The sequence below is a fragment of the Eucalyptus grandis genome, chromosome 8 (assembly GCF_016545825.1).
Source record: "Eucalyptus grandis isolate ANBG69807.140 chromosome 8, ASM1654582v1, whole genome shotgun sequence".
Lineage (NCBI taxonomy): Eukaryota > Viridiplantae > Streptophyta > Magnoliopsida > Myrtales > Myrtaceae > Eucalyptus > Eucalyptus grandis.
In genome coordinates this window covers 32,107,007-32,177,992 of record NC_052619.1, presented here as the reverse complement: position 1 = coordinate 32,177,992, position 70,986 = coordinate 32,107,007, and the positions used below count along the sequence as shown (strand labels likewise).

General features: G+C 38.9%; 5 protein-coding genes across 9 annotated transcripts in view; 3 read left to right on the top strand and 2 right to left on the bottom strand.

Annotated features, from left to right (window-relative positions):
* LOC104414087 (tRNA-dihydrouridine(20) synthase [NAD(P)+]-like) overlaps positions 1-7,803 on the bottom strand; it is a 13,376-nt gene extending 5,573 nt beyond the window's left edge. Inside the window, exons 1-5 of the mRNA XM_010025104.3 lie at positions 7,628-7,803; positions 7,418-7,523; positions 5,361-5,499; positions 3,372-3,480; positions 2,268-2,404 (exon numbers count right to left, since the gene is read on the bottom strand). Of these exons, the coding sequence (XP_010023406.2) occupies positions 2,268-2,404; positions 3,372-3,480; positions 5,361-5,499; positions 7,418-7,523; positions 7,628-7,672 (536 nt within the window). The 5' untranslated portion in view covers positions 7,673-7,803. The remainder of the gene's footprint in view (positions 1-2,267; positions 2,405-3,371; positions 3,481-5,360; positions 5,500-7,417; positions 7,524-7,627) is intronic.
* A 10,192-nt stretch (positions 7,804-17,995) lies between these two features.
* On the bottom strand, positions 17,996-21,423 carry LOC104416936 (disease resistance protein RPV1-like). 2 transcript variants are annotated; one of them, XM_039299322.1, is made up of 5 exons: positions 21,242-21,423; positions 20,516-21,122; positions 19,051-20,152; positions 18,567-18,956; positions 17,996-18,478 (listed from the first exon to the last, which is right to left on the bottom strand). In XM_039299322.1, exons 2-5 carry the CDS (start codon positions 20,998-21,000, stop codon positions 18,191-18,193), a joined length of 2,265 nt encoding a protein of 754 aa, XP_039155256.1. In that variant the 5' UTR covers positions 21,001-21,122; positions 21,242-21,423; the 3' UTR covers positions 17,996-18,190. The 2 variants fall into 2 exon arrangements, with proteins under 2 accessions (XP_039155256.1, XP_039155257.1); XM_039299323.1 differs by having other exon boundaries at positions 17,996-18,475.
* A 6,554-nt stretch (positions 21,424-27,977) lies between these two features.
* LOC108959184 lies at positions 27,978-30,695 on the top strand. Its single transcript, XM_039299871.1, has 2 exons — positions 27,978-28,859; positions 29,802-30,695. The coding sequence occupies exons 1-2, from the start codon at positions 27,978-27,980 to the stop codon at positions 30,693-30,695; spliced, it is 1,776 nt and encodes a 591-aa protein (XP_039155805.1).
* A 10,610-nt stretch (positions 30,696-41,305) lies between these two features.
* On the top strand, positions 41,306-54,332 carry LOC104414086 (probable starch synthase 4, chloroplastic/amyloplastic). Of its 4 annotated transcripts, none has more exons than XM_010025101.3 (20): positions 41,306-41,483; positions 43,359-43,406; positions 43,503-43,536; positions 43,614-43,692; positions 43,852-43,991; positions 44,235-44,440; positions 44,675-44,809; positions 46,726-46,830; positions 47,017-47,115; positions 47,996-48,125; positions 48,898-48,948; positions 49,023-49,133; positions 50,840-50,949; positions 51,147-51,315; positions 52,128-52,214; positions 52,533-52,604; positions 52,956-53,069; positions 53,533-53,603; positions 53,700-53,796; positions 53,952-54,332. In XM_010025101.3, the coding sequence occupies exons 1-20, from the start codon at positions 41,380-41,382 to the stop codon at positions 54,069-54,071; spliced, it is 2,082 nt and encodes a 693-aa protein (XP_010023403.2). In that variant the 5' UTR covers positions 41,306-41,379; the 3' UTR covers positions 54,072-54,332. The 4 variants fall into 4 exon arrangements, with proteins under 4 accessions (XP_010023403.2, XP_039157061.1, XP_010023404.2 ...); XM_010025102.3 differs by having other exon boundaries at positions 41,307-41,483; positions 53,542-53,603; XM_018862011.2 differs by having other exon boundaries at positions 41,346-41,560.
* Positions 54,333-56,029: 1,697 nt separating this feature from the next.
* LOC104414085 (kinesin-like protein KIN-8B) lies at positions 56,030-66,544 on the top strand. Its single transcript, XM_010025100.3, has 15 exons — positions 56,030-56,892; positions 56,994-57,065; positions 57,172-57,288; positions 57,536-57,624; positions 57,959-58,103; positions 58,193-58,288; positions 59,739-59,830; positions 60,681-60,929; positions 60,999-61,149; positions 61,596-61,658; positions 61,738-61,974; positions 64,045-64,149; positions 64,245-64,358; positions 64,708-65,304; positions 65,845-66,544. Exons 1-15 carry the CDS (start codon positions 56,818-56,820, stop codon positions 66,049-66,051), a joined length of 2,409 nt encoding a protein of 802 aa, XP_010023402.2. The 5' UTR covers positions 56,030-56,817; the 3' UTR covers positions 66,052-66,544.
* The last annotated feature ends 4,442 nt before the right edge of the window (positions 66,545-70,986 follow it).

The following is a 70,986-nucleotide window of genomic DNA, read 5'->3' as shown; positions in this document are numbered from 1 at the left end:
AAGTCTTAGAAAGCTTACTATCTACAGTTATCCTCATACTGATATCTCAAATGGTCCCATTGTCCCAATATTAATTTTCTGATCTTATAGTCCCTACCTAACGTTCACTGACATGCACACAAAAAACTTTTATGTAATAGAGTTCACATACAAGTACTTCTAATCTCGTTAGCACTATCAATTCTCGTCACACGATTCTTGAAAAAAAAAACATCAAGAATGTTGAAGCTCCCAATAAAAATCATTAGCTATCAATCTATGTATGTTACCCATTCACATTTGCATAATAGTGTTGGGGAAACTTTTTGAAGGAGAATATGCTGCCCACTTCACACCCCAGTAACACTTGCCCTAGCAAACAGACCTTTTGACTAGAAAATTGTAGTCTTATATGCTCTAATTTGACTTCAAATGACATAATGCATTTCTCAAAGCAAAATTCAACCTTTTGTCCTAACTTTGCATATCAGCACTCAGAAATGCAACTTGTCTTTAATTGCGTAATTACACAATCAAGTGCAATCAGACTAACCAAAACAATTATCTACTTACCACTGTTGGGGTTTCATGAATCATGTATAGGTAAAATTAACAAAAATACAGTGGAAAAAAAAATGATTTTATACAAGATTTTTCGAAGGCGTTGTTCGTGCGTTTTAATAAAAAATCTGAATATAAAAAGAAAAGAAAAAAGAAAATGAGTTAAACGAATTACCTCTCGAAGCGCGCTTTAAACGAATTTGGTTCGGATGTTCTTTAGTTCGAGCCCCACAAACTTTGGACCTCTAATTCAGACACACCAATAATGAATGTCGAATGGAAAAAAGAATTTTCGGATAATCACCATTATAATCGTGCTAGCAATCTCGTGGAGACAATCCTCTGTATCCTTGATGTTTTTAACCCGGCCTGAATGAGAGAATCCCTCTTCTTTCTCGCGTCTCGAAGACACAAAAGCACATTTTTTTCTCATGCACGATCGTGCATGAAGCATCGTGCATGAAGCAACCGCTCATGCACGATCAACGATCAGCAACGGTTGCCGATTAAAGAAATTTTTTTTTTTTTAAATGCTGTATAATTGAGGACATAAAAAGGGTTGTCAAAAGAAAAAAAAAGCATGTGTTTTTGTGTCTTCGAGACACGAGAAAGAAGAGGGATTCTCTCTCATTCAAGCCATGGCTAAAAACATCAAGGATACGGAGGATTGTCTTCACAAGATTACTAACACGATCACAGTGGTAATTATCCGAAAGTTCTCTCTTTCATTCGACGTCCATTGTTAGTGTGTCTGAGCTACAAGTTTAACGTTTGTGGATTTCGAACTGAAGAACATCCAAACCAATTCGTTTAAAGTGCACTTCGAGAGGTATTTCGTTTAACTTTTTTTTTTTTTTAATTCAGATTTTTGATTAAAACACATGAACAACGCCTTCGGAGAATCATGTATAAAATATATCATCTTTGTTGTATTTTTGTTAATTTTACATTTATGAAACCCCAATAGTGTCTTACCAAGCCAAATTAAATCAGAGGGTAACCGTGAGGGCAGAGGGTAGGTAACATGAATGTCATAGGAGCCATGGTTGAACATATTGGACAGTGAGAGAGAGAGAGAGAGAGAGAGAGAGAGAGAGAGAGAGAGAGAGTTGCAACACAATGTACCGGTAAAAGAGTTGGGGGATTTGTCATTTCTGGACAAAGTGATTGGAACAACCAGGGGATCCATAAGAGAATCATACTTTAGAAGTGCAAATCTAATTTGTTGCAATAGCTACATATCTAAACTTTTTCCAGGATTTAGGTGATAATCATAACATGGTAACAAAAAAAAAAAAAAAATGCAATAACAGAGTAGAAAAAACCTTTTGTCTTCCTTAATTAATAAGTTTCCAGGAGATATTACAGAATCTGTGGAAGAGGCATACCTATTAGAGTACTTTTCATTGTTTTTTCAGGTTTGCATGATATTAACTAATTACATCCAACATCATAACTATTCTTGATTTCTCAAACAAGATTAAGAATTGTGAAGGTCAACAACCTCTCAGGAGCATTCCCATTACCTATCTTGTAGGTACTTAATTGAGTCAAATTCAATAGTTGATACTACTTAAGTCAATGAAATTTAAAACTATAGTACTCAAATAATGATCTCAAGTTTACATGTTTTCAATGCGGTTATCTTACCCTTTCATAGGTTAATAAAGATGGGTGCCAAATCCAATAGCAGAATAATCATTAAAGCCGTTTTTATTTATCATTACCTTCCATGAACAGCAAGCGCAGAGACACCAGTTTTTTCAATTCTCCTTGCTAGTTCTACCGTATCGTGAGAATGCTTGAGAAGTCGAATCTTACATGTAACTGGTGTGTCCATATTCCTCTTCAAGGTAGTCAAAATCTGAAATGCACATGAGAAAGTTATAAAATGTACTATATTCTTTAGCAAGTAAAGAACATCTCAAGTGCCACAACTTGACACGGGGGACACATAAGTGCCAAAACTTTCAAAAGGTAGACTTAAATGCCACTTTTTTTTTTTTTTTTTTTTTTTGAAATTTGAACATCTAAGTGCCAACTCCGGCATTGAGGTTTGTCAGAAATCTGATGTGGCATTGTTTTATTAATAAAATTGTGGCTCACTGGAATGGCTACTCAGCAATCCTTGTTTAATATGACATCATCCTCCACATTTCCCCAAATTAAAAACCCTAAATCAGCCAAAATCCCCAATTGAAGGCCCTCGAGCCCTAATTTCGGTTTGCCCCCAAATTATACCGCTAAATCTTGGAAATAGAGAGTAGGACCTTCAGCAATGGCTCGAATTCCTCTCGACGATGGCAAACAGCAAGTCACAATGGCGAGCTGTGACCACGAGTGAACAGCGAGCGGTGACGGAGCCTCAGCAAGGATGGCAACCGAGCATGAAGGGTGAGCATGAGAAGGAACGGCCAGCTATGGATTGTGCTTGATTATCAAGTCAAACTACTAAACGACGTCATTTAGCGAACCACACCAAAACGACGTCGTTTAGCGTTATCTTACGTAGTCTACATGGATGGCGCGATGTTGTTTGCCAGTCTACATGGATAATTTTATTTTAAAGAAATGCCACATCATAAAATTCTCACTGAAAAAAAGCTACGTCAGCTGTTTGATCGGAAATTCTCTCCATTGGCACTTAAATGCTCCTTTCTTCTCCAATTTTGGCACTTAAAGTGTACCTTTTGGAAGTTTTGGCACTTATGTGTCTCCTGTGCCAAGTTCTGGCACCTGGGGAGTTTTTCTGTCATTCTTTAATGATCAGAAGTAGATAAACAACAGTGATGTCTTCAGTATCAGAGAGGGAAAGATCAGGCGATGCTTACATCATGAATGAGCTCTGGTTTACTCAGTAGGGCAGCGCCCATGCCTCCACTCAAAGAAAATGACCTTGGGCATCCCATATTGATATCTACTGCAGCAACATCTTTACACCTGGGAACAAAACCCATGTCAGAATAAGTGGGCAACGATGCTTCTTCCAAATTTTTTACCAACATCAATTGGAAAAGAGTGAAGAAAAATATAAAACAAGCGATCGATCACTCATTAAACTTAAAAACATTTTTTCTGAATTATGTTTTGCTAGGAAAATCAGGCATCACCCGCTTCCAGTTCAGGAAGCCCAAGCAATGTGGAAACAATTTAAAGAAAAATATTCCATTTCACAGGTTGCTTGACAAAGTCGGCTCCATTTCTCATTCAATGGCTCTCCCCCTCTCACAGTAGAGCCTCCCAACCTCTGGGCAATCATCCGGCAGCACTCAGCACACATACAGGGAGGAAGAATACAATGCTACATGCCATCAACACTGAACGATCTTTTGGCACTTTCTGTAAATTTTGCTTAAGACTTTGATGGGATGAGAGAGATCAAACACATTCAAGAAAAAATTCACTTACAACTGAAACACAACTGTGTAAATTTTTCCAGAGACATCTAACACATCTAAAAGGTTTTGTGAAATTTAAATTGAAAAATCCGATTCTTCTACATGCAGGTTAAAATAGCTAATTTGATACATTTAATAAGTGAGCTATGTCATGGGACAATGGACTGTTTTACAGGTAGGCAATGTATATTTTTCTTACATTTTGTGGTCTGCCTTCACCAGCTTCTACCAGGCCACGTTAATTTTAAAAAACTAGGAGTAATTTCTTTAAGCAGGTCATGTACACAGCTTATCCATGGATAATCTTTGCAAGAAAGCTCCACAGCTGAACTTAAAGCTGTGTTTGGGAGAGCTTAAGCTAAGTAATTAGTTTGCTCTCTCTCCAAAGTTTTGCTTTCCCACCAAAACGTAAAATTAATTCTAATTTCTAAGTAAAAAAAATTCTCTTAAATAGAAACAAATCTTAAGTAGATAAACCCCTAACCCATAAATGCCCAACAAACTCATGTAAGATGAGCCAAACCTTAAATAGGTGGTGCAAACATGGGATTGGTTGTTTTCGCTTGTGTGGAAAGTCAAAACTATGCTATGCAACTAGTTCACACATACATGTCCATTGCTTCACCACTAAGCAAACTCCATGGATATATGTTTTCAAATGACTTTACGCATCCATATTTGCCTGTCTTAACAGTTTCGGGAGTTCAATGTTAAGTCAAATTCCAACCGTACAAGAATAGGATGAACAACGCAAGGATACACTTGCAACCATTTACAAACTTCCATTTGATCCTCTTTATACCACTATATTTATTTGGTTAAAATTCTCCCGCCTATTTCATTTCCTCCTTAGGATTAAAATCTGTCATTCTTTTCAATTAATAATACATGCCATCAGAGATAGCATTTTGAGGCATTTTCAAAACAAATGAGTTTCATAATCCCATTTATAACAAAATTGCTTCAATTCACAGAATTTACATAGAAGGGCATTTCCAGCATGCCTGTACCATTCCCAGGTCAACCCAACTGCAAACCAAATGAAACAAAATCGTTGTGAGACAATCTAGTTTATTTAACAAGCCAAACTGCAAAAGCTCATTTAATAGTAAATCTTGCTCCATTGACTATTCACTCCTGTTGAAGTGTGACGATACTACAACTAATAAAGTACCAAGATTGCCCCAGCATGCTGCCTACTTGTGTGACAGATACTTCATGGCTAGCAGCAAATCAGCATTTCAGAGCTCCTAATTGGTGTGACAGCATAACTAAAAGTGCGGAAAAAAATAATGATTGCTTGATAGCTTCCCTGAAGAATCTTAAAATGCCATTAAAGGTGAATCACTCAACTCAAGAGAAAGAGAGTTGTCAGACTAACATATTATCATATTCCAAGGCAAAATATCACATGTCACTTACACTATTTCTGCAGCACGTAGAGCCCTCATGGCATCGGAAGTACCCATTTGAAAGACTACCCGATCCCGTTCTTGCTTGCAGGTTCTAAAAACAACATTCTCTGTTCCTTTCTCCACAAAATCTGTCGAACCAATGCACTCTGATGAAAAAGGAAAAATAGAATTTCAGAAGATAAGTTTTCTTCACAAGATCTCTGATGCAGCCAATAAATCCATGCAAAAAGATATTTGCTAATGTTATAATATTTTTAAAGAATAAACCACGCCATCATCCAATAGCTCAAACTTTTAGAACAATTGGCAATGGTTCCATAAAATTTCACATAGTATCAAAGCTAGAGGTCCTAAGTTCAAAACGTTTTAGGCCCCATTTGCCTCCCAAATTAAATTTCCATGATTAGTACTAGGCAAGAAGACCAGACTAAGCATGAGGAGGAGTGTCGGTATATTTAAATAATAAACCATGTCTTTAAAAAAAATAATAGGTTAAGCTTTTAGAATAGTTAACAATGATCTCATCAAATCTCACAACTCATATATTGATGTTCCTAATGGAGTTTTGATGGAAGATTGACTTCACAAATCAAGTAACAGTCCTAAGGGATTAGGATTCGTCTCTTACATATATTAGTAGTCTTATATCTTTTAGGATTTGATTCTCATTAGAATTTTATTGAGTTTCTATATAACTAGATGTTTCTTATTAGGATTTTATTCTCATTAAGCAGCTGGATGTTCATTTAGGCCTTACATCATGGCCCTACCATGCCCTTGACGATTCTCTAGTTCTCTGCACTTCTCCTTCTTTTTTCTTTATCTCTGGTTTCATTTTATAGTTTCTCCACAATTAAGTGCTTGAAATACCAAATACCAAACAACATTTACTTTCAACATAAACGCTTCACCCAAGGCCCCTTTTGTCAAGGCAGAATCCCAATGTCAAGGTTTCAAACTCAGCTTAAGCCCTTCCATTTATATAAGGAGAGCAAAAAAATTAAGATTAAGGTCTAAGCGAACAATTGGCATAGCTAAAATCTTGCCAATATGCGTCATTGTCATCTCCAAGGCCAAGCGTATATCATTTTGGAGCATAAGTAAATGTCAACGAACTTGACCACTACGCGTTGACTTTTGCACTCGATGTTTACTGGTAAAATACCATCACAAAGCCTCAAGTGCTTATTTCCTAAGGTACTTCAATAGAAAACCTCATGTGAAAGTGCTTTAGCATGCAAACAATGATCAGCAGAGTAGATAGTCACTTGCTTCTTATTAAAACTTGAGGATTCCAGATATCAAAACCTATCTGCTCTGGAAATCCTATTGATAGACTACCATATAAAGCCTGCTACTGGTCTAGTAAATATTGGTAGCTGAAAGGAATATCAATGTGAAGTAAAGAAACAAATAGTTATTCTATGTTTGAGCATCTACCTGCAAGTCTTACAAATTATATTTGTATCCTTAATTTTCATGAGAACAATATTGGAAGAATGCTAACGAGGGAAGTGAAGATCCCATTGCCTCCCTCTTCGTTCGAAAGGATGCAGAGCAAGGGAAAAGAAAATGGGAGATATTTATAATCCCTTGTCTGGGATGGAGAAGATGATGGAATGGATGCGAAAAGAGTATAGTAATTGGTCTTGAATTTCGCCCTTCATAATATCACCCGCTTTCTCAAAAATGACAGTGAGACTAGATCAAACTTGCCAGCTCATGTAAAGTCGCCTTTTTTCAAGATTGAAAGTTTCTTAGCTTCAGCTAGCAAACCCACTTTCAGATTTTAACAGCAATTTTTAGACTTGTAGCCGCCTGGGGCAACAGCAACTCGTAAGTAGTTGGTTGCAAATGTGAAAGAAACAAAAGCATCAGCAACTGGAAACCCTGCCCAACATATCTGCTACCACATAGCTTATTTAACTAAAAAACCCAAATCAAATTCATGTCAGATTCTCCTGCTCACACTGTGTACGTGGAATGAAACCACAATCTATCCACACAACACATCAACATCATACTTCTACCAGATTTTCCTTCCAAAGCAGGTGCGCACCGTACCGTTAATTCTCCGCTCGCATTTGAGAAACTTGTGGTCGATAATCTCCTCCCCGTACGTTATATCCGCACCATACTGAGCAGCAAGCAACCTCAAAGGCAGCGTCCCCTGCAAAATCTTGAAATTCGTCACCCAAATTCATTCCGCAACGAATCGAAGCACGATGACGCGAGTCGAACAGAAGGGTTTTGAGGAGGTTTTCTTGAACTCACGACTCGAACCATGGGAGCGAGAACGTGCTTGTTCTCGTACTCCATATCCCCGGGAGGGGACGCCGCCGCCGGCCGGACCTCGCCGTAGCCGCCGCCGAGCGCGTGGAGGAGCAGAACGCACGGCGGACGAAAGAGGGCGAGTAGGCCCAAAAGAGTAAATCCGCTCGTGGTCGAGAGGGAAAAGGAAGCATATTTTTATTTACCCGATCAAGCATTTTTAATTATTTCCCTGAATTAAAAAAAAAATTGATTCACCGAATACTCCGCTCTCATCGATTTATTGTCTCTCTCTCCCTCTCTTTTTTTTTTTTTTTTTTTAGTATTAACAATAAAAACGTCACCCTTATTTCTTCCGATCTCGTATCAATTTCACTATAAAATATCACTAAAAATATACGTTTCGATTTTTTTTTTAATAAGACTTGAGTGCATTAACAAAATGTTTAGAGGACCTTATTACAAAATAAATTAGAAAACCGAATATGAACACACGATATATCATTGAGACTATATGATCCTCGTCTGGTAACGGATTTGCTTTATATAAAAATGTAAGGCTTAAAAAGGTTACATGATTGCCAAAATTGATCAGGGGAAAACTTATGGTTTTGCTCGAGGCAAGCTCGAGGAAAATCTCCCTTCGATAGGTATTCTGTTTATTCCGTTTATGTGACTGCCACTTGTGCCTTGACTTCCTTGGGGGCAAGGTATTTAAAAGGGTGAAACTACAGACAAGGTTGGGCTACGCGGGGGATACATAAGGGGATCCTCTCTCTTTCCATACGTATAGGACATAGCTCATGTAACGCAATTATCGTCGATACCAGCAAGGATAAATGCAATGATGTGTAAGAGCCTATTGATGGCTATTATATCACATCATTTGTTAAAATCACCATCATCCTTATTTTTCATTTTGTTTTTTTGGCATTCGAAAGTTTTACCTTATGTTCCTAACATATTATTTCAATGCATTACGAACCCAATTCATGTATAAAACATAGGATGTCATATCATTTTTATACGGAACAGCCCATGCCTTCTTAAATCTCGTACTACTTGTATAGGGGAAGTGTCTCATTGGTGATTAGGTCATGTCATGCATGCTCTCAACATGGCATAATATACATGCAAGACAAACAAGTGAATAATATGAAAAAAAAAAAAAAACAAGTGAATAATAGTCATGCATCTCTCATAGTTCATGTCCACATATCATCATCAAACAATATAATATACGAATGACAACATTTCACATCCCTATAAGTTTCTTGTAGAATATTATTGATTTCACTGGTGAGTTACTATTTGCACCGCTAGTATTTAAATAGTATATTGTGTACTTGAAGGACTTATAACTGAACATTTATAGTCTTTAGTCCATGTAGCTTGCCGAGTATATTGTCTAGAACACCGAGGCTATTCAACCATATGCTCAAGAACTACTGATGATTCATGATAGATCCCCGATATATCCATTGTTGAAGAGGATGGAGAAATTTCCTCAGATAGAATTGGAGATTTCCATCTTCAAGCTTATAGATTCCATTAGTGCTGATATAAAAGGTTTTGGTGTTATAGATGGTCCTGGTGCCATAAGAAATCCCAGTGCCAATGATAAATCTTCATCAGACAGAAAAGGCCGGTTGCTTTCTAATAAAGTGCCTTATGATGAAGGCAGCATCTCTTTGAAGGGAAACACATCTTCATGAAATATAACATTCCTGCTTATAAAGAAATTCCTTGTACAAATCTCCATAACTCGATATCCTTTCTGAAGAGGAGGATATCTCATAAAAATACATTGGGTTGCATGGGGACTTGTTTTGTCCGAGGACCCACATATAAACAATCAAATACTCTAAGATGACCATTATCTGACTCTTTATTGTAAAGCATTTCAAATGAAGTTTTATCATTAAGAATCCGAGTTAATGTGCGATTAATCAAATAGGCTATTATGGCCACATAGTCTCCCCAAAATTCTTTAGGAACAAAAGCTTGGTAGTTTAGTACAAGGGCTACTTCTAAAAGATGTCTATGCTTGTGTTCAACAATTCCATTATGTTGTGGAGTTTAAGTGCAAGAACTCTCATAAAATATCCCATGGGTAGACAATAATGTTGTGCAATCAGAAGTGAAGAATTCACGCCCATTATTTGTACGAATTCAGTGTACATATTTACCAAACCGATTCCTAATTAAGGAAAGCAAATTTGATAAATGAGTAAATGTTTGACCCTTTGATTGCATAAGATATAACCAAGTTGCACGAGTATAATCATCAATGATTCTAAGAAAGAAGCTGGATTCATCATGATGAGGGTTATGATAGGAAACCCTAGATGTCCATGTGAAGCAAAGAAAATGAATTTTTAGCTCGAGATGCACTCACTAGAAATGGTGCTCGAGATTGTTTAGCCAAAGGACATATTGGACATTTTGTGAGAGGAAACTGTGCACCATGACCCAATCGTTCATAAAAAAAAAAGAGATTTTTATTTCGACTGATGGCATTACAAAAAATGCTTTTATTTAATAATTCTAAATCTCCTAGGGAGTTGATCCAGAAATAAAGTCTCTGTGCCACATTACCCAAGCCCATCATTTTGCTAGCAAGTAGTCTTGAAAGATACAATTTTTCAGAATTGAATATAGATTAATAAGAATTGTCCATACATACCTTTGAGACAGAGAAGAGATTAAATTCAAAATCTGGAATATATAGGACATTTTTTAGGACAAAGTGCTAACTAAGATGTACGGTATTCATTTTGGTAACATGTGTAATGTTCCCATTTGGAAGACGCACCATAACAGGAGATTGTGTGTTTTTATGGACATGGGAAAACATATATTCATTACATACTATGTGGTCACTAGTGCTTGAATCGATAATCAATGCATCAGCTAATAGCGAATTCTTTCTATAGAGAAAAGTACCTGAGAATCCTGTACCAATGTCACTATTCTTGAGCTGGCTCAAAATTTGCGCAATATTCTCATAATGTTCTTGGGTGATAGTCTGATGAGGTGTCCTACCACTTTTTGTGTAGACTTGATAAACTGTAGATTCCCTCTCTTTTTTATCTTTAACATTAGGTCTCCCATGTAATTTCCAACATGTATTAATATTGTGGGGTGGACGTTTGCAATATTTGCAATATATATTTTTAATTTTGAAATTTTGTCCATTAACCTTCCCCGCTTATGTAGCATTTCATGGGCCATAGGATCCCCTATAATTTGGTGCTAACATGGCAGAATAACGCCGGCCCAATTTGTCTAAAGAGATGGTCATTCGTGGACCATCCAATCGCGCGCGTCAATCCCAACCATCCATTCTAGTAATCTAATCTAGGCCGTCCGTTCCAGTGCGCTTCCCTTGACTATTGGATCTTGCAGCTTTTTCCTAGTCATCCGATCCAGATTTGCGATCCCAACCATCCGCCTGTGAAGACTTAGGGTTGTCTTTCTCCTTTCTTGTCGCTGTAGCCATGAAGCCTCTCATTTTTTGCTGTCCTCCCGCGGCTTCAATACCTCCGTCAGCGTTGGTAATCGTCTCCGTCGCAGCAAAGCTAGATGGGAACGATGTGAGGCTCATTCCCTCACCAACCCAAGCCTCTTTAGCCGCGGCAACTCATTGATTCTCTTCATATACCACTAACTAGAAGATCCGCGCAAGCGGCAGTTAGGGATCCATCACAAGGATTTGCAATTGGAATTTCGAATACGACTCATTAAGGGTAAGCAAAAATCTTATGGTCGTTTCTTTTTCCTTTATGGCGCGGTACTAGAGAGTGCCTTCCGGCCCCTCCAATTTTTCTTCAGCTACTTCGATTTTGTTCCACAAGACCAAGAGCCGATTGAGGCATGTGGTGACCAAAAGGTTGTTTTTTTTTTAGTTTGGACAAGGCCTGGGTTAGTGTGAATAATTTTGCTCAATCTGACTTCCCCTACATTTCTCATATATTATCCCAGAATGTCTTTGAATCTTTCGTCGAGGAAGGTTAGCCATGACATTGGGTGTCAAGCAGTTCCCGATCCAGGTGCGACCAATTGGTTGCATTATCGCTAGTGCCTCTATAGTTGCTCGTTCATCGGGAATGGCATAACTTTGTTGATGAAACCCTCCTTGTCCTTGGTGACAAGTGCTCTCTAGAGGTCCCGAGCCCGAGAGTGGTACTTTGCCAATCAGGGAAGTTCTTGACTGATTAGGCGTAATTTTGGCCCATTCGCTAACAATGTGTAAAGCGGATCTCCGAGCTTCGGGTGGCCGCCTCCATTGAACAGAAATAGGCAAGGCATGAGTGAGGGTTAAGGCATTGGGTAGGGTTTTGTGCCTTGACTTGGTATGGATCCGGTTCGTGACTTGCATTCATTTGGGTCGACTCACCAGTCGAGTCGATTCCATATGAAGAGGGAATTGGCCCACTTCTGTTGGGCTGAGTTCCAAAGCCCGCAACATTTTCTTCTTCAGATGGGTATTGGGCCCATGTCTATCCCAGCCTAGTGGCTTAGGGAGTGCATGACAACTGCCTATTTCTGTTCCAAAAACAATTTTTCTATTCTAGACCTGTTTCTGGAATAGAAATCCGTTTGATAAACTTATTCCGTTTTTCTATTTCTGGAATAGATTTCTATTCCAGAAATAGGTTTGGAATAGAAATCAAAAATAGAAATTTTCTACTTTTTTATTTCTAGAACAGAAATGAGAAATAAATATTTTTCTCATTGTTCGTCAACCAGTCCTTCATCTATTGCCGTTGACCACCATTCGTCGGTCGCCGGCTACCCACCTGCCCCCGCTGGCTGCCGGCCGTCATCGCTATCCGCCCATCCGTCGTCGTCCATCACCGCTATCCGTCGGCCCGCCGCCGTCCAAAAGGAAGAAATTTTGTGTCGTTATCAAATGAATTTCTATTTTTAGAGTAGAAATTTTATGTCGTTATCAAACTGTTATTTTTGCTTAGAAACTCTTCTAGAAATAAAAATAGAAAAATCTAATTTTGTTCTAGAAACTATTTCTTGAACTAAATGGTTGTCATGTGCGCCCTTAGTGGCTTTGGATGGGATACCAATGGACTAGGGGCCACTGAATTGGCCTAGGGATCTGCACTAGAGTAGGGGCAGAAACAAAGTTGGCATCTTCAACTTGCCCTTCTTGACTGATCGACTCAATCTCGTCAAATGGTGTGGGCGTTTGGTTTTAGGGTGAGGAATCCTTTAGTGTCAACACTCTTATCCTTTGCCATGTTATTAAAAAAAAAAATTCCTAATCACTTTGTTGATTTGTTCTATAGGAAGAAATTTGTAGCAACAGATTAGGACAAAAAGAAAAGATGGCAATTCTAGGGTTGCAGAAACTAGGCTAGGAAGATGAGGCTCTGATATTATGGTAGAAAGAGAAATGGAATTGGGAAAAATGTTTTATTGTATTCTATTATGTATACAAGTACATTGAGCAATTTATAATGTAAGAATGAAAGAATAAAATAGGAAAAATAATATACATGAATCACTATTTCCTATTTATAGTACTAATTAATGATCGACTAGAATCAATCACAATCGGAATTAGCTTCAAGATCTTCAATCTTATCTCCAACAAATACTTCCAACATTGAATCGCGTTGTATGTCTTTCGTGAGATGATAACTTCTAGAGTCATGGAATTTGAACTTTTTAAGAGTCATGATATCTACGTCTCCAAAAATCTTGGAAGCCATAATCTCAAAAAATCTATGTATCGGCCACGATGAAGTGTGCCCTCACAAACTTTGATGTCAATCTTAGAATTGAGAATCCTAGCATGGATTGCAATTTTGTCAAACAATCTTTCAAATTCCCCTATGTTTGATCTTCCCATTTGGGTTAGTGAAAGAGCTAATATAAACACATAGATGGGGGTGAATAGGTATAAAAACAATTTTTCTTAAGACTCAGTGAAAATATTTTTCTTTTAAACTGAGTTTATTAAACAATATACTTTAAATATATAGTCAGACTGTAGCAAATATAACGAAATTCAGAGAAGTATCATAGCAAATAAATTAAAAGAGTTTAGGGAAGAGAAAATGAATATAAGATTTATAGTAGTTCGGCTTAGATTAAGCCTACGTCCACTCTCTCACGCTGATAGCCTTCTGGCTGGATTTCACTAAGAATCGAAAGAGAATTACAGCAATATATCACTGACTACTTAGTAAAGAGTTTCTGTTTCTCTCACTAAGTCACTTTAGTGTTTTTCTCTCTCTTTCGGATACACATTTTGAAATAACTAGTATAAACACCTAGAGGGGGTGAATATGTGTAAAGACAATTATTCACAAATTGCAGTAAAGATATTTTTCTTTTAAACTGAGTTTGTTAAACTAGAGACTTTGAATAAAGATTCAGACTTAAGTAAATAGAGTGAAAATCAGAAATGTATCACATTAGATGAATTAAAGGAGTTTAGGGAAGAGAAAATGAACACAAGATTTATAGTGATTCGGCTTAGATTAAGCTTACGTCCACTCTTTCACGCTGACAGCCTTCTAGTTGGATTTCACTATGAATCGAAAGAGAATTACATTACAGCAGTATATCTCTTACTACTCAGTAGAGAGTTTCTATTTCTCTCACTAAGTCAGTCTTTTGTGTTTCTCTCTCTTTTGAATACACGATTGAGCACTAGTGAGGAAGAACAAGTGATTTGAAAAACTTAAGACTCTGGAATTCTAGCTTTCACGCTCTATCTTGAATGACTTGAAAAACCTCCTTAAATACTCCTTCATGCTTTTGTGACCGTTGGCACTTCCCAAAAGAATTCTTCCAATCAACCCATTAGACAGAATCAATCAAGGAGATATTGAGTCGATTGAAGATCAAGATGAAAGTCCGATGACGCCGGTCGCCCATACAATCAGGATCTAGGTTTTCATAACTAGATTCTTTCCAAATAAACTTGTCTTCCAAATTGATGTTACCGTTCTTAATTGATTTCAACAATAATATCCAAAAAGGTAAGTAAGATTTCCTTCAAAAAGCCATATATATCTTGTTTGTACTAAATCCTTGAAGAAAGAATAATAATTTTGATTCTGATTATATCTTCGATCTTTACTTGAGTTCAGTCTAGATCTTCATCAAAGTGGGGTAGATTTCTGATATAGGATAGACTTTGAGAGAATTCCACAGAAGTTTGGTATACCTCAGAATGAAAATAGAAAAGTTTTGTTAACTTCAAAATCAAATAGGAGTTTTCTCAACACGTTTGAGCACTAATGAGGAAGAATAGATGATTTGAAAAACTTCAAACTTTGGAATTCTAGCTTTTACACACTCTTCGAATGACTTGAAAAACCTTCTTAAGTACTCATTCATGCCTTTGTAAGCGTTGGCACTTCTTAGAGGAATTCTTCCAATCAACCCATTGGACATAATCAATTAAGGAGATCTTGAGCCGTTTGAAGATTGAGATAAATGTTCGATGATCCTGGTCGCCCATATAATCAAAATCTTGGTTTTCATAAATAGATTCTTTCAAAATAAGCTTCCCCTTCAAAAAGATTTTACTGTTCTGTGATTGATTTCTCCAATAATATCAAAATGGTAAGTGAAATTTCCAATCAGAAAGCTAGATATATCTTGTTCGCACTGAATCCTTGAAGAAAGAACAATAATTCTGAGTCTGATTATTTTTTCGTTCTTCACATGAGTTCAATCTAGGTCTTCGTTAAAGTGGGGCAGACTTCTGATGTAAGATAGACTTTGAGAGAAATCCACAAAAGTCTTGTATACCTCAGAATGAAAATAAGAATAGAAATAGAAAAGTTTTGTCAACTTCAAAATTTACTGGAAGTTTTCTCAACAGTCAGTACTTCTCCTACCAAGGCATACTACACGTAAGATTTTGTGAGACCACTGTTATGTTCTAAAAGTTTAAGTTGTTAAATGAATGCGTGAATTATTATTTAAATATTCTAACACCACATAATTATACAAGATGATTCCTTGGCTCGTGCACTCTATTTTCATGTGACCCGTGGATCCTTTCCTTTGAAATTGAGAGTTCCTCGAAAAAGTTGCAAACCTTCATCTTAGTCTAGAGGATGCATTCACATATGACGTGATAAGAGGCCAAACTACTTTGGGCCATCATAGATGGAGTTCCTCTTAGTATCGCATACTCTCCGCACACGTATCACACAATTCTTATAAACTCTGGTGGATTATCCTATAGATACGTAATACTTTTTATATACATATGCGGTCTCCTTTCGAATATTAATTGAACCTTTAGAGTTGAATATTCTCTCATCATATCTTCTGCCCCTTTGAGTGTGCGTCTTCCCTTGTTAGTCAGATTCCACATGCCACTCATCATCCGTTGCATGTGAAAGGGGGAATTAAGTATCGCGCATCACTTCACAATGAGGTCATGTACATAAGTCTCCCTCCACCTATCAGCTTTTTGGGTTGATCATTCTAGTAGAAAGGAATAGATATTCCTGAAGAGTTGAAGAAAGAGAAGTCCTTGCCAAGGATGGTGGTGTATGACACTCTGAATTGAATGCAAATCAAGCCTTCTGCTGAGGGAATATTGTCTCTATGGACAAGAGTATGAATGATGAAGTTAAGAAACTGCTGAAGGAGAAGTATAGAGGGAAGGAGTAGAAAAAGGGGCCTGCAGAAGAAGTTGGAGGAGTTATGAGGAGTAAGCAAGAAGAGGAAACCTCTATCTATAGAGAAAAGAAAATTCAGCGGGAGCTATCTATGCCTACTGAAGCAAGTCAGGAAATCAAACTTCTGCTACAGCAGATTCTAACTAAATTAAAGGAGGTTAAGGAGGGTCACCTTCAGAGGAAACAGTGCTTACAATATGAGAGCATGTGCTTGCAAGTTGCAAATACATGTCTTGTTGCTCAAATGATTGCGGAAGAAAGATTGTGTATAAAGCTTATTTCTAATTTTTCAGTAGACAAAAAATTACTAAGAAACTAGTACTTACACAGATTCATCTATATTTTAATTATTATTATTCTAATATTTGCTGTAATTCTTGTAGAGAAAGCATTTTTATTGTAATATGATGCTTAAGATTTGCTGAAACCATCAAGTCTAGATGGACTGCATAGTAGAGGAAGTTCACACTATAGACGGAGTGGACAATACTCCATGTTTTCGAAAACAAAGACCCAGCTCCAAATCGATTCGATTTGAATTTCAATTGGTGCTTTGAAGCCAATTTCAAGCCTTGAAATCCGCATAGAGACATTCTGCAAAAGTCAGACCCAATTTGTCATTTTTGGCTAAATAGAGGAAGCGTTGAGCAAGTTCACAGAGACAATTTTGCTATTTCGGGCAAGATTGATTAATTAGCTCCAGATAAACGTTTTGAGCTAAGCATAGCAATTTATAGCAGTTGTTTTGACCTATTTGAAGTCTCCAGCACGTCGAGGAAGTTTCGAACTATATATATGTGTCAAAGTGAGAGCTGAAGGTAGCCGGGGGATCAAAACGTTCTGAAAGTTATTTTTACTTCTTTTACAAGAAAAACCTTGTCAAATTTGATTATATTTTCTGAGTGAATGGTGGTGTAATCATTATAAAAGAGTGCTATGACTGAAGTGTCTATACTTGTCGAATGAGCTACAGTCCCTCCTGGAGAGGGAGCTTTATCTGTAAATGTTGTCAAAGGTTTCAAAGATTGCACCAGTGAATTCCAATCTTGCTATAGAGCTTTCAAAGTTGAGAGAGTAGAGTAGGCTGAAACGAAAGACCAGACCACTATAAATCATCTTGCCACCTTTTCTATATATACACTATTTACATTTATGTTAATAGAAGATATTTGCTCTGCATAGCACATTTCATCTACGAATACTATTTCATCCTCTATATTTTGTTTTGCATGAATTTTTTTTTTCTAAATGCTCCAATGACCAATTGACTACCCTCATGACTGTTAAGTTCAGTCCATTTCGAAAAGCAAACCCATGTTGGTATGTTATTAATTTCACTAGTAACTTATTGTTGACCCCGCTAAAATGTAGTTTTCAGTAGCAGATTTCTGAAAACCTTAATAAGTTACTATTGCATCGATGGTTGCTAGTCGCCAACATCAATACTAAACTATATCAAAGTACCTGGGTTACGGTGGTATCTTATTGGCTAATCTACTATTCTATCCCTATAAGTTCCTAGTAGAATATTATTGATTACATTGGTAAGTTACTATTTACACCACTCATATTTAATTATGAGAAATGAATTTATGAAAAACTTGATAAGTTTTTAATACGGTCATAGATTCCTAACGAGCTTCGTGAATAACAGTTGGTAGCCTGACTAGCAGTAGTATACCAAAAGGACAAATTTCAGTGATGTAGAATTTAATATCAATGTTACATATCTACCATCCAGGAAACAACTTTCAGTGTTCAGCAAACGGAATTTCAAACGTCCCAGAAACTGTGAAAGAACGCAACACAAAGACAAACATGATACAACAATATTAATTTTCTTCATTCTCTTTGTGCTCTCTGTTTTTCATAATATAAGCTAACGATGCTGTCCCTAGGACGGGCTCGAACTCATATTGTCTTGCAATCGTGTGCCAACAATAAGGAGCTCTTTCAAAGACTTTAGCTTATGAATCTCATTTGGCAAGTCACGGAGTTGCCAGCAATACCCGACATCTAATAAAATTAAGCGCTGTAACTGACCGATGGATTTATCAACTCTAACCAAGCTTCCACAGCTATGCATGATCAGTCGCTCTAAATTTGCAAGTCCTGAGAAGTCGGGAGTTTCAACCAAGTGCCAACAAGACGTCAAATCCAGAACTTTTAAGCTCTTTGCCTTCTGCAACAACAAAAAGATTAAAAAAAAAAAATCATTAAAGGATCAAGCTCTGGAGTCAACAAATAGACGTTCCTAGCATATGTCATACCTTTATATGGCTCCAACCGTCCCAACGATGGGTAATGGTGCTCAGTGCTAGACTGAGAACAACTAGATTCCTCATGGATAATTTGGCTATGTCAAAGTCTCGAGGAATATAATGCCAAGCAAGCCATCGCAGTTTCGGAAGTAGATGTGACTTCTTCTGGAAAAAGTTGGTCGGGAGATGAAAATTCTGCCGTGAAGTCTGCTCTTCTATGCCAAATTTGATTTTGAACATTGTTTCCAGACTTAAACGATACATAGACCACTGCCCTATAGTCCCGCCATTAACTACAAGGAGCCTTAGATTTGGAAATCTCATAAATTCCTCATCCGCAAAACGTTGTCCTGCCGGATGGCGAAACTCGAGACGGAGAGCTTCAACTTTTTCCTTTTCCTGCCAAAAAGGAAACGCATTATTAACCCCTCGTGTTTTAGGCCGTCATAAAAGAGGAAGTAGCCAAAATGTCGTGGTAGCCAGGAGCTTTTACCTGTTTTGTCATCAGCAAATTTAATGCTTCATCAACATTCCACACCCTAGTCTGCTTCTCTGTTACCATATTACTGTCCTGGCGGCTGATTTCTCGCCCCATGTCCCTTATTAGATCATGCATCCACAATGTATTATTTTCGTCAATCTTTATCAAGGACATATGCTGCAGAACTTCCAATGCTTCTTCTGGAAAAAATTCAGTCTCATCCCACATGTAGATGGCAATTTCTTTGTCATATCCAATGAAAAAACAAGCCATATCAAGAAAGATGTGCTTTTGGCGATCATCTAATGCCTCATAACTTATCCTGAGTTTACTGCTAACTTCCTCATGAGGAACTTTTTCCAACTTTTTCAATATGACATCCCACATTTCTTTCCTGTTACATGATAAAAGCGAACCTATAACCTCGAGAGCTATAGGAAGACCTCCAGCAATACCTACTGCCTTTCTGGATATGTCAAGATAATCATCCAAAGGATGATCACTTCTGAAGGCATGTTTACTGAGAAGTTGAAGAGATTTGTTGGGATCCATGCATTTCAGTTCATAGGTCCAATCCACTTGAGGAACGTTGAGAACCTCTTTATTTCTACTAGTGATGATAACCTTACTTCCTTCACCGAACCAATTGCGCTTGCCCATAAGTACATTCAATTGATTCTTTTTGTCAATATCATCAAGGAGAAGGAGAAGCCTTTTACCACATAGCCTATCTTTAATCATCTCAATTCCTTCGTCTATATTCCTTATGCTTATATCTTTCCGTTCCTTTTTGAGAATATCTGAGATCAGCTGATTCTGCAAGTACTCAACACCATTTACCTCCGAAGTTTCTCGAATGTTAGAAAGGAAACAGCGATGCTCAAAATTAGGTGAAAGTTGATTGTAGATGATTTTGGCAAGAGTGGTCTTTCCAACACCACCCATTCCATGGATACCAACAATCCATGTTTCATGTGTCCGAGGGCCAATTGTTCTCATGATTTCACTCACGTGATTGTCGACTTCAACCAAGCAATCTGATAATACCAAAAAACCCTTTTTCAACTCACCGAAAACCTTTTTGACAAGTGTTTTCACAAAGTCTCCCTCGTGCCTGATATTTTTGGAGTTGAAAACACATGGAATTAGAAAATTTGGTCGAACAACAAATGGTCAAGCCAAATCAAATTAGAAAATCTGACACTCAGTTTGGGATTGATTCCTTAATAAATTATATGAACTACATAATGTTATTCGAAAAGAAAATGATGAAAATGGACTTATAACATATAGTTAAACTCAGGAAAAGTAGAATTCCGGCGAAGCATCTCACTTTTAACATGATTTCTAATTTCTCTGGAAATACATTCAATTTCAATACTTGATATACCACAAATTCAGCAAGGACTCAATCAGAACTAAGATTCATTCTAAGGATACAAGCTATTGCAGTGGTCCTAATCTCAGAAAAAATCACCTGTTGGGCATGCTATGGAGGTCCCAACCCTTCAGTGCTCCGACTTCACTAAGAGCAGCCTTCCACTTGCTAATAGTTTCATCACTGTATCGCCCCTTGCTTTCATGCTCAATGAAGGCCTGTTCATACCCACCAGTTTGGTGCCGAACTTGGGAAGGTTCCACATCATAGAAAATGGGCATGATCTTCTGTCCCATGTTTTTCTTGCACTCCACCATCTGGACCAACTCCTTGAGACACCATTTGCTAGAGGCATATCGTGTGGAGAAGATGGGTATGGAGATTCTTGACTGCTTGATTGCTTGGAGAAGCTCCGGGCCAATCTCTTCCCCAACGCGCAACTCTTCATCATCTCTATACGCACGGATTCCCGCATCAATCAGGCTAACATAAAGGAAGTCGGTGAAACCTGCTCGAGTATCTGGTCCTCTGAAGCTCAAGAACACCTCGTAGTCGAATCCCGATGAAACCGCCATCTCCTCCATTTTTTTTTTCTCAAGTGTGAATACAAATAACCGGGTCTGCTATTCCATTGTTCGCAGCTGCATCGTTTATTTGTAGCGCCGTCTTCAACGATGCCTACTCAAAGCCTTCTCTGGAAGAGATCCTTGAACAGAACAGCAGAAAAGACAGTTGTCAGAGATAACTGAATTGGAGATCAAAATCGAAACAAAATCAAAAGGGAAGAATCTTTAATGGAGAAAAACGCGAGCGCAGCTGCCGCACCAGGGAAGCCGAAGAACGGTGCGGTCTCGTCGCAGCTGAACGTAGATGATATCCTCAGTTCTTCGTTGTCCGTCGTCGTTCGCTGCATCAGGCGATGGTAACTCCTTCCTGTTCTCCTTCTTCTTCGTTTTCGAACCCCCCCAAAAAAAATATTTAAGGCAGAGAAGGGTATGATAGCTTTGGTAGACACGGTGTTTGGTCAAAGTGAAAAATGCGCGTTCCATCCTCTTCCAATGTACGGACAGACAATAGCGCGTGGTTTTGTGGATCTCAGCATCTACCGCACCATATGAGGTCCATCAGCAATTTCATGGATATTTCCGATGTTACTTTTTTCTTTCAATAATTCAATCCGGTGGTTGAGGATCTCTTCTTTCCAAGGAAAAATGAATATGAAAAATCAGCATCATTAGGATCCATCAAAATTAGGATGGATATTATTGATACCTAAATTTTGGTGACTCACTTACTTGTTCATAAAAAATTAGGGATTAATTTTTAAGCTCTAAAAAAAAAAAAAAAAAAATAAAAATTGCATCATAGCAATAAAATGAAAATAAGGGGATGATCAATCTGATTTGATTATAAATGGAATGTAAAAATTCTGATTAACCACCGTTGCTCGGCAAAAAATTCGAATCATAGTAAATATGGAAACAAATTCTCAATCAAAGAAATTAAGTGAATAAAAAAAGCAAGGAATTTGATGAAAGGGAAGGAATAAAAACATTCGAGAAAAAAATCAAGCCGATTGCAAGATCACGATTTAATTTGCAAACCATGAATTAAGGCGGTGGAAAAAAGAAGCTCGAAAATTGTCATGGAAGGGTGTGATCGGAACCACTATAAAAGGGACCGCATTTTGTAAAAATAAGGGGGTGACGAAAGAAAGAATTCGTGCTAGTGCAAAAATTCGTGAAAGAAAGAGAAAAATGCAAGCGTGAGAAAATAGAGGACAAATCTTGGAAGAGGAGAAAGTCAGCAGAAGGCCTTCTGCTGAAAAGTACAAGGGCAGGAGAAGAAATCTTGGAAGAGGAAAAAGTCAGAAGAAGAGAAGGCCTTCTGCTGCTGAAAAGTACGAGGGCAGAAAGCAGCTGCAGAGAAGAGACAGAGACAGACGCGAGGGGACAAGTCAGCGGAAGAAAAAATAAAAAACAGAAAGAAAGAAACACTGTTCTTCTTCCTCGCTCGTCTCTTCACCGCTGCAGGTCCCCGCGCGCGCCATCGTTGCTCCGCTCGCCGGCGCTGCGGCCCAGAAGCCTCGCGACGCCTCTGCACCGGCCATCACCACCGCACCACTGCGTGACCAGCAGCCCAGACCACCTCCGCCCGGCGCCCACATCAACCCGTCGTTCCTCCTTTCGGTGATCCGCGCTGCCACTGTCGCACCACCAACGACGTCTGCAACGCCGTACCCCACTGCTGCCGTCGCTCGCCCGCATCTCCCTCCGCCCGGCGCCGCTCGCCACTGCACCAGTAGCCCGCGCCCCCGAGCCTCTGATTGCCGCGCTGCTGCTCGACGCCCGCACCTCCGCCCGAGCGCCAACGCCGCCCCCACTGGTCGCGGCGTCTTCGCGCCACCCAGCCGTCGCCTACCTGCAGCGCCCGACGCCCTGAAGCCCCGCCTTTGCTCAGACGTCGCCGGTGCCCGCATCTCCGCCCGAGCGTCACTCAGCCCGCGCTCGCGCCACCGTCGCTCCACTGCAGCCACCAGCCCCACCGTCGCCGCCCGCCAGCCGTCGCCGGAGCTCCGAGCGTCTCTGCCGTCGCTGTTCCCGCTGCCCAACGCCCGCGCACCGGCCCCATATTTTTTTTTTATAATAATAAAAAAGTCAAGGTAGTTTTTCTTTTTTTTCATCATCAGGTTTAGTCGTTATTGCTCAAATTGAAACATGGTATGTCAATGTTAATTATTTGAATAGTTTAGGCATTATCCTTAAGGATTTGCCCAAATTTTTGTAATTATTAATTTAATCCGTAAGACATCGGATCATTTTTTAATTATATTAATTTTTGGGACATTTTTATAGTATTTTAATTTTTAAATTATTATAATTATTAATTTGATCCGTAAAACTTCGGATCAAATTTTCAATTATTTTAAACTTTATTATATATTGTGATATTTAGGATTAAAATAATTGTTAATTTAACTCATGAGATAACAAATTATTTTTTTTGATTATTTTAATTATTTATTTGATGAATTTATCTGATAATTGCTTGTCTTGAAAAACGCTAAAAAAATAAAAAAAAATAAAAAATCAAATCTTGCATCGGAATATGTTGGTTTAGTAAATTAGGGTTGCATTCTTAGATTGCATGTTTAGATAATTTTTGGAATAGATTATGATTGGATTTTTTTTTTATATAGATAAGGGCTTAGATAATATTTGTACATTTTAATAATCTCATTTTTCTAAAAAATAGTTTTCTAAGATAGGATGGGGTTTAAGTCAAATTAATCCCTAAAATAAATTAGAAAATTATTCATTTTAGATAGTTTAATTAGTTTTTTTATTACGAATCTCAATAAAAAAATACAAAAAATATTAGGCGCGTGTCAAATAGTTGCATAATAAGTTCATTTAATTAGAATGTGTTTGTTAGTAAAATTATGTCACTTAGTGAAAGTGCATGTTTTATGATAAAGTTCTAATTTCAAGAAAGCCCAAAAATTTACTTGCTTTGTGTGTTATTTTAATGCAATTTGTTTGATTCATTTGAGTGTTTTATAAGGATTGAGCACTCGTGTGATCACCCCATTTGCATGATAGTGATTTAGGCTAAAATTAATCTAAATTGCCTGCAAATATATTTTTGAAAATAAAAAGAATGGTACCTAAAAGGTATTAGAGAAATCTAGTGTAATAAGTCTCCGTAACCAAAGTCTCTGATGATTCGTAGGAGTAAAATAATTCTCTCATTATTTTACTTAGGTGTCTAATCGAACTACATTAAACTGATTAGTGGCGATTCATAGATAAAATTTAAAAACTTAAATTTAAATCGCGAATTGATATGGGCTTAAGAAAGCCCAAGCTTTCTAGGCTTAATAGTCCATTAACTGAAATCCTAGGTGATGCACCCGAAATTTAGGTGGCGACAAACACATGTCAATACTTTCCGGCATCTCAATAATAAAGTTGTCCACATGAATAGTAGAAGGTCCATCAATATTTTCATGGATGCTTCCGATATTACTTCTTTCTTTCAATCATTGAATCGGAGAGATGGTCCCTCTGTCCAGTGAAAAAATAGATACAAAAAATCAGCTTCCCTTATGATGGATCCATCAAAATTAGGATGGGCACATGTCAACATTTTCAGGTGTCTCAATAATGAAGATGTCCGCATGGATGGTACAAGGTCCATCAGTAATTTCATGGACGTTTTCAATATTACTTTTTTTTTTTTAATAATTGAATCACAGTGGCTGAGAGTGTCCTCTCTTCGGGGAAAAATTGGATATGAAAAATTGGCTTCCCTTATAATGGATCCATCAAATGCCAACATTTTCAAGCATCTTAGTAATAAAAATGTCCGCATGGAATAATTTTTAAAAAATATATTAGCACTAAGCTCCAAACCCATAAATTATAGGGTGCGTTTGTTTTGTTGAAAAGAATCTCGATGGAATCATTTTCTAGATTATTAGATATTTAAAATATGAAAAATAATAAGTCAACAGAAAAGTGTTTTTAGTATAAAAAAGCACTTGAAGTTAAATCAAAAAAAAAAAATTCTCCTTTCTTATAAAAGGAAAACGTTTTCATTATTTAAGTTTTTCGTTCTTTTGTGTCACCCGGCCCGACCAAGGGTAGGCGGTTTGGCTAGGGTCGTGCAACAGATTGCGATTTGGGGACCATTGCACGTTGCGACCATTGCGCAAAGGTCGCCGCGCAAATTCGTCACGCAATTTGGGTTGCGACGACCCTCACCACGCCATGACCTCCACATGGCAACTCTTGCCGGAGGGAGGGTTGCACGACCTCGCCGAAGCGTCTACCCTTTGCCAGACCGCCTGCCCTTCGAGGCGAGACTGCCTACTCTTCGCTAGTAGGCTTGGCTATCTAGCTCTTCTTCTTTTTTCTTTTTTCTTTTTTAATAACAAAAGTCTTTTGCAAATATAATTTGTCCAAACACTATTGTGCTTAAAAGATATTTTATAATGGACTTTTATAAATTAAAAACTTACTAAATACAATTTGTATTTTGAAAAACTTCTTTAACTTAACGACCTTTGCATTTCCCTAAAAACTTTTACAAGAGGCTTCCTAAACACATCCTCCCTCTCTCTCTCTCTCTTTCAAAATCCATTTTTTCTGTTCTTATTGATTAATCAACAAGTCATGTTTTCATTTATCATGCAATGATACTTTCAATTTGCGATATTTTCCATAAAAATTTATTTCGTAGTGTTGAAGTGGAGAGCACAAAAGATAGTTATTAAAGTCATGATGATTATAAGGATTTTTTTTTTTCCAAAAAGTCCTAAACTTATTGTATTTTTATCAATCCAGTTTTTAAAACTTTCAATTTTGCCAATTGAGTTATAAACATTTTTACATTTTGATAATTGAGTTCATCCTGTCAATTTTGACCATAAATTGATGACGTGGTTGTTGGTGATCCTAGATGGCCAAGTGGCAATGGTTGCCCTCGCTAGATCAGGCAAGGGCAGGCCTCGCACGAAAAGAAAAGAAGAAGAAGAATGAAAAGAGCATAAAAAAAGGAAAAATAAAAAAATTATTAAAATAATATTTAAAGTTGTATACATTAGTGCCCTCCATGCCATATAAGATAGCTGCCATTCACGTCAATGATTTCTATCCAATTTTGCCGCATTAACTCAATTGACAAAATATAAAAATATTTAGAATTCAATTAGCAAAATTAAAATGTTCAAAACCAAATTAGAAAAAGTGTAATATATTTAGGCAAAGTGATAATATGTTATAATAGTTGGTAAGTTTAACTTTCCCAAACAAATGTTGATATATTAGAACAATTGGTACCTCCAAAACAATCAAATAAGAGTGTGCAAATAATAACCATTATCTTTTTCTTTCTTCTTTTTCTCGAGAATAAATTTAGAACACAAATCTGTTTGGTAACGCAATTTCATTTTTCTATTTTCAAAACAAAATTTTAACCTAGAAATAGATTTAGAATAGAAATGAGCAATATAAATTTTCTAGTTTTTTTTTTAATTTTTAGAACATAAATGAGAAATAAAAACTCTTCTCATCGCTTGCCCTCACCGCCCCGAGCTGCCGTTGCCACTATTCGCCGCCACCAGCTATTCGAGAGGGAGATATTTAATAAGGTTTATGAAACGAATTTCTAATTTATGTCTCGTTAACAAACATGTATTTTTACTCAAAAACTTGTCTAGAGAACATAAATTGAAAAATCTATTTCTGGCTAGAACTAGAGCCTAGGAAGAGAATGGTTATCTATCGCACCCTAAATGTTCGTTAATGGAGTCAAATAATAGCTGGTAATCTTTTATAATTAGTAGCCTTATAAGTTGGTAAGCTATGCAAATAATTGTTGGTCCATTATTGGAATTGTTAGTAACTTGGAAACAATTAAATAAGTATTGTTTTTTTTTTTTTTTTTTTTTTTTTGGGACAGGAGGAACCAGCTTGCACCGACAGTGCGCCGTAAACCCCCCGGCGACGCTAGCGGGGAAACCACCACCCCGGCGTCACGCTTAAGTCACCATGTAGCTAAGATTGCCTCCCTGCTTCGCAGGGGATTCGAACCAAGGCCTCCACCGGGGAGGTCCAAGGCCCTACCATCCACGCCACCTCGGTCGGTGGTATTGTTTTTTTTTCTTTTGGTAATTGAGGAACCGTCGGAGACTCCCGGTCCAACGGTGCCACCACCCTCTGATACTCGGTGGTACCGTTGGACATCATCGCAAGCCACTATTTAGACGTAAAACCTCGGGGGAGGTTAACACAAGACCCCACCACCATAATCTCCCACTTAAGACGTGTATTGACAACGCAAGAGTTCGAATTCTCGACCTCAGCGATGAAGGAGAGAACGCCCAACTAACACAGCTACCCACCGATGGGTAAAAGTTATTGATTCTAGTAAAAGTTGGGAATTTTATAAAAGAGTTGATAACTTGAGTTCCTGCATATATATATAGGTAAATTATAAAATAGCCAATATTTTTTGAAGTGTCGATAATATCGTATGCAAGTTTTTCATTTTAACCCAATGGTAACCTTCGCAAATAGTTGTCAATAAATTATTGAAATAATTGGTACTTTTGAAACGTTGGATGTGAGGTTCATTTTTCTCTCGCAGAATGGCGAGTTTTCTCCTACCTCCGGGCAGGTTCCCATCTCCACGGTGAGATTATTCTTCTGATGCTAAACCCTAACCCTCTCCTTCATCCTAATACCCATTGAAACCCTCACTCGATCAGACCTCCACCCAGTCGGATGTGTCTGCCGACCAAACACCCAAAACCCTAAAATCCAGAAAACTTAAAAACGAAGTAACCTGTTTGAATCCAAATGGGTAAATCCAGAACACCCATTTCGGCCGACTGAAACCCATTGTCGATTCCCCCGTCTTTTGGCCTCATCTCCATAGTGGGGTTGTTGACCGATAACCCACAGGCGAGTTCCCTCTATCTTCCTTTTGGTCTTCATCGGCATAGTGGGGTCACTCCCCATTCAGAGCTCCCTTCAAATCAAAACCTGGAGAAAGTATGGCTGCTCAGCTTGAGGAAGAAAGGCGGGTAACAGCCCTGTGCAAAAGCTTAGGTGAGTTATGGTTTGAGAATGATGTTGTAGATATACAAAGCGCTATCTCAGAAGATAAACTGATTGAATGCCGAAAAACTTTGTTTGGGAAACTATATTCCAGACCAAATGTGCATTTCCCGTCTTTCGTGAGTACTATGACCCGTGTGTGGAAAGTAGACAGGGTAAATTGCTCTCAGCTTGGAACAGGACATTTTTCATTTACCTTCCAATCGGAAGAAGAAAAACAGAGAGTGCTAGATACAGGGCCATGGTGCTTCTCCAGTAATTTACTAGTATTAAAAGAATGCGACCCAGATACCCCGGACATCTGCTATGACTTCAACAACTGTGCTTTTTGGGTCCATTTCTATGGCTTGCCATTTGGGAGAGTCAATAACGAAGTTATCCGAGAAATAGCTACTAAATTGGGGGAAGTTATAGAGGTGAAATTGGAAGCGAGAGGCAATAGCTACTATAAAATGGGAAAAGCCAAGGTGATGCTGAATCTGAAAAACCCCTTAAAAACGGGAATACTTGTGAATTTGGAAAAGAAGAAAGTATGGGTAGAGTGCAAATATGAGCGGTTACCGCACTATTGTTACTCATGCGGAAGAATGGGGCATTATGCTACTGCATGCAAGGAAATCCCATATGAGAAATCAGGGTTGCCGGATGACTTACCAGGACGATATGGGCATTGGCTTCGAGCGGATGTGAAGGAATTAAGCCCGTATGGGAAATTTTTTTATGGAAAACAAGAATCGGTCCTCGAAGACACAGAGAGTGTGCTAGAGACTCCTATGCATTCTGTTTCAGAGAATGAGAACCAGCAGCAGGGTCAGCACGTAAACAGTATAAGGGGACAGGAAAATGCAGAAAAGATAACCTAGAAGGCAACCAGTTCAACGACACAGCAGTTAGCAATACAACTAATGGGAGAAAACATCCCAAAAAAGAGAGGAAGCTGCTGTATTGATGAAGCATTAGCAATGGTTCTATATGAAGAACATCAAAAGGAGGAAGAAAGAACATTGTTTGAGGCTGAAACAGGGGAGAACAGCCGATCGGCATAAATCGAAAGGGACTAAGCACCAATCTGCAAAAAAGGGCAAGCGTTTCGCCCTTACGGTGCGCAAAGTTCCCGAACACTGGAGATTGACAGCACTCAGTTGATAGAGACCCCGATTAAGGAAATGAAGAAAGCATCTCAGTGGGCTTTGGTGGCTAGCCCTAATAAGCCACCAACAAAGCCATGAAACTATTAAGTTGGAATTGTCAGGGGTTGGGCACACCCCTGACAATTCAGGCACTGAGAGTCCTAGTGACTCAAGAACGGTCCAGTGTTTTATTTTTAATGGAGACTAAGAATCGGGAGCAGAAGGTACAACAGTTAAGGAGGAGGTTGAGGTTTTTCAAAGAGTGTTTTATAGTGAATCCGAAGGAATTGCAAGGGGGGTATGGCTGTGTTTTGGGATGATCAAGTAGAGATATCAGTTGATTCATTCTCCAACAACTATATAAGTGTTCTCTGTCAAGTAATAGAAAACAGACAGCAAATGCAAATTACCTTTGTACATGCTCCTAATGCTTTCCGAGAAAGAATACTACTATGGGAGGATCTACATAGAGCAAGCACCCACTACCACTTACCATGGCTTTGCTTGGGAGACTTCAATGAAGTCCTGTATCACTGGAAAAAGTGGGCGGCAAACGCGCGGAAAACTATCGGATGACAGCCTTCAGGGAGTTTCTTGGGAAATGTTCATTAATGGATTTGGAATCCAAAGGCTGCGCTTTCACTGGACCAACAACCGAACAGAGATCAATTTGTTAAGGAAAGACTAGATAGAGGATTATGCACTCTCGAGTGGAGATTATCCTACCCTGATGCAGAAAGCACCGCACTACCAGCTATAGGGTCTGATCATAGCCCTATTCTAATATCTTTACAAACGAGGAGATCAAAGAAAAGGAAAATTTTTCGCTATGAAGCATTCTGGGCAGAAGATGAAGAAAGCGTCCAGATAGTTAGAAAGGGCTGGGCTGAAAGGGAATCTCACGGGCTGAACATAGCTCAAAATCTGCAGAAGGTGGCAAAACTATTGGCACAGTGGAGTAAAAATAGATTTCAAAATGCCAAACGGAGAATAGATGAGCTGAAAAGTGAATTACAAAGCCTCACAAATGGAACTAAAGCTTATAAAGAATGTGAGGCAGCAAAGAGAATAAATCAGGAGATAGAACAGCTATGGCGGCGAGAGGAGATGTATTGGGGGATGCGGTCAAGGATTAGCTGGTTAAAATGGGGAGACAGAAATACAAAATTTTTCCATGCAACAACCATTCAGAGAAGAATCAGAAACATAATTACCTTACTCAAGGATGCCAATGATGAGTGGGTGCAGGAAGATCAACCATTAAAAGAAATGACAGAAACTTTCTTCAAGAACCTATATTTGTCAATGGGGGCTGCAACTTTCAACTTTGTCATACAACAAATTCCAATCTTAGTAGACGAAAGAATGAATCAAAGATTGGTGAAATCTGTCACAATAGAGGAGATAACAGAGGCAATGCAACAATTAAGAGCTAATAAGGCTCCAGGACCGGATGGGCTGAATGGGTTGTTCTACAAAAATCATTGGCCAGATCTAAGTCAGGGGATTTTTAGTGAAGTTTAGAATTTCTTTGATACAGGACACTTAAACCCAGACCTAAACAGAACCCTAATCACCCTCATTTCCAAAGTTAAAAACCCAGAAAAGTTAGAACAATTCCGACCTATTAGCCTATGCAATTTCATTTACAAAATCATCTCCAAAGTAATGACCAACAGACTGAAACCCTTACTACCCAGCATTATTGCCGATGAACAAAGTGCCTTTGTGGGGGAAAGACAAATCCAAGATAATATCTTGATTGTACAGGAGGTGCTACATAAGCTGCGAACTCGGGAGAGGAAGAGAAAATTTCAAGCTGTCCTTAAGCTAGATATGCAAAAAGCATACGACCGAATCGAATGGGACTTCTACAAGCAAGCTTAAAGAAAATGGGGTTTTGTGACCACTGGGTTAAATGGGTGATGCAATGCGTATCTACGGTGTCGTTTAGCATAAACTTCAACGGGGAATCCCTCCCTTATTTCAAGCCAACAAGAGGACTACGACAAGGTGACCCGCTTTCCCCATATCTATTCATTCTAGTGGCCAATGTTTTTTCCCTCCTGATGAAACAAGCAATTTCAAATGGCACCCTACGAGGAATACAGCTAAACAGTTGCTGCCCAATACTCTCACACCTGCTATTCGCGGATGATTCGATATTTTTCCTTCATGGTACAGTTGTGGAATGTCAAAATTTGGCAGCCATCCTACACCAATACTGTTTTGCCACAGGGCAGGCCATCAATCTCAACAAATCAGGTATCCACTTCAGCAAAAGCTGTCCCACGAATTTGAGAAGGAACATGGCGGAGATGCTAAGAGTTAAAGAAATAGACAAAACGGGGAAGTATTTAGGGATCCCCTCAGATTGGGGAGGTTCGAAAAAAGATGTATTTGCATGGATTCTAGCAAGAGTAAGCATGAAGTTAGAGAGTTGGAAAGAAAACTTGCTGTCACAACCAGGAAAGGAGATATTGATCAAGTCCGTAGTGCAGGCTATCCCACAATATGCTATGTCCATCTTTAAACTTCCAGTCTCAATTTGTAAAGCCATCGAGAAGAAAATAGGAAACTTTTGGTGGCGGAGTGGAAACAAAGCTCTTTGGAATTCATTGGAAAAAATGGGAGCATCTAAAACTCAGAAAAGAAGAAGGTGGGCTCGGATTTAAAGATCTTTTATCCTTCAATAAGGCGATGTTGAGCAAGCAAGCTTGGAGGATATCTCAGCAACCTTCCTCACTCCTAAGTCAACTACTAAAGGGACTATACTACCCACAAGGTGACTTTTGGAACGCTGGAAAAGGATCTAGACCGTCGTGGGGATGGCAAAGTATCGTCGTGGGAAGAGATTTGATAGCTCCTCAAGTGATGTGGGCCGTGGGCAATGGACAGACTATATCAATTCGAGGAGATAAATGGTTGAAAAGCGGAATCATTGGGGGGCCAGCAACAAGAAACGAACCAGAAAAAGTGGCAGCTTTAATCCAGCAACGGGAGGGGAAATGGGATGTGGAAAAACTACGGTCTTTGTTCGATGATAACAGAGTTAAGGAAATCCTAGAAACCCCTATAGGATTACCGTCTACAGCAGACAAGATGATATGGACGAGCAACAAAACAGGGGACTATTCGGTGAAAAGCGGGTATATCTACTGCAGAAATCAATCAGCAAACACAACAAATACAACAGCATCCTCCTCACATCAAACAAAGCCGGATCTCTGGAATCTCATTTGGAAATCAAAGTCTCTACCTAGAGTAAAACAATTTCTATGGAATGCATGTCAGAATGCTATTCCAACCGTGGAAAACCTACACAGGAGGCGAATTGTACCTGATCCTTCATGCCCAATTTGCAAAAAAGAAGTTGAAACAACTGAACATGCGCTACTGCTCTGCCCCTGGACCATTGAGTTATGGCGAATGAGCCCCCTGCATCTCCAAATTTCCAGAATTGGGTTAACACGAATAGATGAATGGCTATACTCGAATAGAGAAAACCCAAGTAAAGGCCAAGATTTCAACCTGATTGCCACGGTGTTGTGGTGCATTTGGAAGGATAGAAACCGGTTTGTGTTTGAACATTATCCCCTGTCTCCGTATCAGACCCTGTCCAAAGCGACAGCTCTACATGAGAACTACAAGAGTTGCAACAGCAAACCAACAACAACAAAAGAAAACAATACCCATAAGCACAGATGGATTCCACCGCCACCAAACACACTGAGAATCAATATAGATGCGTCTTTTGTCGGAGAAGGAGTCGATAAATCAGATCTAGAGAGGAGTCATGAGATCGGGTACAGAGCGAGTCGAGCTGTGGTGGAGAACAGAGAAGACATCCGTGGAGATGGAACAGCCGACACACCATCGGAGAGTCACAGAGAAACGGAACAGCAAAGAAGCACACCGGCTTCAGAGGAGTGGTGCGCAGGGTCTTCAAATGGAAGATCCGGAAGAAGAGCAGGGCTGGAGAAAACACGAGAAGTGGTCACACAACCTCCCGGCGAAGGATCCGCAGGGACCATAAACAGCCTTGAGTTAGAAGCTTACCACAGCGAGGAAGACATAATACCATCAGATCTGGCGGCTTTTAGACAAGTAGAAACCAGAATGAGATGGAAAAAACCAGCGCTTGGGGCAAACAGAGGAGCGACCACGTACAAGGCAGGAGAGGAAGGGGCCGAGAACGTAGTCTTCGATCAAGCTATTGAATCGGAGGAGAGAAGGGACATGGGAAAAATCGGCTCATCCAAGCCCACGAGGAAGATTCAGGCGGGATCGTGAACCGAGATGAATTCAGCACACCTCCCGTCGGCCGCGTAGTCTCTGGTCAAGCTGTTGAACCGGAGGAGAGAAGGGACACGGGCAAGAATCGGCTCATCCAAGTCTACGAGGGAGATCCAGGCGGGACCGTGAACCAAAAAGATTTCAGCACCTCCTCTGTCGGCCATGAGCGACAACCACCAAGTCTGGAGTTGCAGAGACAAAACATACCAGTTCTTCGGGCAAACAGGGGGACAGATCGGGTATAGGACCGCCATCGCCTGCATATGCCGCGACTCGCGGGGAAGCCTCGTCGATGGATTTTCGAAAGAAATCGCAGCCTCTTTAGCAGAACAAGCCGAAGCCGAAGCTCTCATGGAAACCCTAGAATACCTCTCAAGCAGATCGACCGAAGCTATGCAAGTACATTCTGACTCCCTGCTACTCGTGCAAGTAGTTCAGCAAAAGACTAAACCAAGTTGGGAAGTGGTAGGGCTGGTGGACCGGATCCGCGATCGAATGGAAAAATTTTCGGGCCTCACTTTGGCCCACTGTAGCAGAGAAGCAAACAGGCCTGCAGACTGGGTTGCAAGAGCCCATCGGCAACAATTCCTCCCCCGTAACTGGGTAACAAACCCCCCGATAGCCTTACTAGATTTACTTACTGCTGATGTTTCCAATGTATTAGCGTCGAACTTATCCAAGTAAATGAAAGTAGATGCATTTCCGACCAAAAAAAAAAAAAAAAAAAAAAACAACCAAATAGAAGCTGGTAAGTTGGTGACTCTGCCATGTTGATAAGCTATGCAAATGAATGTCGGTATTAGAGTAACAATAGATAATTTCAAAACAATTAACTACCTATTTGGCAAAGAGGCCTGTCCTCTCATATCAAGTATTGGCACTTGCGCTTTTTTTTCTGCCATTATGAAATTGTCAACTTTAAGAACATGATCTCCTCCATAATTATTTCTTTGTTTTGGTCATTTTCTTTTTCGGCAAATCGCCATTGTAGAATCATCACAATATCGACTGTGATGGAGACAACCTAATTTCAATCAAATATGAAGATAAATTGATTTTTCATCAAGGATAAGATTTAATTGATATTGTAATTTACTGTTTTTACGGTTACCGTAAAACAGAGTTGGTCTAAAGAGAGATAAAAGGTTTCTTAATTAGTCTAATATGGGCTGGCTAGTGTGGGCCGAGTTGAGCCTCGGCCCGTAATGAGGGGGCGGCTGGAAACTCTATAAATAGTGCTCAAGTCTCTCCTCTAACCCTAATTCTCACATGTATCATCACCTAAGGGGCGTTTACCTAACGCTACACGTGAGGGGGGCCGCCTCATTGAGCCAGTGATACGGAGGGCAATAGAGGAGAATGACTTGCGCGTGGAACATTGTGTTTCCACTTCCGCTTCAAGAACAGTGGATCCCTTTGATGAGTGGGTAATCCCTTTTCTGCTTCCGCTTTATATTTGATGGATCCCAAAACATGTGCATTAATCTTTCTACTCAATTATGTATGTTTTTGTTCTGGTTATGGAGATCTTGGGGTTGCGCAATTTGCGTCTAACATATTACTTTTAAAATTTTAGAGATGATATGCACCCTAGAGTCCATCGAACAAAGGGACGTGACTCTGCCCCTTGAACTAAATTCCGTCTTTCAATTTTTGCTAAGTTGCGCATACTTATTCAGTTAGAAAAAGGGTAAAAATATCAAAAACTTTAAACTATGCTACTATGACACATTCACCCCAAACTTTTTTATAACACAAGAATCTCCAAAGTTATCCCAAACTTGTATAGTGTGACAAATTTACCCAAAATTTCTTCTTATGATACCAAAAACCCTAAACTTATATATTTACCCTAAGAATTTAGAGTCATTGAAAAAAGTTTGGGATTTTTAATATCATAAAAAAATTTGGGATAAATGTATTACACAGATATAAGTTTGGGGCTTGGGTGTCATAAAAAAATAGTTTAGGGTAAATGTACTATAGTGGGTAAAATTTGAATTTTATTTTGTGGCTTTTTCCAGTTAGGAAAAAATATTCACCATATTAATGGAAAAATTCGTACTTATTTAATTTATTAAAGGGACATTTTCTTTTATTTTGCTAATTTTTATCAAATTCGGGGCCACATGCAGGCAACCAAATTACTGATACATTGGTAAGCTCGATATATAAATGTTGATAATTTATTATTACAGCTGGTACTGTTCAAGCAATGAAGTAGATGCTGGCCGCGGAGGAGTTGGTAATTTTATACAAGGGAACTAGTCAAGTTAATGAGGTGGAAATGCCGTTTGAAAGCTATGGCCTAGTTTAGCAATACTTTAAATAATACCTATTTCTATTCTTTTGTTCTTTGAAATAAAATAAAATAAAAACTGAAATCCGTTTGCAAATTTTTTTGTTCTCGAAAGCAAAAATCTTTTTTTTGTTCTTGGGAATAAATTTGGAACAAAATCAAGAAGTAGAAAAAAAGTTACTTATTGTTCCTAAGAATAATTCTAGAATCAAGTTTAACTTTTCTTCTTTTCTCTTTTATTTTTCTCTCTTTCCTTTCCTTCTTCTTCTTCCTTTTGGCTGGTTGTAGGCCTCGGCCATGACTAGCACTGGTGACTAGCTAGACGAGGGTCAATGATGCCGAATCACGATGAGGCTCATTGGCTTGAGCCTCGCTGTGGCTTGGGTTGCTGGGAGCTGGCGACGCTTTGATGAGGTCACCAACTCTCATCTAGCCAATCGTCAGCTAGGAAGGAGAAGATGAAAAAGGCAAAATAAAAGAAAAAAAAAAAAAAAAAAAAAAGAGAAAATTTAACAAAATTATCAAAACATTTAAAGGAAATGGTTTGAACTACAAATTTTAAGGGTTTTACCAAATACATTTTCATTCCAAGAATAAAAATTTTGGTAGTTTAACAAGCACATTCAAATTGATGCAAGCCTAGGGTAGGCTTTCTCAAACAATAGGATCGGGAAAGTGACTCGCGCACAAGAAACGGGACGAACAGAAATTTTAGCACTGCGCAAGCTCAGGAGAACAGTCGTATCTTTGTCGATATAGATCGGATCGACCTGATTCCAAAGCCAAATGAACAAAGACTTCTGGATCTACAATTTCTCTATTTTGGGTTTTCTAAAATAAGCATTGTAGGATAGTCGAAATTGGGTTGGAAGTAACAAACAAAACAGGAAAAGATAGGAACTTCGTTGGTTGCTCTTCTAGGCCTCCAAAGAAGTTGAAAGGGACACCGATTCTTCTAGATCGATGACTGCAACTCTTCAAGGATGCAGGTTTCGAAAAGCTCCAACTCTTCAAGGATGGAGTGAAAACTCTTCTAGGTTTTCAAGGATATGAACTCTACAAGGTTCACGATACTTGCTTCAAAGCAAAGTTTTTCATTTATCAAAATTCGTCCGTCTTCTACAAGGGATTTGATGGCTTATATCATTAAAGGAATAAAAATAGAGCGTTGAAACTAGGAGAAATAAAAATGGAGCATTGAAAATAGGAGAAATAGTAAAGAGCGTGGAAACTATAAGCTAGTAAAAGCGTCATGCGAGCTCCCAAGGTGTCTTTCAAGCTTCCGGAATGGACTCAAGATGTTGATACGGCTTCACGGTTTCGTCGAGCTTGAACGCGGGCCGATCTTCTTGGTCGGGAAAGCTGGTCTTCAATGCGGGCTGCATCATCCTCCCCATCTTTAAAAGAATTCATCCTCGAATTCTCGCCATCATCACCAGAAGAATCTCCCATATAAGGTGTTAAATGTCGAACGTTGAAGATGTCGTGAATCTTCATATGAGAAGGAAGATTTAATCGATATGCATTAGGATTAATGCACTCAAGAACTTCGAGAGGTCCAAGCTTTCGATCACTAAGCTTGTTATAAGTTCCGACGGGATGCAGTTCCGGTGGTAGATAAGCCCAAACAAAATCTCCAAGTTCAAAGATAACTTCACGCCGCCGCTTGTCGATGTCCATTTTATAGGATTTAGTTTTGCTCTCTAGTCTTTGGCGCACATCTTCATGAATTGTCTTCATTTGAGAAACAATATTGTCGACCATATATGATCATAAATGGATTGTATCTAGTGCTACGGTTCTCAGCACAATTATATGCAAATTCTCCAAGTGACAACCGCGTCTCCCAAGAACGGGGATTATTATCGATCAAAGTCCTTAATAGATTTCCCAATGTTCGATTAACGACCTCAGTTTGTCCATCCGTTTGGGGATGAAACACAGTACTATATTGCAGTTTAGTACCGACATTCTTCCACAATTGTCGCCAAAAATGACTAAGAAATTTTGTATCCCGATCCGAAGTAATGGTCTTCGGAATGCCATGCAACTTATAGACTTCTTTGAAAAATAAGTAGCAATACGCGAAGCATCCATAGTTTTTCGACATGGAATCAAATGTGCCATTTTGGAAAATCGATCGACAACAACAAAGATCGAATCCATACCTCTGTTTGTGCGTGGTAGTCCAAGGACAAAGTCCATAGAGATATCCTCCCATGGGGCATGTGGAATCGGCAAGGGCAAATAAAGGCCAGCATTTGTAGCTTGTCCATTTCCAATTTGGCAACGCCGACACCTCATCACATGTCGATGTACATCACGTTTCAAATGAGGCCAAAAGTATTTGGTTGAGACGAGTTGTACAGTTTTGTCACGCCCAAAATGTCCTTCATGGTGAATTTCATCGATCACCCGTGGCCGAAGAGAACAATCCGGCACACATAAACGGTTTCTTTTGAAAAGAAAACCATCACATATAGTAAAATCAGCAAGCTTCTTTTCATGTGCATCGGGAATGATCTTGGAAAAGTAGCTTTTTTTGAACTCTTCCAAAAGAGGTTGAACTTGATGAGGTACGACAGAGGCAACTTCATTCTTCTCACTAGGTGCCAACATAATCTTCTTGCCTCCAAATTCAAAAGAATATGTATTTCGATAACCATCATGCATAGTTCTCCTATCGAATTGCCATGGTCGCCCAAGAATAATGTGACTAGCATCCATTGGTAGAACATCACACCATATCTTGTCATTATAAATAGAACCAATGGATAAATTAACAAGGCATCATTTTGAAATAGTTACCTTAGCGCCTTTCTTCAACCATGACATTTTATAAGGCGTAGGGTGCGTTTTTAATTCCAACTTCAGCTTGTTTGCCACTACTTCAGAAATTATATTCTCACAACAACTAGAGTCAATAATTAATTGACACACCTTTCCCATGATTGTGTAAGCAGAATGAAAAATATTGGTACGCAGCCACCTATCTCCAGTGTCATCTCGAGGAGTAAGAAAAATTTTCATCACCATAAGAAGTTTGCCAGTGTTAGCATGCACTATTTGTTCATCATCCGCAGCTTCTTCATCATTGTTCAACTCCTCTTCAAGTGGATCCTCAGCATTCTCATCAGAATCATTATCCACCAAGAAGGCTTTACCGGCTGGTTGATTCTTATTGATTCGACAATTGCTAGCACGATGACCCAACTCCCCACAAGAATAGCAACGTATTTCAGACGTAGCAGGTTGCTTTGAAACATGGGATTGAGTAGAAGACTTACTAGTAGATTGCTGTCTCCGAGAATGAGAGCGCTCTATTTTGAGTGCCCGTTGGTGTGCATCTCCTAAGTCCCAAATGTTGAGGACTTCCAAGGCGTCTTGAATGTAAAATTGAAGACCGTTCAAGTATTTGTTCACAAGCACATCCTCCGGTCCTAGATATTGTTACGAATCACCAACTCATTGAATTCATTGGTGTATTGGTCCACCGTTCGCGTACCTTGTTTTAGATTTTGGTACCGCTGGTAGAGCTCTCTCTTATATCCTTTGGGAAGAAAATATTTTTGAATCTTGCCCTCCATCTTTCTCCACAAAGTGATTGGTGCTTTGCCAACGCCTTAGCGAGTTTGTTTTTCACGTTTCCACCAAGCAATTGCCTTGCCTCGGAATCGCATAGCAATGATCCCAACTCAACGATTCTTTGGAACATTTTGATGCTCAAACACCTCATTCACAAGTGTTAGCCAATCAACAATTTCATCAGGAGACTCAGTACCTGTAAATTCTGGAACATCTTTCTTGACTTCCTTTTCCCAATTTGGCTCACGAATATGTTGTAAACGATGTCGAACATGCCTCCGATTGTGAATAGATTGAACACTCTCCGCAGAGGAAGAGTCACCATGGGAATCTTCAGTCCTGGAACGGGGTGGAGAATTATTTGCTTCAGCCCTCAAACGCTGAACTTCTTGCGTCAATTTGTCAATTTGTCAATTTGTTGTTGCATATTCTTAGCGAGTGTGTGCAATTCATCGAGGGGAAGGGTTCTGCCGCCACGACGCCTAGCTTGTCTTGGAGGCATTGTCCTCTCCTCCAAAGCTCTTATACCAAATGATGCAAGCCTAGGGTAGGTTTTCTCGAACAATAGGATCGGGAGAGTGACTCGCGCACAAGAAACGGGATGAACAGAAATTTCAGCACTGCGCAAGCTCAGGAGAATAGTCGTATCTTTGTCAATACAAATCGGATCGACCTGATTCCAAAGCCAAATGAACAAAGACTTCTGGATCTACAATTTCTCTGTTTTGGGTTTTCTGAAATAAGCACTGTAGGATAGTCGAAATTGGGTTGAAAGTAACGAACAGAACAGGAAAAGATAGGAACTTTGTTGGTTGCTCTTCTAGGCCTCCAAGGAAGTTGAAAGGGACACCGATTCTTCTAGATTGATGACTGCAACTCTTCAAGGATGCAGGTTTCGAAAAGCTCTAACTCTTCAAGGACGGAGTGAAAACTCTTCTAGGTTTTTAAGGATATGAACTCTACAAGGTTCATGATACTTGTTTCAAAGCAAAGTTTTTCATTTATCAAAAGTCGTCTGTCTTCTACAAGGGATTGGATAGCTTATATCATCAAAGAAATAAAAACAGAGCGTTGAAACTAGGAGAAATAAAGACAGAGCGTTGAAACTAGGAGAAATAAAAATGGAGCATTGAAAATAGGAGAAATAGTAAAGAGCATGGAAACTATAAGCTAGTAAAAGCGTCATGTGAGCTCCCAATGTGTCTTTCAAGCTTCCAGAATGGACTCAAGATGTTGATACGGCTTCACGGTTTCGTCGAGCTTGAATGCGGGCTGATTTTTTTGGTCGGAAAAGCTGGTCTTCAATGCGGGCTGCATCACAAATGCTCAGAAATTATTATTGGGAATATAATAAAAAACAATCATTTTTGAGTAAAAATTATTATCGAAAACAGAATAGTTATCAAAAGTACCCTAAATGTCGCTAAATCATGAAAATAGTTTGAAAGAGTAGATAATTTTGTGCAAGAACTTAGTTACTCTTTTTTTTTTTTTGGTCGAAAGAACTTAGTTACTTGAACATGTCGTAATTTTTGCAAATACAAAATGATTGGAATGATTCCACAACAAGCAAGTACAAAGTGGTAAGTTGCCGCAATAATAATTTTTATTGCTAAAACTATCTAATAAGTCTGCCAATTTGGTAAAGCACTCAAATTTTGTCTAAAAGTTAGTACCATTAACATGTTGGTAAACTTTAAAGAAATATAACCATAGATTACAACAATCGTTAATTTTTCAAAATAATCAAATAAAAGCCTATAAACGAATCAAACAATCTCTGCTAAGTCCAAATCAGTTTGTAATTTAATGGGAGGAAAATTGATAGATTAGGTTGCTGATACTTGAGTAATTTTAATCATTAAAATGGTGGGTAATTTCAGAAGTCTAGATAAATATAAATAATACTTTTTCGGGAGTTACATTTTTATCTCCCAGTCCGACCGTTATCTGGTACAGCACTGTAATATCACCTTCTCTCTCTCTCTCTCGTGTCCGCATCTCCAGGTTACCTTGTCTGCATTGCTGATGGAGGCTCTGATCAAGGCAGCGATCCCCGCGCCGTTTCATCTCCTGGGCCGCTCGGCAGCGATCCAGAGACCCCCGAATCATCTCTCCGTCTGCCGCTCCCGGTGAGTGCCGATCAGCTTATCCCCTTCACCTACTTACTCGCCTGGACACGGTCGGGAATGGTGTCGAAGCTTGTCGGGTAGTTTTTGTCCTATTTTTTTGGAAGCCCATTTGGCCTTTGGGCACATAATCCGCAAAAAATTGTTGCTTTGGGAAGACCCAACTTGAATTCGAAGAGGAGAGCCGGATTCTGCTGAAATTGATGGTGGGAGACGAAAGAAATTAGTAGTTACGACGAAGAGATGTGTGGGATTAATCTCGAACTGGTTGATCTTCCGGTGCGAATGTAGTGCGGTTTGATAGGATGCCTCTTAAACCATTTGTCACAGTAATTCGGTCATCTGATCATTTGGACTGATCGACATTGATTGATAAGTTGGAATTTCTTATACATTGCATGGTGGCTTTACTCCTGTATCTCTTGGTTGGTGAAAAGTCCTGTTACACTGACTATTGAAAGTAATTTGTGACGTTGATAGTGTTAATAGTGAAGGGAAGATCGTGGTGGGTAGATATCGGATGTGTCAAGATAACTTAATTGCTTGTGAGTATGGGAATATGGATTAGGAAGGGCTGGGATTTCATCTCTTGAGGTCAAATTGAAGCCTAGAAGTATTGGTAGTGTGGTGAGTGTGGTGAGGCCCCTGCAATGTAACCCTCTCATAATCTGTTTCTCTCATTTACCAAAACAATACAGTGTTTGTAAACTCCAAATGGGGTTCAACATTTAACAGTCGCTGGAATGCAATTCGTAATTAAGTTTATTATGGGAGATTGAGGAGTCACTCAAGTTGTTGCAATAACCTTATTGGAAATAGATTACCAAGGAGGCCGAAGAAAAATGTTATTTGGTAGTGGGATAAGGGGGAAGACATTTTGTGAGGTCACTTCGGTAGTATTCAGTGAATTAGACAGTCTGCAGCAGCTAAACAGCTCCCTGAACTATTTGGACTGGCACGCCTGTTATCAGTCATTAAGCGCCAACTTGAGGACCTAGCTGTTGGCTGTACAAAGTTAGATGAATAAGCAATTTTCACTGTTTCTTTCTCTCCTAGGAGCAATAGAAACTTTTTCTCCTATTCTTGGAAGCAGAGTTGGGTGTTTATCGGTGGACATTTAAATAAATTTGGTGAAGGGTGTGATGAATCAGTTGGCCATCTGTTTTTGATTTTCCCTTGGACCAAAACTATATGACATCTAGTGACTTCTATAGTTGTGTGGGCATTGACATTGTTTTGGGGAAGAACTTTACTCATTGAATGGAATAGCAACAGAAAAAGTAAAAATAAGACTTTACATCTCAACCATGAGAATGTTTTGGCTGCTGTGATGGAGAGACTAGAAGAGTTTGATGGTACGAAACTTGTTATTTCTTAATAAAGTGTAGTTGAACACATGCATTTCTAGTTACTCCTCAACACATCAATCTGGTTGCTGAGTTTAACCTCATAGATTCTTACTTTGAAATGATTCTTTTATGGGCTCCCTTAATGTCTTATAAGCTGAATTTTCTCATACTTCATCAGAATACTTAGGATATCTTGACACCATGGAACCAATGTTGTGGAGTCTTTACTGATCAAACCCGCATGTACATTATCTAATTCAGTAGCATCTCTGCTGTATCTTGAGCTAGTAGCCATATTAGTTTATTATAAAGAGGACATGTCTACTTTAGGTGGCATTTCTCCTGTTGCTCATGATTTTTCTAGCTTTAGTGTAACTGATCATTGTTTTCTGAAATTTACCAATTATTAAGGTATCTGAGATTTATTATCCCTTTCATTATAGGTGAACCATTTTTTTAATCAAATGGTTGTTTTACTAGTTTATATGTTAGTTATGCTGTTCATCTTATCGTCTAATGTAAATTCCAGGAAAAATGGGGAAGTGAATGGACTATATTCCACTCCCTCACCTAGTGGGTGAGTTGCTTTGCTCTTTGGTTTCATCTTATATGCATTGCATTTCTGTGTGGTCTCTCCATCTTGATGTTTGATTTGGAGTTATTTTCATTGTAGATCAGAAGATCAGGGAGATGAGCAGATGCCTGAGGTCTGCAGTGATATTCCTCAATCCTCATTTTTTTTTTCTTATAAGCTTGTCCGCTGAACTGGTAGGAGTGATTACAGGAGACTATTCAACCATCAAATCTTGAAGCAAAGGGAAAACATGCTGACATCTGGCGGCTTTTTAAAGAAGCTCAACAAAGTCTGTTTATCTCTTTTTCTGTTGATTTCAATTCTGTCTGCCATCTCAAAAAGCCCCCAAAAAAAAAGGGAGAGTTATATTGGATTTCTCAGCACCAGTTATTACTGATGTATAGGTTGTAATTGGGTTTTTTCTGATGCTTCTCATTGTTCCATTCAGATATTTTGTTTTTAAACAAACAGCGGCTCCTGGTCACTGAGGAACTAGAAAAAGCAAATAGAGAGAAACAACTGTTGCTTGACCAGATAGAGCACTTTCAGCTGGGAAATCAAGCTGTTGATGGGCGAGTTAATGGCACTGTAAGTTCTATCCTTCTCTGGCTGGAGAGTTGATCTTATCTGGATATGCCTATTTTAGCTGTTCATGGTCACGCATGGTTCTGTGCCTTTTCTCTCTCCCCTTCAATTTGTATTTGTATATTCATCCCTCTTTCACAGCCTGAAGCTTCCCTTCCTACTAGAGGCAACTGAGTCTTTGGTCAAGTATGTTTTATATCATCTTTTGTAGGCCTTTCTATCTCACATTGGTCTCAATCTATGCAGGATAGGCTATCAATTTTCTGGGAGTTACTGCATCGAATAGACTCAATGGTCCTTACACGAAAAGTCACTATTGAGGAGGCATCCAATTGGAGGAGGCTAATCATGGATAGCAAAGTTAGTATAGCTGATGTCTTTTCTGATGTCCTGGACCAAAGAGATTCGGAGCTTCTTGAGAAACTTCGCCACTTTGCAGATGGAAGCAAAAGGTAAATTTTTCTAGGAGATATCGTGTGCTGTAAAATATTTCATCATCATTAGGACAGGAGATTGCAACATGTGGCACCATATTCTTTTCTTGTTTCAAATTATAGCATCCCTTAGATGTGCTCTCATTTTAATCTGCCATCAAGTAAACTTGTAATTCCCATTGACTTGCATATTTCTTTCAATGATTATCTGTGATCCCTATTAATTTTGCAGTTGATGCCTTTTCTCTACAGGAATGGTTTTCACATTGTTCAGATATGCACTGAAATGGAACCTTTGGTCTATGTTGGATCCTTGGCATCATATGTAACGGGGTTGAGCCGTGCACTACAAAGAAAGGGCCACACTGTAGAGGTTGTTTTGCCCAAGTAATCAAGGACCTTCTCTTTCATACTTTCTTTCTGCAAGTGCTTGCAACAATTTATGATATGCCAATTCTTAGTAAAATCCTCTTTAGAAACTTTTTTGTTGTGGAGCATATACTTAACATAGGACATGTTGCTGGAAGGATGAGAATAAGGGTTCACTTTCAATCGCCAGAGTAGTAAAGCTGATCATTCAGTTGACTTCTGATTTTAAATCTCTAAAACTATAAACTAAATTTAATAATTTAAACATTACAAGTGTATAAACAAGGACCTGCTTACAAGTAAAAGATAAGGCCTTAAGCCTTGAGTTTGAAGAGGATATTGAAACATGGAGGAGAATAATGAATGATAAATTTAGTATATTCTGTAAAAAGCTTTCTCAAATATCAGAGTGGCAAATGATCAAGTACCTGCATCACCTAGCTAAATCCACCATTCATGAAGTATACATTTTTCTATGGTTTTGAGCCTTTTAATTAGGGAAAATCTAACAAGAGAAATTTGTGATCTCCATATTTAATTGGATGCTACCTTTTTCCACTCCAACAATTCAGAAATTGGGTGGACATTATAGTATGCATAGGTATTAGAATCTATGGAAAAAATCACAAAAAACCCCAAACTATACCTGCTTTGATACATTTACTTTGAACGTTTTTTTGTGACCTCAAAAACTTCAAATTATGCCCACCGTGACACATTTACCCTAAACCTTTTCTTGTGACATAAAAAAACCCCAAACTTGTACATATATGACACATTTACCCTCTGTTAAGGTTGTGTTAAATCATTTTTCAGCTAAAATAGCATTGTTTTTATTTCACTTAAGCCATGTGGGTGCCATTTCAACATCGTTTTCTTTATGCGTCCATGAAAACAGATTTTTAGCTGTTCTAAGTGACAGAAATTTAAGAAGGGTAAATGTGTCACATAGGTACTAGTTTGGGATTTTTAGTGTTACCAAAAAAAAAAAAAAAAAAATTAGGGTAAATGCATCACAGTGGGCATAGTTTAGGGTTTTTTTATGGCTTTTGCCCTAGAATCTATCAGTTCCTCTGTATTCATTGGATTCAAGGTTCAAAGTAAATATATCTTTCTGGTGAATTTAAAAAATACTGAAGTGCATATGAATAGATACACTACTGATCTATCAACTCATAATATGTCATATTTACCCATCAAATGATATAAACTATCTCATTTTGCACAATTTAGATTACACTTTGATAGTTTCACCACAATATATTGTAGAGTTTTTTAGTTTACAGTCCTCTAGCAACTAAAATGTGACATATGCTTTTTGTGTTTATTCTTGAGTGTGATACTTGTCATTGTAAAACAAATGTCTTGCGATATTGTCGCATAGAAATCATTGGATGAACTTGAAATCAATGTATCTTGCCTTTAATTATGGGTCTTAGTCAAAACTTCTTAATTTGTAGTATCTTAGTTTATATTATGTTAAAAGCATTTGGTTTCTTCGCCGAACCTTATGATTTGGTTCGATTTTAGGATTCATTATTTTGATATTCCAGCTGATGATTTTTACCTTGATAGACAAGAGTAGGATGCCTGATGGCTTGCACATATTTACAACTGCCAGACAACATACTCAAGCACGTCCTTACAAAAAATAAGATAACTAATGATGCCGTGGAGATAATTGCTAAACTCTCTCTCTCTCTCTCTCTCTCTCTCTCTCTCTCTCTCTCTCACTTACTCATTTGCGGGCGTGCACACATATATACACACACGGACATTTCTACATGTCAGATTGCCCTCACATTTCAGGAAAATCTATTAGAGCTTTTTGCATTAAATAAAGAAAATTGATTTGGTAAGTCTCTCATGATATGAGTCAGGTATGAATGTTGGAACTTCTTGTACTTTTATTTAGGAATCTATTTTGAAAACAGGTATGCAAGGCTGAACCTTGGAGAGGTTCAAGGGTTGAGAGAAATTGAGGCAGAATTCTATTCATACTATAATGGTCAGCTGCATGGAAACAGGATTTGGACTGGGTTAGTCATTTGCAATCTAATCAGCTCATATTTTTATGAAATAGTAGTTTTTACTTCTGATTAGAGAGATTGGATTCCAGATAATGACTTCACAGGTTCCTGTTTTTTATGGAGTTGAATGGAAACTAGTGCCTTTTTGGTTGGAAATAGTTTGATTGCGACTAACCTTTCGCTCTTTTTGTGCAGAATTGTCCGCGGTATTGGAGTTACTCTCATCGAACCTATATTTTTCTCATCCTTTTTTAGCCGTGAGAAGATATATGGCTACTCAGATGACTTTGAACGGTCAGTCAAACATATTTGATATTTGTTGCACTACTTCATAATGTGCTTTCAAAACTTCTGGTCTTTGACAAGACCAAGGATACTGGGTGAGCACATGTCTAAATACTCAGTGGAAATTATAAGGGATAATGCCACGAGTAGTGCCTGAACATTTTCTTGATGATCCCTAAGTCTTTGTTTTTTGGGTAAATTTAATTAATGAGTTTGTCAAAATCCGCTCAATACAGTCTTGCCATTAGTTGCAATGCCACATCACATCACGTTCTCTTTTGCTAATATGGACTACCAACTGAGCATTTTGTGGGCCAAATCATCTTGTGGGGCCCCATGTGGAAGCATCTGAACTGTGCAATTGGATATTTAAGATGCCAACTTGGATACTTAATGGTCAATTAGTGATTTTCGAAAGTTTAGGGACTTCCCATTGCACTGTCCAAATATATAACTATAATGAAAATAAAGAGAAGGAAGAACGGGATAGCCTAGACTGAGCACATCTGTGGTCTTGTCTGCCTTAGACGAGTCATGTGTTTTGTTCAGCTTATAGAATAGGTTTCCATTCTTAATGGTGATTGTGCCTTTTATTGTCTGCTTACTGGTTTTGCTTTGCTTAGAGAGATGCTTAGTTTTTCTTTAGATTCTGCTTCTGAATAAGTCCATAAGAATTTTTCTTCCATCTTTAATAGTGTAATAAAATCCAATCCATAGTTTTAAGCTGATAATTGAAAAATACTACTTTTTTTATAAGGGCCATATTTGTCGAATCACTGTCAATTGTTCGAAAAGCTTAGTTTATTGGTTGAAAGCCTGATTTAAATTTAAATACTACAGCAATTAGCAATACCATTTGTGTTAAACATTACCTTCTTGTTACTTTCAGGTTTGCTTATTTCTCCCGTGCTGCATTAGATTATTTGGTCAAAGCTGGAAAGAAGCCTGATGTTTTGCATATACATGACTGGCAAACTTCTATTGTAGGGCCTCTTTTCTGGGATATGTTTGTGAAACTGGTAATACTGGGAGCTGCATTTATTATTATTCCGCTCTGAGGTGTACTTTATGTGGGTATATGTGATGTTGAATCCCAGGCCAACTCTTACCTCTTTTTGGAGCATATAGTTGAAAGAGGATACAGTTGACGCATCAAGAATAAAAAAGCCCTCTGCTTTTAAGAAGCTTTTCCATAAACCTCCTTGTCTTACTGGGAAAAGAAACCTCCTTGTCTTTAGTTTTGTGCAAAATATTATCTCTAGAATAAAGTATCAATATAAAACAGGATTAGCTTAATTGCTATTCATAAAGAGAAGATAAAACCATTTGTGAGGTAGTCTACTCATTCGTTTTCCTATTCTAAAATTGCGGTTAAATTAAAATGGAATTAGATCAGCATAGTATTTGCTTTCATCTGGAGATAATGGCAAAGTTAACTGGCATGTGGCATTAAGTGCAAGGCTAATGTGTCACATAATCAGCCACTGTAAGCATTTCATTTTGTGACTCCCTCATCTCTGTTCGTTGATGATCTATTTTATAGGAAAGCAATCTCAAAAGGGACTTTAATGCCCTACAAGGAAAATAAGTTATGCATCAAGCACTACAGACTCATTATAGAAGAGAAAATTAGTATTGTAAAATGCTGAGAGAACATCAGTAGGCTATAGCAGCATGTTAATATGCTTATGGAAAGGTTTTACCATTCTCATCATTCTGGTATTTAATGAGATTCAGTCTCTTCATTGTCTACATAGTCTTCTAACAAAATCTTGTTATGGTCATTTGTAGGGACTTGAAGGCACAAAAATATTACTAACTTGCCACGACCTTAATTCACAGGCATGTAGCTATTTCCTATCTCTCTTGACCCTTGTTCCTGGACCTCCTCATTGACTTCATTTGGTAGATATCAGTGTCTTGAGCAACCTGATAAGCTGGGTCTAAGTGGACTAGAACCTGCTCGTCTTCATCGTCCAGATCGTTTCCAAGACAATGCCAGGGCATCCCTTGTAAATTTGTTGAAGGTAAATTTCTTTAGATAGAGATTGAATAAATTGGCATCAGTTTTGTGTGATAATAGTGTAGTTAAATTCCTAGAAGTCTAATTTTAAAAATAAGTTTACCGAATTTATTGTTTGAAATTTTTTTTTGACAACTTGTCAAGTAGTTTATGCATCTGGATCTCATCAATTATAAAAAAAGGAGCAAGAAAAAAGAAAAAGAAAATTCACTTTAGGACAGCTTGCTCTTTTCCTTTTTCTTTTTTTGTATTGGCTATTAGTCTGCAGCTCTGGATCGGGATTATTTGTCAGCTTACCAAATTAGTTTACTTAGCACAACTATTTGTATTTGGCCATTCAATATCAAGCCTGGCTGATATATCTCAGCTAGACATTTCTGAGCTTTGCATCGATCAACATAACTTGGCCGCAACCTAATTATTCGGGTTGATCCAGACTGGTTTGGGCCTAGCCCAGTCTTCAGGATCCATTATGCAATTATCAGAAATTTACATTCTAGTGTCTAAAATCTACAAATTTCATCCTGAGAGAGTTTCTACACATTGATCTAGGTAGAGTTTTGAACCTTAAAGTAAATTCAAGAAAGCTCATTCAGAAATGTGTTCCATCCTTCCATTAATGTTGTTACGTCGATTCACTTTCTCCTTCCTGATTTAAAGATAGAAGGAGCACTTTTTCATTCTTTCAAATTACTGTTTCTTCCAAACCTTCCTGTCTTGAACTTACAAGAGTAGTTCCCCATCGTTATTAAGAGCATCTTCTGCTAATAGAACTTTTTGGTTCTCATCCTCAAAGCAGTTTGATCAGTTTAAACAGATGTTTGTTGCATGGCTATGAGTGCTCTTCTTTCTCGTGGTGCAGAAAGGACTCAGCTATTAATTAGTATGCACTTGGTTTTAGGGTGACCCTACATTCCAAAGCCTTTGCCGTTTGTCAAATGATTTTCAGAGAGTATAAATGCCTAAGTTGGAAGATGATTTTCTGCTTTATTATGTTTAATTTTCAGGCAAAGAAGAGAAGTGACTTTCTTTAAGTAATCCTATAAAGATGCACTGGCGGTACTAGTCAGGCATTACCTCCATTTAGTTTTTTAATGGGCAGTGACAATTGGCCAGAGTATGATACCTCATGAGCTATTCTAGCTATTTATGTTTAACATTATAATCTTTTGCCTTTTCTTATTGGATATAAATCTTTCTAAATTATAAAGAAAAGCCAAAACATCTTTCACCTCTTTGCCACAAATACGCATAAAGTGATGCCTGCAATTAATTAAATAATGACGTATATTACCACATCAAAATAATTTAGAGAAGTCTACATAACTCTTCTCTTATTGAACGAATCTATGCGGATTCTAAATTTGAAGCTAAACCTTTCTCATCCTACAACAAGCCTTTTTTTTTTAATGCATATATATGCGAGCATATTATTTGAAATTTTGCACGCGCTGCCCTTTTGGGCAATGATAGTAAAGCCATCACTAACGCCAGAAAAAGATTATGGGAATCCATCACAGGAAATCACCTTGTTTACTTGAAATTTTTAAGGGATTGGACACAAGAAACATGTGATTCCATTTTCTTATTTTTTCTTGGAATATTGTCCATATCAAGCTTGTGTCCTAGACTTGCAATTGTCGTTGTTTTTCTAAGTTATTTTTTACCATAACTAATCTTTTCCTTTCTTCTTTCTGGGTAAATATCCAGGGTGGAATTGTATACTCAAACAAAGTTGTAATTATTTCATCCATGCACTCGAAAGGAAGGATAATCCGTTATTTTGGTTATGGGTTGGAGCCCACCTTAGCAACTCACAAGTAATGCTTTGTCGTACATCTCTTTTTTGTTATCAGTCAAGTTAATATAGCAACAATGTCTTTATCCTTTCCTACGAGTGGAAGAAACTTACTTTAGCCAATTTTTGTCCTGGTTTTTTTCTCTATAATAGTGCTTCATATTGTCAGGAATCTATCACTAAAGTTGATAGCTTTTCTTGGGTATACTTTTGTCACAGGGACAAGTTGCTAATCGCTCCCAGTGGGTTTGACAACTCCATATGGGATCCTTTAAAGGACAAATTTCTTCCCAAAAACTACAGTGCAGATGACTTGGAGGGTAAAGCAGTTTGTAAAGTTGCGTTGCAACACCATGTGGGTTTGCCTAAGGATGCTTCTGTTGCAGTTGTGAGTATTGTGATGAATAAAAAACTATGGAGGATTTATGATTATATTCATATTTTTGTTTTACGGTCTCTGTTCATCATGATACATTACATTGAGTAGTTCTAGAGCATGCGAATATCTTTATTTCATGAAATTGATATTTTTCAAATGTCTTGGGAGCTGCACAGATTGTGCAGGCTGTCATTATGTTCTATTATATCTCTCTGTAATAATCCTACTTAAACCTTGCAAGTAATAAAGCATCCCATGTCAGATATTAATCTATATGAATTTTCATTACATTCATTGTCATGTGATATATGTTTTTGCTATCCTGGGAACGAGGTGGAGTCTTTCTACTTAGCAAAACGTGGGATATGGGTTGCAACATTTCTGCATTGTCACTTGATATAAATATTGATTTGGTGTGCCTTCTAAGCATGGATTAGTTTCTTTCTCTTTAAATTTTCCATTCAACAACTAAAGCTCATTGTGGTAATAGATGGGTTATCAACTATGTACTTTGAGGCTTCCAGCACCTAATAAATGAACCATTTCCCAATATTGAGGTTGGTTCATCTGAAGTCACTTAAGAGTTACTGGATACAATTTCATATAGCAGCCTCTAAAAATTGCAATTCAGATTTGTATGCCATTGTTTACTAGTGCCGGTCATGTCAAGTGGAACTTAATTAGTGAGCACAGTTTCTGAATACTATGGTTCTAGAGTCTGTTCATCTTTGATTATAAAATTCAGCATGCTTTTCTTTTTCAATTCCTGCAAATTCTTTTTTGTGCATTTCCCTCAGTATAAAAAAAGTTCCTTATTTCAGGTTGGATGGATCTACCGAGAAGTATCGGATATTGACTTGAAGACTCTAAAAACTGTTGCCCAGAGCATTACACATGGGGGTGGCCAGGTTGATATTATTCATCTGTTTTTCACCTGATGAATTTGGTAATTCAGATCCCACAGGATCTCTTTAAGTCGTGGCAGGTTGCTGCCATACGAATAAACTTGAAGAGATAATGAGCTAGTATTATGTAGTAAAGTACCTAAGCAAATTGGCCATGATCTATGCTTAGAGACACTGCAAATCGAAATATCTCATTTATAGGAAAGAAGCTAATTTTCACCATAGAAGTGATCTATCCATTCAGGAGGATTGCAAATCAAGTTAGAATAAATTCTTTGTGAGATATTTATAGTACTTTATCTCATCAACAAATCTGTGCAGCTTCTCTTGGCAAGGATAGACAAAATGACAAATCTGGATAGGACCTCTGAATCTTTTGTGAAAGATCTGAAGGTATTGGCAGGAATTGTTGGTTTCCTCTGTCCTTTCTGTTGACATGCTATTACTGTCTAAACACGTACTCTGTTACTTGATTTTTGCATGAAAAGATAATTTCTTTCCTTTGTCATTTTCTTTTAACAATCTTATCAGATTTCTTTTGCTTAAAGAAAACTTTTGCTTTCGAATGCTTGGTCCTCAGGCTGCCTGGCCACTGTGGTCATAGTGGAGTATCATTGGACTTGCAAATCTTCTCTTATATTGCTACATATATCAGGATTATAGACTTCAGGATGAGGATGTGTCAACTGCACATGATCTTCCAGAGTGGCTAATTCTTCCCCTCCTAATTTTTCTCATGGGCAGGATGAAAACGTTAGATTCATAGACAGATTCGATGAAGCTCTATCCCACTTGATATTTGCTGGTTCTGACATTATCTTGTGTCAGTCTTTTGAGGATCCTACACTACAAGTGCCGGTATGTTAAGTGCGTGATATCATCTGCAGCTTATCAGCTATTAGTCCATTGTGTTTTCAATTGGTTTTTGCTGGCACAGCATACTCTGTGCCAAGATTACCATTGAGGGAATATGGGTTATAGTACTGCATTTATAGTACTGCGTTACTTTTGAATATAGGTCTTAAGAATATTAAGAATATGCAAACAATGCCAGCTATTATTTGAAGTAAACTTCATGACTACATGTTTGAGTTGACTTTAAGTTGTGTTTCCGTAATCTGTTTGGATTGCTTCTTTGATAAAATGTCACTTGGTCTCTCTAACTTCCTATCGATTATTGAGTAAAGGATCTCGAGAATTCATGTGAACTGGAGTAGCAAAGTCCTCGCAGCTGCTGTTTTCCTTCGTCGAGCATTCATCTGTACAAAGGACTTCATTATGAAATTTGCTTCATCCATGGATAATTAAAGTGCAATTAAAGTTTTTGCAGATGAAGGCATTGAAATATGGAGCTGCTCCAGTCGCACTGTCTTTTTCTGATGATAGATCCAGGTAACCTCTTCATGCGTTGTTCCATTATTAACCCATATTATGTAATTTCAGAGAGCATTGAAGTGCCACTATTTTTAACCATTCGCGTCTAAACAGGCATGTTGTTGAACTCAACCATGATATCTCGGAGTATGCACAGTTCATAAAGTCCACATTTGAGAATATATCTCTCAGCCAAGCCCTAGACGAAATGGTGAGTACTTTGCTAATATTTCACAGACGTTTAGATTTATCTGTCCCCATGATTAGAAAATTAAATCTACCAGCTCCTGCGATACGACGTTTTAAGTTGCTAGCTGATCTTATTCTCTGTGGCATCTTTTGGACATTTGTTGCTTGTGATCTTAGAGGAGTAATCCTTCCAAATGGAAGCGAAAGATGGCGGATGCCATGGATAAGGACTTCTCCTGGGATGCAGAAACATGCGACGTACATATCTCTGCTTATGCAGCTTTAGAGAAGTTGTAGAGCAGGTGTATAACTGTATATATAGCCGTTGATCATAGTAGTATATAACCACTTGAAAGACATCTTCTGATCGGGGAATCCTTCGGGGAGTCCCGGCAAATTGGCCCCAATCGCTGGTTACTTAGAGTGTAAATTCTTTGTTTCAAGGTATCTATTTTCTATGTGCCAATAAATTCGTTGTCGTCGTTAATGGTCGGTCCAATGTCATGCACGTTATTGTTGTTGACCTCTTCAGCAGTGAAGTGTAAAAGTTGATTGCCATAAGATCCCATGCCTTACTTGCACTGCAGCCGCGGGCTGCTCAGGATGGGATGCAATGCCGGTAGAGGTGGGAGTTCGACAGAGGAGGCTGGGACTCGGCATTGGTTGCGATTGCGATTTCAATTGCGATTTCGATTATGAGCGAGAGGTCGAGTGATTGGAGGATAATTTTGTCTCTCCAACCAAAAAGCTGTGCCCACAGAATTTTTGGTCGTGGAAATAGACGAGGCCTCATTTGATTCATGGTAGGTATGCTATCCCAAAACAGCTAACAAACTCTCTGCGTAAGCCTTAATAGGGACTACCTTTTAATCATTATATCTTCAAGTTTGATTCATACCATAGTAACACTTCGCAGCAGTAGAATTCTGATACATAGGTTCCAAGTAGCTGTGGCAAGTGTGGAGCATACTACCAGGACTAATCAAAACGCTCTATTATCTTTTGGAGAATAATACCAGATAGAAAGAATGGGAGAAAGTGTTTAGAAGCTCCTGACAGCACACCGCATACAGATTTTATTCCTTACTGGCGCAACGAAGAAGATGGGAGAGAAAAATAGAAAGATATTATTAAAAAAAAAAATTCGTTAGTATTAGCTCTGTCACGTGGTCGGGATTCACGTCAATGAATTCTTCCAAGCAAAATTGGTTATACGAATTCAATTGGCAAAAAATGAAAAATGTTTAGGACTCGGTTAGTAAAATTGGAATTTTTGGGACTGAATTCATAAAAATAGAAATAGGTTTTGGTTAGAATTTTGCCCATTTAAATAAGTGTCCTTTCTCCAAGTCTACTCGCCCTAAAAATCTACTTCATCACTTTAATGTATGGTCTTAAGCCCTTATATGTATATCAAGTGATTACGACTTAGACTGATCATTCAATAAACACGTATGAACTCTTCCAACAACACCTAGAGGGGTGGTTGGACTTGTTGCCCCTCTCCGCTCTTTTCTCTTAAAAAAAAAAAAAAATAGAAAGTAAAACTTAACGCTAAACTTGATCATGGACCTGATGGCTCATAGACCTGTCGGGACTCGGCCCTTGTCACGAGAGCTTGAAGGCACTTTTAGCTTTACGTGAGCCTAGACAAGGACTCACTCAGATTGAACATTCAATAAACACATATGAACTCTTACGATAACATCTAGAGGGGTGGCTGCACTTGTCTCCCCTCTCTGCTCTTTTCTCTATAAAAAATAAAAAATAAAACTTAACACTAAACTTGATCATGGACCCCGATGGCTCATAGACCTGTCCAGGCTCGACCCTTGCCATGAGAGCTCGAAAGCACTTTTAGCTTTACATGAGCCCATACAGAGACTTTTAATAAATGAGGTTCCACCCCGTCGCCTCGTCCTGCCTCGATCGGACTTAAACTAGGACCGCTTGGCCCACCCAATTCTTACATATTTCTATAGACAGGCACGATCGGGTGATATCCCGAACTTGATCCGGAGCTCGATTCGCGCCCGTCCGCCCATCGATCACCTCCCTCTCAACATCGTTCATGATATCTTTGCCCCCAATTTCATGGCCCGTCCCCAACTCCAATTCAATCAAATAAAAGGGGGCAAAGATCTTCCCACTGGGAGGCATACGTCCCCCTCTCGCTCACGTGCTCCCTCCCCCGGCCACAATAATTGCTTCCCCAAATATCGAAAATCCAAAAAAGAAAAAAGAAAAAAAGGAAAAAAGGAAAAAGGGTCAAGATCAACGGTCGCGATCGCTCCAACGGCTCTCCCCGTCTCCGCGTCGGGGGGACTGTTCCGTCGTCTTCTCCATCGTCCTCCTCCGCCTGTCGCTTCCACACCTCTCTCTCTCTCCTCTCTCTCTCTAAAGAGACGTGACGGACGGCATTGGAGGCGTCCCCACCGTACGCTCGGAAGCAGCCGATCTCCTCCCTTCTGAACAAGACACAGAATTTATAATATTCAGCTCTCGACCGGCGCGCGTTCCTCCCGGTTCACACCATCTTCGTCTCATTTTCTCGCATTTTCTCGGATTCCACATTCTCGGATTCCTGGATTCTCGGATTTTTCTTCCTTGTTTTCTCTCCCTTCAGAAGTTGAAATTTTGAAAATCCTTCTCTCCGCCCGTCCGCCTCGTTCAAATGTAGCCCGCCATCGCTCGGCGTTCTCGAGGGCGATGCTCGTCGTCGCGGCATTTCCGGAATTCGTCTCCTTCGAATTGCCTCCGTTTTCGCCGCGTCTTCGGTTCCGTTTCTTCTCTTTTTTTTCCTTTCTTTTTTGGGGTCTCCGATCATTTTGAAAATCTAGCGTCAGCTCCGGAAACGGAAAGTCGGCTGGCGACATTCCCTTTCCTTTTCTTTCTCTTTCAGACGTTACGGTTTTCGAATTCGGTTTTGGAGTTTAGGGTTTTATCGCAATCGCTTGCGCGAGCCATCGTTGGGTAATAGATAAGCCTTCGAGCTCCGGCGGCGTGACTAGGCGCGGCGGGATTTGATGCGAACTGTCGAAACATGCCCAGCTTGAAGGCTCCCGCTGCTGCTGCTGCTGCTGCTGCTGCTGCGAGGAAGACCGCCACCACCTTAACGGTTCGGTTTCTCGCGGCACTCCGTTCGATTCGATGAACGATTGCGATGGCCTGGAGTTTTTTGAAATGAACTGAAATTTCGTGTTGTGCGTTTGGGATCAGGTTGCCGTTAAGTGTAGACCCTTTGCGCGGAGAGATTACGGCCGCAATATCGTTAGAGTTAGCGATAGTAAGGTACGTTAAGTGGTAAAGTCTAATTTGTGGTGGCATGCGTCGAAGTCGCTGAAGTCGTCGACTTTAGATACTGGCATTGAGGAATTTATGTGGATTGGTGATGCAGGAGGTTCTTGTTTTAGATCCTGATTTGTCGAAGGACTACCTTGACCGCATACAAAATCGAACCAAAGAGAAGAAGTACCGTTTTGATCATGCGTTCGGTCCCGAATGTTCCAATAGGGTATGCAGCATTTTTGTAATTGACTTTTTATCCTTTCGATTTCAGTTCAGCTGCTTGAGATTATTATGGATTGTAGGGATCATGCTGCTAAGACATGAAATATTGGAAAAACATTTGCGTCGCGTCCGTTCATATTTTTACTTTTTAGCTCATGCTGCATGTCAATCTGTTGTTAGTATCTTGGCTAATAACCCTGCTGTAGTACTCATATTTATGAAAGTCTTCTAAAAGTTTCGATGATTTCCAGGATGTGTACAGTAGATGTATAGATTCAACAATTTCTGGAGTTGTTCAAGGTCTCAATGCAACCGTCTTTGCTTATGGTTCAACCGGAAGGTACACCTGTTAAATAACCCGACGGTAGCCTTGATCGCTTTTGCTGATTTCTGCCTTAGATAGATTTTCTTTCTTTTAGCTTATGGTTTTGGTATGTTCTTTTTACAAATTTTAATCAGCCTTCCTCAAATTACAAGACTTCTTGCTACTCTTTAGTTGCCATGAACATGGCTCCTTATCTTATAGCTCGATCAAACTCGTAGTGAATCAATCACACTTGTGTAGCTTAGATTCATATCAGATTCAGCTTGTGTGCCCCTTGAGATCATGTAGATTGATGATGTACTGATTGTTTAGTCCCCGTGTTTCCTTCCTTTTCCCTCAATATTTTCAGTGGAAAGACATACACAATGGTTGGAACTAAGAATGACCCGGGACTTATGGTTCTTAGCTTGCATACAATCTTTCGCCTTATCAAGCAGGACAGTAGTTCCGATGAGTTTCAAGTTAACTGTTCCTACCTTGAAGTTTACAATGAAGTAAGGAGGAAACTTTGATAAAATAAGTTGGCTTCTTTTCCTTATGCAATGCTTGGTGTGGACATGTTCAGCTAATTTCATGCATTCAGGTTATCTACGATTTGCTCGAGAAATCATCGGGTCATCTGGAACTCAGGGAGGATCCTGTTCAAGGAATTGTTGTTGCTGGCTTGAAGTCAATTAAGGTTCTTCCCTTTTCTTTGATATGTGTATGATGAATGCTGTTTGAGTATAAAGCTGCGAATCACTTGATTAAAGCTGATGATTTATCCTGTTTATGGAGGTGCATAAAGTCATTCTGTTTTTAGAGGTACCTTTAAGGAGCATGCATTATTAGTGGCCTCCGGACAGAATAAGCAGCAAGAGTAGGGCATAACGTATCTGGCATTCTGTTGTTATACGGAACTGGTCATGTGTATATCTCTACATCTACGCTAAAGCATTTGGGATACTTCTTTGTTTCCAAAGAAGAAAAGGATGTCTTCTTTCTCTGGTTTACAAGTTTGATTTGCCAAGAATTTCCTTATGCTTATTGGGGCTTCTGTTGGCTATATTAGTTGGGCTGCACAGTGGGTGGTTGGCCTCCCTAATTGTAAATCCTTCAATTTAATTGTGAGGGACTCGGTCCAATGACCAATGCATTGATTAATACTCGTGGAACTTTCTCAGTCAATTTAGTTTTTCTTACTTTTCTTTGTTGGCCTTCTACCAATGAAGATACCAACTGTTCTAGACTTCTGTTTTGTTATGGCAATGCGGGGAAGATATAAATGTAGGCATATGGTGTGCCTGGATGTTTATAAATTATTGATTCCCTTCCACGTGATCAGCTCAATTTTGGAAAAGAACATGGTTTCTCTCTACTCTCCGGATCACATTGCCATGCAAACTATATTCTCTTAGTTTGCCTCTGCACTTCTTGAATCTTAATCAGTCTGCCAATTCTTGCAATTAGTGTAATTATTTTCCCGAAATGAGTCATGTCTGAACTGAAGCATGTAATGCTTCGTTAATGCAATTAATTTTCCAAGGAGACTTATTTTAGTGCTACCTTAAACAGAAAAAATAGGATTACGATTGCATAGTTGAGAAACTCTTTGGTACATGCATCCTCATTAGATGACCAAGATTGATGCTAAACAATTTCTTCAGACTCTTGTGCTGATTATTTTGAGAAACTGAATATCCTGTGCTAACTCTTTTCAAGTAAAAAATTCAGCTCCAACAAAACCTTCAGGAGAAATTGGTATCAGTTGTGAAAACGTAGGCACAAAGCAAAAGGAAAATTATCTTCACGGGAAACATGTATTTTTCTCTCCAATCTATAGGGGCAAGACTTTCTTTGTCTCCATTTTTGTTTAAAAATTGAATTTAGGGTTGGGTGCCATATAAGCAAAGCTCTTTGATGTTTCAGTCATCTGAGCCATCAGTTGCAGATATTTTATGGATTTGTTCATCTATATCGGTTCCTTGTGTCAACAAATTGTGGCAATCTAGTTTTCTAGCTTATTTGGCTGCTTATTACTATATTACTCACATGTAAAAGTAAAATGTACATCATGCTTTTGGTTTGAGAGCACCGACTTTTTCCCATTGATGCAGCCTTATCTTAGAGATATTTAATTTTGAAAATAGGTTCACTCAGCAGATAAAATACTTGAACTTCTCAATCTAGGAAACAGCCGAAGAAAAACAGAGAGCACAGAGGCTAATGCAACATCGTCAAGGTAACAAGGCACATTTCTCATGTTTACCTTGTTGCTTTATGTTTTATTATTTTGGTTTTCTGTAGGGAATAATTTTCCTCAACTGAAGGTTGATGTAGTCTTGTTTATACAATGGATGAGTAAAATACTTCTATAACAGATATTATCTGATTGTAGGCTGTGGCTGTTCACCTTCTCGATCTATGTTTTTTCAAGTTTAGTGTTTGAAACTTGGCTTACTGCTACCTTTATATTATTTGATTGTAGTTTCCATGCGCTAAGATGTGGTTGGTGTCTTTGTATAGCATTTTACTTAGAGTTTTTTTTTTTTTTTTTTTTTGTTATTCTTTTTGTGAGATAGTGTTGGTTTCCCGTGCTTAGACAATTTTGAACTTTTTGAAGGCTCTGGAAGGTGATAAAGTTTCCAGCTTATCCTTGCCAGACATGGATAATTTTGGTTTATATAGGTGCTTCATACATGCTATCTATGAAGAATGATGTATTGATGCTTGTTTCTTCCACCAGTATATCTTTGATATCACCTTAGAATCCTTTATCTCCACAGTTACGAAGAAGTGATTATTGTTAAATAAAAGATTGGTGAATTTTGATTGTTTTATACCTATCATAATAATTTTGAATTAATTCCCTTAAATATGATCAGAATTGATGTATGAAATGCAGAATGATAAAAGAGGGCTAGCTACAGATTAATAGCCTTTGAAGTATAGATATTTAGTTGTGATTGGTGATAGCTTTTGCTTATGGACTCCCAACTCAAAGAAAATATTGCAGTAATCGCTACAGTCCTTTCTTTAATATTCTCTCATAAACCTCAGCCGTTTTACGATGTTTTGTTTTCTGGAACCAGATCACATGCGGTTCTGGAGATTACTGTGAAAAGAAAACAAAAGAACAAGTATCGAAATCAAGTAATGCAAGGAAAACTTGCACTTGTGGATCTTGCTGGCAGTGAACGAGCTTCTGAGACAAACAATGGAGGGCAGAAGCTCAGAGATGGAGCTAATATTAACCGCTCGCTTCTTGCATTAGCGAATTGCATTAATGCCTTAGGGAAACAGCAAAAGAAGGGCCTGGCCTACGTTCCTTATCGAAATAGGTTGGTGGAATTGATCATTTTGTGGTCATGATTCTCTTTTCTTATGCATTTAACAGAAAAATCTTACAGCAAATTGACACGGATCCTTAAAGATGGTTTGAGCGGTAATTCTCAAACAGTTATGGTGGCTACAATATCTCCTGCCGACAGTCAATATCATCACACAGTCAATACCTTAAAGTATGCCGACCGAGCCAAGGAAATAAAGACGCATATCCAGGTTAGAAAGTCTAGATTGACACATATATGAACATTGTGCAGGACTTAAATTCTGTTGACATAAATGTATTTTGGGACCATAATTTGTTGATAAGTTTTGCTTTTTTGTTTTATCTAAACTCATTTTATGACATCACTTGATCATTTTGCAATGATCTTCATCCATCCTTAGAGAAGAGGAATGGAGAGTACTCACTGTCAGATGAAATTCAATTTTCTGCATTCTACCGTTTCTAATACAGATCTCCCTGCTTTCATTGTATATTATGTCATGTTAAATGTTATTCATGCGTAACTTCATTTCACTTATTCTTTTTGTTTCATTGGCTCTTAATCAATTGCATTATGCTGCTTATTTGTGCTCTATGCATCTTGGGCTAGACTATTCTGTTTGATTTGTCATTCATGCTGCTAATAGTTCATGTTACGGGTGTTTTCTTTTCTCAGAAAAACATTGGCACAATTGACACCCACGTGTCAGATTACCAGCGAATGATTGACAGTCTTCAGGTTTTCCTTACTCTTTTGTGTTTTATGTATTTTGCTTGACTACAATACGCGGTGTCATTAAACTTATTTGACATTGTAGGGAGAGGTTTATCACTTGAAGAAGGAATTGGCTGAGAAGGAGTCCCAACTTAATGTCAGATCTACTGACAAAGTTGCAGATGATGAGTTGTCTTGGTTAAATTTACTGAGCCAAGAAACCAGTGAAAATGTTCAGGAAAGGATAAACTTACAGAAGGCAATGTTTGAGCTTGAGGAAATTAATCTTCGTAACCGTGTTGAGCTCCAACATCTTGATGATGCAATTGCAAAACAACAGGTCAGCTTGTGAAATTAGTTTTGATGTCCCTATTCCCTAGTGTTATCGAGATTTATCAAATAGCCTCTTTAAACAAACTATCTGCTTTTGTTGAACCTGATAATCTGTCTAAGCCATGCTGGCCTGAACAAACTGAACTTGGTTTTATTCTAACCCATTGTCTCACTTCTGATCTTGGGTTGACTAGCTGTGGTTCTTGTTGCAAACTGCAACGTGGAGAAATAGTTAGCTCTTAAGTGAACTGTTTGACCTGGTTATTGGTAAAAAAATATTCTGTCACACCACCCGCTTCATCAGGACCTTTCCCTTATTCTAGAAAACCATCAACTTGAGTTCTCAGAAGCACACTTTCACAGGCTTACAACAGCGTATCCCCTCATGTGATCTTCCATTAAGTTTGGTCGTTTTTTTGGCTTATCTCATTTTGGTTTTCAGTTAAAGGTTGGAAAGCTTCCACCTGAATTTTTTGGGTTGGTTCAGTTTATCTCAAATTGAATTAGCATCTTTGCTCTTAGTTGAGACTAATCAAGTAGTTAAATGGCAACCTCAAAATTAATGGAAAATTCTAATTAGCCTGCTGAGGTGGGCTTTTTTCCCCCTCAATGTGCTCGCTCGACTTAGCTTTGTCTCAAATACCCACTATTACTTGGTGAATATGTATCAATTATCCCCATATCCTGATCGCTGGTGGGGAGAGAGAGAGAGAGAGAGGGAGAGGGAGAGGGAGAGGCATGGGAGGAGAAGGAAGCGGTGGTGTCAGTGTTGTCGGCGTGCAACAAGGAGGGTTTGGTGTGCCCGTTGGGTTGGGTGAACAACCTCTAGTCACTACGGCCGCATATCACACCTTGAAGACAACGAGAGAGAGAGGCTGCTGGGCAAGACGCATTTGAACGTGTTGATGATAGGGTGAAGGCTGAAAATAGTGACTGATGAGTGCCAGGTGAAGGAAGAAGATGGCCGTTAATAGAGTTGGTGTACGTGGTATCCGGCAAAGGTGGGTGTTGAAGATGGTCTTGATTGAAGAAGAATTGACGATTGGGGGGCCAGGGTGGAGAGCATAGGGAAAACATAGAGTTTGGTGAGCTGTGCTGGAGGTGTGGGAATGGAGAGTAAGATGATCATTTTTTGTCAAGAGTTTGTTAGATTTTCCTTCTCCTGCTGATCGTCTCTTCTCCTAGATTTCTCTGTGTCAACATCCATGGTCCATCATCATGACAATGGACATCGAATTCCCTGTATGCTCACCTATGTTACATTTTGATCTTTGAGAATGCAAGAAGTATGTGGTCAGTGCTCCGAAATTGAAATTGTGAATAATCTGCACTTAAAACCCTTATACACTTAAATTTTAGGCACAGGCCATCAATTCTAAGCTTTCAAATTTTCTCATGACAGAAAAATTCTTTCAAATCTCTCCCCCTTTTTCTCTCTCTCTCTCTCTCTCTCTCTCTCTCTCTCTTATATATGGGTGTGATCTGCAGCACTGGTGGCTGACACTTTTAAGTGAAGCCTTATTGGTGCCTGATGACTCCGACTCCTGTGCCGCCCCCCACCCCTCTACCTCTCTCTGCCTATCTGTTTCTAGGGTCTGTAGTTAATTTTAATTTATCTGTGTAAATTTCATGTATTAATATATGATTTTCAAATTAAATTAACCCTATTGATGATGCAAAATTGTGCAAAGATGCTCATGCTCCATGGCTGGCCACTTTCCCACTGGCAATTAGCATTGCTTCTCCTAGTATAGGGGGTCATTTGAAACAAAGCTAAGTGGAATATTCCTGCAAGAATGCAGTACGGTTCTTGCATCCTCATTTATAAAGTGGATACTTTGATTTTATTTGTGATCTATGAAAGTCTGTTGTGTGTTAGTTATAAAAGCAGCCTTTGCCTTTTTAATCTATTAATTGGTAACATGAGATGGGGATGAACTCTATGGATGAAGACATATAATTGGCTTATAAATTTTCTATTAGTTGACAATTTGTCATAAGCAAAGATCGTCATTCCTGAGTTGCTAGTTTGAAAATAATAGTTCTGGTGAGGTTTAACAGATTATCCGTGTCACAGGCAATTGAAAAATGTGGTCCAGTTGTCAAAACTTTGAGAGCTAGGCGACAAGTAATTCTTGATAACATCAGGGACAACGATGAAGCCGGTTTCAATTATAAGAAGGTGCTTCCTCAATCACTGTAACTTTTGGTGTCTACTGGCTACGTTATTTTAAGTGTTGTACTTCACATTTGAACATATAACCTTTGCTTCTTCAGGAAATTGAGGCAAATGAGAAGCATCGATCTGAGCTACAAGAGAAGATTAATGAAGCAATCAGTCACAATGGAAACAAAACATACTTGCGTATTCTTAGTCAGTACCGACTCTTGGTGAGTTATCCTACATTTGCAACACTTTTTCACTGAGGATATAATGTGTTTTTTGTTGTTAATTTTATTTTTCTGTATATAAAGCTTAGGTGCAAAGAGAAAGGAATGTGCAGTTAATGAACTGATTACCTCCGAAAAATTCTTTAAAATCGAAACCCTAATGGCAGAGGCATGGCAATGTAAATTTTCTTACTGTACAACTATTCATCTAAATGGGTTGCTGGGGGGAGAGTACTGTCAATTTCTTTTCTGTATGCAAGACGAGAATAACTTGTCTTCATATTTCTGCCATCTCACTCTTGCTATCAATTACCAGTGTGAACCTTACAGTTGTAGTGCCATTATGTAGGGGATGTCAAACACTGAGCTTCAGTTCGAAATTGCAATGAGGGATCAAGTGATTCATAATCAACGAGAAGCACAGAGAAATCTTTGGAACATGGTAATGGGGCTGGGGCTCGAGTCACTTGATAAGAAAAGGCTGTTGGATGTCGCAGCTTGGCAGGGAATACCAATTGAAGACTACATGATGACACCTTATATGGGGCTGTCAGATAATAGTCACCTAGAAAATGTGGCTTCTCACAGATTTCTCCCTTTTGGGAGTTCCCCATGCACGGGCAGTTCTCTATCCAAATCATCTGGCAACTTACATCACCATCAATTCTTCTACAGTGGGCCCACTTCCTCAGGCAATTGGAGTGCGTTGTGCAGGGAGGAGCATCACAGTTCATACTACTTACTATCTCATGATGTTTCGCAATCGCCCCATTTGAGGTCGAGCGAGAGTCCTGAAGATTGTGCTTGTGGTAGGCCAAGGTCACAGTTCGGCACACCTGACGTGTCTCACCGAGGTTCATGCCGTCCCTCTCCAGAGGTGACATGTGAGCCTTCACCTTGTCAAAGTCGTTTATCTTCTAGTGTTACTTTTGCACAGCAGCATGAGGTACGAATCCACAGATCTATCCCCTTTCCTAAGATGGTGTTTTAATCCATTCCTGTTCTTTCCTCTCATAGTTATGTTTCTATGATTTCATTATCCTCTTCGTCCCTTTAGATTGTAATAGATCTCGCAAAAATACCTGTGTAAATTTTAACTTAACATAACAATAGTTTGTTTATACTCTTGGAGTAATTTGGCCTTAAAACCACCTTTCTCGCAATTCCAGCCTGTACAGATGTGAAGCTGACCCGATTGCAGTTATGGTCGACTGCAAATGAGTTGTCGTATAAGTTTTCCTCAATGCCATTGAAAAGACCCTCTTTCTTTCGCTCTTGGCATGATCATGAGAAGTCACTTCCAAATATACAAGACAACGTTGCTTGCATGAAAAGATAGAGGAACTTAGTATGAGGATATCTTTACTTGTCCTTGTTATTGCAGTTTTCTTTGTGATAGACTGCTCATCTTTTTTGACCCATGATTAAATCTTTCTTTGAGACTCTAATTTGGTCATCTATTCCGGTTATTTTCTTATATCCACAGTTAAGCTTCTCGAGGGGTTCTGGAATTGCTACTTCTGGGCAGCATTTTTATGAGGATCGTGATGGAAATAGAAGCAAGCAAGAGTCATATGTCATGAGCCATTCCAGCAGAAACCAAGTTTTCCTTCCTCATAGCTCATTGGCACAGTCCTCTGGCATGGAAAGAAGAGATGACCCTTATCAAGAAACTGAACCGAAATTGCAATAAATATCCTACATCAAATTCGTATTCTAGCCTGCAACCTGCTGCATTCGATTCATCTAGCCCTGATTCTAAACTGCTGCCTTTGAAGCTTTTCTTGTCTTGTTTTCTTCTGGCCCCACCCTTTACAAACATTCACTCATTTACCATTCTTTCCTTCTATTCATTCCAGCAATTGTACATACAGGTTATAGTGCCATGCTTCAGGTAGTTGCATTGCAAAGTTTAGTCTTACTTTAGTACCGAGAAGTTAGGAGAGAAGATCCAGATCTTCAGGATGAGCGGCGAGTTAGATGTTTTTTGGCTTTTCAGTTTGTAGATTGTAGATGCAGTAGTTGTTGTATATAGTTCGTGCATACTTGTAAATCCTCATGTGTTCGTCCCGCTGATTGATCAAGTCCATTGCTTGGATTAGAGATGGACAGACATTCAAATGTAACTCAATTTCTCAGGTTTCCTCTAGCACATTCTTTTCAGATCTTACCAAAATTTTGTTTTCGACTGCCTTTTATCTCTGTTTTTGTGGAGAATTGAGCCTCTCGCATCTACCTTTTTTTCGGCGAGGCTTTATACCATCATTACCAATCAGAAGGAAAAGAAAACACGAGACTAGATTGATTCATCTGTTGTCCATTTTATGCAGGTTTTCAAATTTCTGCGTCTGCACACTTAGTTGTCCGTGTATATAGATGCATATCTTTATGAAGTTTTCAACCCGATAGGGTATCAAGTTAAGAGGCTATGCAAGTTTTCTGGGTAATATCCTGACCGTCCCGAGTGTCGTGTCCGAAATTAATAAATTTACGTTGGCTGTCATTTATGCGTGAATTGACTGATGGTGTGATTTTGGCATGATTGATGTATGTGTGCACATGCCCTGTTTACACTAAGTATTGTTATCTTGGATGATCGCTCTTGTAAAGAAAATAGGAAATGCATGATTCATCGACAGTAAATGAGAATAGTAGAAGGATATGAGGCTTACTATAGAAACTTTTTAGGGAAAGTTACAACAGTTGTTAATGCTTTGCCCATTATGCAGTCAATCTTTAAAAGTACGGTTGAGTTCTCGACATTCCCCATTATGCAGTCAATCTTTAAAAGTACAGTTGAGTTCTCGACATTTTAAGTGTGGTGCATCTGTGCGCCCACGTTTACTCAGATGTTATGTTGAAAACCCCACGTGATATTTTTTGGTCTTGTTGAATAAATGCATTGCTAATGTGGTGCGACGTTAGAAAAACATCAGAAAATTTGGAAAAAAAGACAAAATTAAAGAGAAAATTTAAAAAATACTGTTTAAAAAAATCAGAGGGAGGAGAATGACGTCAATGGAGTGAGGGTTTAAGGTTTTGGCACCACCATCAACAAAGGTTGGCGACCCTTGCAAAGATCTTAGCGATGGCAGTCGGCCCTTGCCAATGGGGAGTGAGGGCCAAGGCAAGAGCATGGGTTGACTAATGGTGATGTGATTCAATTTTATTATAAAACAAGCTATAGGTTCATTGATCGTGCCATGATTAACCCCTAGCTAGTTGAATTACAAATTTAGTCTAATCTTAGGTTTCATTAATCGATTGGGTTAAGTTAAATCGTAGTGATTGATGCATATGGGAATGATGGTATTACGAAATTTGTTTTTGTCTGAAGCTTTTTATGTTCTTCTCATGTTTGATTATGAGAAATGAAGGAAATTTCTTTTGACAAAAAAAAATACTAAGACTTGCGATAAAGCTAGCACACACTTTTTGGCACTTCAACCTTGTAATAAATACCAATACACACTCTTTCAACCTTGTAATGAAGACTCTTTTAACATTTCAACCTTATAATCAAGACTTTCAAATTTCAATCTTGTGATGAAGACTCTTTTAACATTTCAACTTTGTAATAAACCCTATCTTGAATGTATTGGACCCAGTGGACTTGTGCTGCCTCCGCATTTTGCTTGCATGATTAAATCGGCTCGATCGATTGATGAAGCTTCAGTTGGGATTGTGAATTGATTAATGGAATTTTCCAAGTTCTAATGCTCCCCGCATCAGTTATTCAACCATCCTTCAAATGCCCACACCGAGAGTTCAGATCTCCACCATTTTCTGCGCACCCCAAAATGTCAAAGTTGCGGTCCAAATTCAGAACCCCGCTGGCGAGAGACCGGACCTTGGGAAACATGATGATGAGACCTTGACGTCGTTGCCCTCTTCTTCTACTAATAAGTGTTGTAAGAAGAGTGACATTAAATCCCATCTACTGTGTACAAGTCATCTACATAGACCAAAACTCAGGACCTAATTGATTTGTGGAAATCGCAGGGCGTTTCATGAGGTTATATATATGAGTGACCAAGTTTTCATGCCTATACTCTTGAATAACCGAAAAAAAAAAGGGGACTGAATTCGAAAGATTTGGACGTGCCAACGGTAGTTGAATTTCACTCTACATTGGATGAAGCAGCTTCGCTTCAGCCATTGTCCTTGCAAGGCATAAAACATTACCCCATCAACTAAGGATAAAAAACTTAAAGGTTCATCACCAATGAATTGGATAAAGAACTGCAAGAATGACTCATTTGAGAGAACTTCGCATATATTATCAACTCTCAAATCCGCTTCTTTCAAGGAAATATCAAACTAGGAAACGTTAAAAATAGAAAACCTTAAATTAGGAAATATCGAAATAGAAAACTGTAAACAAGGAAACATCAAATTGGGAAACATCAAATTAGTAAACAAACTCGAACTAGGGAACAACTCCAATTAAAAAACGTCCTTCTAACCTTTGATTTAGAAGAACCTTTATTCTCCATCTTCGATATATTCTCTTTATTGGACACTTTCGGTCATGTTGTGGACGAAATATCCCTTTGCTTGCACAATATCATTTGATCTTTAATGGAATTTAATGCTCTCGTTTCAACGTTGCCATTTTTTTTTTTTTTATACATATTGTCATGTCATCATCCATACATACACTTATTTCACTGAAAAGACAAAAGTATAATGGATGGATAGATGCGAATCGAAAAAGGTTGCATAAGGTCCTTTGTTGATTTTAAATAGGAAAATAAATTTAAAGCATGAAATTTGGGAACAACTATTGCCACTAATGTAAATTGCAGAAAGATAAAAGTAAATATTTGTAGAAGAATGTCAAGTTTCATTATTAATTTTAATTTGGGGGTCTTTACAAATGATACAATATAGGTATTTATAGTGCACAATCAATGGATGCTAAAAAATTGCACGTGACTCCTATTATTGAGCAACATTAAACGATCGCATTTGAGGGTGTCAACTTATATTGACTCCACTAGTTTGATGGTTATATCAATTTCACTTTGTTGACAGTTACATCGACTCCACTACTTGACCATTACATCAACTTTTTTGTTCCAGCACTTAGTCGCTATTGATTGCCATCTCCGTCGGTTGTAACTAGATACTCTTGTGGACCGGTTGCACTTTACCAATCGATGATTCCCCACGCTTGCCCATTTGCTCACTCTTGTTGGACCTCTAACGGGTTCCCCTCCAAACTGTGGACTACACCACCTTCACATTTTTGGTGTCAACATGTCATGTTGTTTTGGACCTCGAATTTCAGCTAAAACTCGAGTAAGAAACGACCCAAGCCGACACACACATGGTGTTGGAATTCAAGCCGCTTAAGAAGCGAGTTTGGACGTCTGGACATCAAGTTTGGGATGCTCAGGAAAGGTGCAAAAAAGTCGAGGAGGATCGGAACCGACGAAGCGGACGTTCGCATAAACGCATGGATTCGGGATCAGACGTTTGACCCATTGCCCAGATCGAATGTCCAACCCGAACGGCAGGAGTCCGACGAGCCAAATGTCACTGTGCGTCATTTTCTCCATGGTTTTAGCTCTATTTTCCAACCAATATCCTCATATTCAGATTATATTATCAACCAGCCTCAAAATTTTATGTCTTTCAGGAAAATATAATATGGGTTAATACTAAGAAAATTTACAAATTAATACATTCGTGATAAATTCACTTCAAAATAATTTTTATATTGTGAAAAACCGTAAATTAATACATTGTAATAGATTTATTTTCTGTGAATTTATAATATCACTAAAACTATAAATTGATACATTTGCGATAAATGAATAGAAAAAATCTCAAATTGATATACCTATTATTATTAACTGTTATGTGTTAACTAATTTATGGTGCGTTTGGATGGGCATTTAGAAAGCCCATCCAGCCCCCAAAGCTCCTTCAGCCAAAGACAAAGTGTTTGGCAACCTCCTCAAAGAGCTTTCAAATGAAAGTGGAGTCTTTGGAAATGCTGAAAACATTTTTTCTTCCTAAATTACCCTCATTGATTTTTCATATTTCCATTATTACCCTTTTATTTATTTATTTTTAAATGTAAAAGGGTGACCCTTCGCCGGATCGGGCGAAGGGCGATGGCCGCCGGCGAGCCGATTTGGCGCCGCGGCCGTTGGCGAGGTCGCGCGACCCTCGGGCGACCCTTGGCGAGGGTCGCGCGACCCGGTAGAGGGCGCCGGAGGTCGCCGAGCCTCGGGCGACCGGGGGTCGCTCGACCCAGGGCGCGCGACCCGGGCGACCGTCGCTGGGTCTCGCGGCCGCAGCGGCCCTCGCCGGTCACGCGAGGGTCGCGAGACCCGGGCGAGGGCCGCTGTGGCCGCGAGACCCGGGCGGTGGTCGCTTGGGTCGCGCGGCCCCGGGTCGAGCGACCACGGGTCGCCGAGGTCGGGCGACCTCGGCGGCCCTCGGCTAGGTCGCGCGACCCTTGCCGAGGGTCGCCGAGGTCGGGCGACCTCCGGCGGCCCTCGGTTAGGGTCGCGCGACCCTCGCCCGAGGTCGGGCGACCTCAGCCGACGGCCACCGGCGCCAGATTTGGCTCGCGGCGGGCTGTGCCCTTGCCCAGGCCGGCGAAGGGTTTAAT

Coding starts and splice junctions, on each gene's coding strand:
- LOC108959184 (XM_039299871.1), top strand. CDS start 27,978: ATGGCTGCTCAGCTTGAGGAAGAAAGGCGGGTAACAGCCCTGTGCAAA. Junction 28,860..29,801: donor ACCAGCAGCAGGGTCAGCAC/GTAAACAGTATA, acceptor TGGAATCCAAAG/GCTGCGCTTTCACTGGACCA.
- LOC104414086 (XM_010025101.3), top strand. CDS start 41,380: ATGGAGGCTCTGATCAAGGCAGCGATCCCCGCGCCGTTTCATCTCCTG. Junction 46,831..47,016: donor GGAAACAGGATTTGGACTGG/GTTAGTCATTTG, acceptor CTTTTTGTGCAG/AATTGTCCGCGGTATTGGAG. Junction 50,950..51,146: donor CCCACCTTAGCAACTCACAA/GTAATGCTTTGT, acceptor CTTTTGTCACAG/GGACAAGTTGCTAATCGCTC.
- LOC104416936 (XM_039299322.1), bottom strand. CDS start 21,000: ATGGAGGAGATGGCGGTTTCATCGGGATTCGACTACGAGGTGTTCTTG. Junction 20,153..20,515: donor CTCCATAGCATGCCCAACAG/GTGATTTTTTCT, acceptor CAAAAATATCAG/GCACGAGGGAGACTTTGTGA. Junction 18,479..18,566: donor ACGGTTGGAGCCATATAAAG/GTATGACATATG, acceptor TTGTTGTTGCAG/AAGGCAAAGAGCTTAAAAGT.
- LOC104414085 (XM_010025100.3), top strand. CDS start 56,818: ATGCCCAGCTTGAAGGCTCCCGCTGCTGCTGCTGCTGCTGCTGCTGCT. Junction 61,975..64,044: donor ATGCAATTGCAAAACAACAG/GTCAGCTTGTGA, acceptor TCCGTGTCACAG/GCAATTGAAAAATGTGGTCC. Junction 65,305..65,844: donor CTTTTGCACAGCAGCATGAG/GTACGAATCCAC, acceptor TTATATCCACAG/TTAAGCTTCTCGAGGGGTTC.